This window comes from Dromiciops gliroides, chromosome 1 (genome assembly GCF_019393635.1).
Source record: "Dromiciops gliroides isolate mDroGli1 chromosome 1, mDroGli1.pri, whole genome shotgun sequence".
NCBI classification, from domain to species: domain Eukaryota; kingdom Metazoa; phylum Chordata; class Mammalia; order Microbiotheria; family Microbiotheriidae; genus Dromiciops; species Dromiciops gliroides.
In genome coordinates this window covers 662,982,572-663,054,660 of record NC_057861.1, presented here as the reverse complement: position 1 = coordinate 663,054,660, position 72,089 = coordinate 662,982,572, and the positions used below count along the sequence as shown (strand labels likewise).

At 35.1% G+C, this 72,089-nt stretch overlaps 1 pseudogene; it reads right to left on the bottom strand.

Moving 5' to 3' along the window:
* Positions 1-22,728: 22,728 nt before the first annotated feature.
* LOC122753327 lies at positions 22,729-23,781 on the bottom strand (annotated as a pseudogene).
* Positions 23,782-72,089: the final 48,308 nt, after the last annotated feature.

Genomic DNA, 72,089 nt, shown 5'->3' with positions numbered 1-72,089 from the left:
AAAGTGAAAATAGTGTGCTTCAGTCTGTGTTCCATCAATATCAGTTCTTTCATTGGAAGTGGATAGTGTTTCATCAATAGAATTTGGGATTGTCTTGAATCATTGTATTGCTGGGAATACTTAAGTCATTCATAGTTCATCAAACAATATTGCTGTCTCTGCATACAATGTTATCTTGGTTCTGCTCACTTCACTATATATCAATACATGCAAGTCTTTCCAAGATATTCTGAAATCATCCCACTTGACATTTCTTATAGCACAATAATATTCCATTACCCTACTATACCACAAAGCTTATGTACCAACTCCCTAATTGATGGACATTCCTTTAATTTCCAATTCTTAGCCATGACAAAAAGAGCTGCTATAAATCTTTGTGCACAAATATGTCTTTTTCACTTTTGGGGAATGGCTTTGGGATATAAACTTAGCAGTGGTATTGCTGGATCAAAAGATATGCAAAGTTTTATAGCCCTTTGGGCAGAGTTCAAAATTGCTTTCCAGAATGGTTGGATCTTTTCACAACTCCACCAACAGTACACTGATATCCCAGCTTTCCCACATCCCCTCAAACACATAATATTTACCCTTTTTTGTTGTATTTACCACTCTGATAGGTATGAGGTGATGCCTCAGAGTTGTTTTAATTTGTATTTCTCTGATCTATAGTCATCTAGAACAGTTTTTAATATGACTTTATATGGCCTTGTTTTCTTTGTCTGAAATCAGCCTGTTCATATTCTTTGACTATCAATTGGGGAATGATTTGTATTTTTATAAATTTGAATCAGTTCTCTATATAACTGAGAAATGAGGCATTTATGAGAGATAATTGTTTCAAAAATTATTTCCCATTTTTCTGCTTCCCTTGTAATGTTGGTTACATTAGTTTTGTGCAAAAATGTATAATTTTATATAATCAAAATTATCTATTTTACATTTTATTTTACTCTCTCTATTTTCTTTGGTCCTAAATTTTTCCTCTGCCCATAAATCTGAGGAATAAATGATTCCATTCTCTCTCTCTCTCTCAGGACAATGAGGGTTAAGTGACTTGCCCAGGGTCAAACAGCTAGTAAGTGGCAAGTGTCTGAGGCCCAATTTGAACTCAGGTCCTCCTGAATCCAGGCTGGTGCCTTATCCACTGAGTCACCTAGCTGCCCTATATGTGCTTAGGGTCATATATATATCCTTTATTTGTAAATTATGTATCCATTTTGATATTATTTTATTATATAGTGTGAGATGTTAGTCTATACCTAATTTCTGCCATACAGAGCTCATCACTTCTTATAGCACAGTAGTTATTCATCCCAATTATTCACCACAACTTGTTCAGCTATTCCCCAATTTATGGGGATTTCTGCAATTTCCAGTTCTTTGCCAGCACAGAGCTGCTATAAACATCACATGCCAAGTTATAATTACTAATTGTGAATTTCCCTCTGTCTTATTTTTACTCACTAGTTTCCTTCTCAACCTTTCTTTGTACCTTATCCCTTTACCTTACCTTCTCCCCCACTCCCTTACTTTTCATCCCATTCACTGCTTTGAGTCCCTGAACTCTCCCAATTTCAATTTACTCCAAAATAATCTCCCTTTCCTCTCCCCCAAATTCCAATCCATACCCATCTAAAAGTCTGTCCTCCACCCTGGCACCATTTTCTCCCCTCTCTACATGCTCCTAAGGCTTCTTCCCAGATGACAATGAGGTTTCAACATTACCAGCCTTCCACCCTGTCTGCTTCCTCTGTATTATTTCTTCCTTTCATGCCCAATTTTTTATAATTGCTTCTGCTTACCTTTTTTCATTCCCAAGTTTTTTAGAATCATCAATCTTTCTTTCTAACTACCTTAGTAATGATGACAGTTTTGAGAATGCTATTAACGTTTTCATATGTATGTATGTGTGTATGTATATGTGCATGTTTGTGTGTGTATATATGCATACATATATACACTTAAATTAAAATATATGCATATATATGTATATATGAAAACATGCATATGTATACTTTAATATATATATATATACACAAATCTACTACTACTACTACTTATTATTATATCATATCATAATTATCACCACATTTGCAGCCTTTTCAGTCAGACCAACATCACATATGATCTAGTCTTGCTGCCTGATAAGCACTTGTATTCTGTAATTATGTGGCCTGGTTTATTAAACTTTACTGTGAAAGACTACAATGAGTAATGATTGATATATCAATATGTTTTACCTAACCTAAGAGAGAGAATGAAATTTTTAGAACTCAGCATGAGCATTAATGACTCTGACTATTCATCTGAGAGCAGCTCTTTCAGGTTGATTAATAACACTTTTTCCATAATAGGCAATGTTTCCTAATGTATATGATCTTTTTAAACACAGTGTTTAGATTTTTTTTGCTTACAGCAAATATTTTGAAAATTTTTTTGTTTATTAAATGCTTTAGCAAATTTTTTAACCTTCCCCCAAATCCATCATTCCTGGTCCTCACCCTAAGGGAATCAAACAGAGCTCTTGAAGTATATTTGATATAAAATTCTTGTTAAAAATTAATTCTTTCAAATTAAGCACAATAGTGGCAAATCTGTACATATATCATAATAAGTTGTATAGACATTAAAAAGTATTAATTACTTAATCTAATAACTCAAAAAAGTCTATTAGCTGAGGGATACTGTATATATATACATTACTCTATATGTGTATATACAAGCATATATGTATGTGCGTACACACACACATACATATATATATATATAAAGAGAGAGAGAGAGAGAGAGAGAGAGAGAGAGAGAGAGAGAGAGAGAGAGAGAGAGAGAGAGAGAAGTTTGGTGCCTTGCATTAAGATTCAACTATGGCCTTTTAAAAATGAAGCCAACATTTTCTACTTCTGATTATCCAGAAATCCTTTAGGAATCCTTTCACTTTTCATTTTTTACAAGCTTGACTAAATAATTAAATAAGTCACATCATATACCCCAAATCAAATTTAAGTGAAGTAATAAAAATTAAAATGACTTTGGTTGCTACAACACGCTCACTCTGAATACAGATTTGTTATGAAGGGAATGAAACAAATAATTAAAGGCAGATAATTGTGCTTTACTTATTTGTATCTTCAATGCCTAAGAGAATGACCAACACATGGTCAGTAGTGAGTCAATGTTGGTTAGCTGCTGCTGAAAAGAAATGTTTATAGCTGCCAGGATGGCCTGATAACAACTTTTGAATCTGTATAATCAATCTTACTTACAATCTTATTTTTTTCATGGCTATAATTTATATGCTTATTAACAGAATCATTGCCATACATTACTTTTTATCAGATCCATTAACCATAGCCTAACATAATTGTTTATACTTTAAATCAATATTTGTGGGTCTCTGTATAAGGCAAAAATGTAGAATGACTATTAATGATCTATTGAATCAAAAGATTATGTCAGGAATAGTTCACTGGTCTCTATGCTGATATGCATGCAACATTTTCCAAATTATAGCATTGGTCCAGGATTCATTAAATATTACTTTCAATGATATATATTACAAGATTCTATGCATTATATGGAATGCAGCAACAAAACAAATATATTTGCTATCACAGATAGTTTTGATTAGCTATAAACTCAAGGCAAAGTATCTTTGTTGCTTTATTTTCCCCATTTATGAAATAGGAATAAAAACAGAACTACATGAAAGTTGTAAGGAATCCTCACAATTTATCAGCTGTATTCTACCTCTGTACAAGATTTTCCTTTTAGAATTTTCAGCTCGGCAGAGTCAAGATGGTGGAGAGAAGCGAGTAAGTTGCCTTAGTTGTCCTGAGCTTCCCTCAGAAGCAACATTAAATCAAGCCTCTAAATGGATTCTGGAGCTCCAGAACCTACCAAATACACACACACACACACACACACACACACACACACACACACACACACATGCAAACAATATTTCAGCTCAAAATAATTTAGAAAGACTTCAGGAAAGGTCTGTTTCACTTTGGTGAAAGGAGAAGGCAACACAGTACAGAGGATGTCTGGGCAACTGAGTGGGAGGCTCTTGGCCACAGTACAAATGAGCAGCTAAGGCTCTTAAGCTCTGGCTAAGCAGGCTGGTGGCACAGGAGGCCAGTTGTGAGGTCTTCCAGCCCTTGCAGAGATGGCAAACTTTCATTAGGAGAACCATGCACAAAACTGACATGACTATTCCAGGTCACCAAAGTACAGAAAAAATGCCAGAGTGGTAAGGAATCCATGAGCCCCAGAGGCCTCAGAGGAGAAATACAAGTATTAGGTCTCTGGACTCCAGAAGAAGAAGTTTAAGACAGTGCCTCTTTTGCCCTAGGAGCAGATATCAATTTAAAAAGTCACATAATAGGCTAAAATATGAGGAAGAAACAGAAAAGAAAGTTTACCATAGTGAACTTCTATGGTGAGAGGGAAGACCAAAACACAAACTCAAATGAGGACAAACCTGCCAAAATTCCTACAAAGTAAATCTTCAAAGGTAAAGATGAATTAGTCTCAAGACCACAAAGCTTTCTTGGAAGTGTTCAAAAATGATTTTTAAAATCAAATAAGAGAAGTATAAGAAAAAATAGCAAAAGAAATAAAAGAAATTAGAGGTACAAAAATTATTGAAAAAAAAGAGTCAACAGCTTAGAAAAGGAAGCAGAAAAAATGATTGAAAAAAATTCATTAAAAAACACGATTGGTCAAGTGTGTGTGTGTGGGGGGGTGGGGGTCCAATGAAGAAAACAACTCTTTAAAAGGATAATTGGGATAGGCAAGGCCAAGATGGTGGGGTAAATGCAGTGACTTACCTGAGGTTCCCCCAAGACTCCTTGAAATATCTTTAAATCATGCCATTAGACAATTCCTGCAACAGAAAAACCCATAAAAGAACAGGGTGAAATAATTTTTAAGCCAAAGACAACTTAGAAGTTCCACAAGAAAGATCTGTCACATTGGGGTAAGAGTGGAATGCAGTCCAGTGCAGGCTGCACCAGCTCAGACCAAGCCCCAGTAAACCAGGAGGAAGTGTTGGGAGCCACTGAATCAGTAGCAACAATAACTGCTTCTGGAATTCAACTCTGTTGTTTTGCTCATACTTGAATCTAGATTGTAGTGTTGAATGGTGGTTCTAGGCTGGGGAGGTATACTAGCACATCAGAGCTTGCAGTCACAGTGGAGCTGAATTCTCCTCATAGATCCACAGCAAGAGAAGCAAGCCTGTTGTTGCTTACAGGCCAGGAGAGTAGTCAATACATCCTCAAAAGAAGATAAAAAAGTGAAAGCTTCTACATACAAAGCTTCCAAGAATACAATATTAATTGGTCTCAGGCCATAGAAGCTCTCAAAAAGGACTTTGAAAATAAGTAACAATAAGTAAGTGAGGTAGAGGAAAAAATGGGAAGAAAAATGAGAGTGATGTAAATAACAAATCATGGAAAAAAATGTCAACAGCTTGGTAAAGGAGACAGAAAAAATACTGAAGAGAATAACACCTTAAAAAAAAGACTAGGACAAATGGTTGTGAGATTCACCAACAGCCAAAGGCCCCAACCAGAGGAGATTGATCTAAATTGATTGAATTAAGTGAGACTGACTGAGAGTGATTGACTAACCCACTTAAAGTTAATTAAATTGAAACCACACCTGGACAGCCCTTAAGAGGGTATTGTTCTCAGAAGCTAAGGACTTTGAAATCAACAATGAGATCACCCTCAGGTCCAGTGAAGCAATGGATATGGGTCATGCTGAAGGAAAGCCTTTTTCCAGGGGAGGAAGGCAGGAAGTCAGAAGTGCTGCTGGCTCTCTGGCTCTTTCTCTTTCATGGCTGGAACCTCATGTTTGTGGCAGAAAGGAAGGAGAAGGATACCAGGTTGAACTCTTAGGGTAGATAGGCTTTGCTATCCTTCCAACGACATGTTCTTTCTTTACTCTTTAATAAATGCTTAATATGAAACTTGGTTCTAAGGCTTCTAATTTATAAGTAAACCCTAGCTACTTTTCCTTAAACTGGGGACAGAAAAAAGGTGTCCACTCATTAGATTTTAAACATAACAGTTGGTAACCAAAAAGGGACAGGCATATGGAAAGAGGAGAAAATTTTTTCCCAAATGTGAAGATCTAAAATTGAGGGGTCCAGCACCCCAATTTGTGGTAGCCAACAGGCAGTTCCAATTGCCATATTAAAATGTTCTAAATCACCATTAATTAGAGAGATGCAAATTAAACAAATCTGAGGTACCACCTCACACCTATCAGATTGGCTAATATGACTAAAAATGAAAGTAACAAATATTGGAGAAGCTGTGGAAAAATTGGAACACTAATAGATTGTTGGTGGAGCAGTGAACTGACCCAACCATTCTGGAAAACAATTTGGAACTATGCCCAAAGGGCTATGGTACTGTTCATACCCTTTGACCCAGTGGTAGCACTGCTAGGTCTTTATCCCAAAGAGATCATAGAGGAGGGAAAAGGAAACACATGTACAAAAATATTTATAGGAGTTTTCTTTGTGGTGGCAAAGAATTGGAAATAGAGGGAATGCCCATCAATTGGGGAATGGCTAAACAATTTGTGGTATATGAATGTAATTGAATACTATTATGCTGTAAAAAATGATGAGCAGAAGGAGTTCAGAGAAACCTGGAAGAACTTACATGAACTAATTCTGACTGAGAGAAGATCCATGAGAACATTGCACATGGTGACAGAAACATTGTGTGATGAACAATGGTGATAGACTTGGCTCTTCTTAGCGGTGCAATGATCCAAAACAATTTCAAAGAACTCATGATAGAAAATGTTCTCAACACACAGAAAAATGGAATTATGGATTATGAATGCAGGTTGAAGCATACTGTTTCTACTTTTGGGCCATTTTTCCCTTCTTTTGTGAAGTTTTTCCCTTGTGCTCTGATTCATCATTCACAATATGAATAATGCAGAAATTAAAAAAAAGAATTGGCTTAGGAAAGTAGGATGGGAAGGAGTCAAGGAGGAGTGATGGAAGGGAGGGCAGACTGTTGGAGGATACAATCTGAAGCAAAACACTTTTGAGGAGGGACAGGGTGAAAGGATATAGAGACTAGAGTAAATGGCAGGGGGAGGGAATACAATAGATGGAAATACAGCCAACACTAGTAACTGTGAAAAAAATTGCAGCAAGTTTGTCTGATAAATGCATCATTTCTCAAAAATATAGAGAACAGAGTCAAATTTATTAAAGTAAGTGCCATTCCTCAATTGATAAATGATCAAAAGATATGAATAATTTTCAGGTAAAATAATGCCCATAAATTTGGAACTGGCTCAACAAAATAAGGTCTGATGGAACACTATAAGAAATGATGAGCAGGATGTTCTCAGAAAAACATGGAAAGACTTACATGAGCTGATTCAAAGTGAAATGCACTGTGTACGAAGTTACAGCAATATTGTAAGATTATAAATTGTGAATGACTTGGTTATTTTCAGCAAGACAATGATCCCAGACAACTCTGAAGGACTTATGATGAAAAATGTTATCCATCCCCAGAGAAAGACCTGATTGTGTTTGAATACAGAACGAAGTACATTTTTTTTACTTTATTTTTCTCCAATTATTTTTGTCACTTTTCTTTCACAACCTGACTAAAATGGAAATGTTTTGCATTTCTACAAATGTATAACTTATTTTTAGTTATTTGCCTTCCTAAAGAGGAGGGGCATTTGAAGGAAGAGAATTTGGAACACAACATTTTAAAAATTGATTTTAAAAATTGTATTTACATGTATTTGGTGAAAATAAAATTCTGAATAAACAGGCAAACAAGCAAAAAAAGTAGAATTGGCCAAATGGAAATGGAGTTATAAAAGCTGACTGAAGAAAATAACGCCTAAAAAATTAGAATGTGCAGGTGAAAGCTAATGACTCTATGAGACCCCGGGAATCAGTTAAAGCAAATTAAAAAATGAAAAAAAAAAAGAAGAAAATTTGAAATACCTCATCAAAAAGACAAACGTACTGGGAAATAGATGCAGGAGAGGAAATTGAAGAATTATTGAACTACAAGAAAGCCCTGGTCAAAAAAAGATCCTAGACAGCATATTCTAGGAAATTATCAAGGAGATATCTTAGAACCAGATGATAAAATATTTATGGAAAGAATCCAGCAATCTCCTCCTGAAAGAGATACAAAAATGAAAAGTCCAAGTAAGAGTGGAGCAAAATTCCAGGATTATCAGGTAAAGGAGAAAATGTTGCAAGCCACTAGAGAAAATATTAAATACTATGGAGCTACACTTAGGATTACACAGGCCACAATAGTTTCAACATTATTCCAGAAGGCAAAGGAGCTTTGATTGGAAACAAGAATCAACTACCCAACAAAACTGGGTAGTATCTTTCAGGAGAAAAGATAGATATTCAATAAAATAGGAAAGTTTCAAACTTTCCCAATGAAATACATATGGTACTTTGCTGGGCTATTGTGAAAAAAATTCTTTGTCAAGTATAAGTTACTATACAAATATTATCTATTACTGTTGTTGTAATAATCAACCTCATGGGTTTATTGTAAGGAAAATCTCTGTTTAAAGTACTATATAAATGTAGCTTACTAGAAAACATGATGATCAGGATGCTATCAGAAAGACTTGCAAAGACCTGCATGAGCTGATGCAAAGTGAAATGTATTGTATACAAAATACCTAATATTGTCAGATGACCTGCTGTGAATGATTCAGTTATTTTCAGCAATGCAATGATACAAGACAACTCTGAAGGTCTTATGAAAAATGTAATCCATCTACAAAGAGAGAACTGATGGTGTTTGAATACAGATTGAAACATTTTTTTTTAGTTAGTTCCTTTATCTGAAGTTTTGTTTTTGTCTATTTTCTTTCACAACCTGGCTAATGTGGAAATGTTTTGCATGACTGCTTATGTATTGCTTAAATTGAATTGCTTGAGTTCCTGGAGAGGGGAGGGAAGGACAAAGAATTTGGAACGCAAAGTTTTTCAAAAATGGATGTCAAAATTTGTATTTTACATGTAATTTGGAAAATAAAATTCTAAATATAAATTATATTTTAAAATTTTAAACAAAATTACAAAACCTGACATTTTTCATTTAAAGGAAGTCTCCCTAAAGCAACATTACTAGACTTCCGTTTTCTTTGGGCAAGAACAAGTAGATGAAATTGACTAAAAAATTTGGAAATTAAAAAATAATTACAAAATTTATTTAATTCTCTTCCTTACTCCTGCCCCACAGACCTTTAAAAAGCCAATTGATCATTTTGTGTAACATCAGCTTTAATAGTCTCTCCCATAGAAACTACAATTTAAACTCTATTGTTACTACAGGTTTTAGTCAGGGAAATTTTGTTTTTACTGATAATTTAATTTTTTTTCCAAATTACATTTAAAAAATAATGTTGATTTTTAAAAACTTTTTGTTCCACATTCTCTTTCTCCCTCCCTCCCCACCCCTCCTTAAGTAACTCAAACAATTCAATATAAGTTATGCATGTGTAGTCATGCAAAACTTTTCCACATTAGGTTGTGAAAGCAAAGAGACAAAAAAAAAAAACCTTAGAAAAAGGAACTTTAAAAATCTATGCTTCAATCTGTATTCAGACACCAGCCATTCTTTCTCTGGAGATGGATTGCATTTTTTGTAAGTCCTTAAGAGTTGTCTTAGATCATTGTATTGCTGAAAATAATCAAGTCATTCACAGCAGGTCATCTTACAATATTGCTGTTGTTTCTATACAGTGCATTTCACTTTGCATCACCTCATCTAAGTTTTTACCGGTTTTTCTGATAGCATTCTGCTCATTATTTGTTATAGCACAATAGTGTTCCATCATAATCTCATCCTACAATTTGTTCAGCTATTTCCCAATTGATGAGCTTCTACTCAATTTCCAATTTTTGTCACCACAAAGAGAGCAGCTATAAATATTTTTGTACATGTGGGTTGTTTTCCTTTTTTATGTTCTCTTTGGGATATAGACCTAGTAGTGGTATTGCTAGGTCAAAGGGTATGCACAGTTTTATAGCCCTTTGGGTATAGTTCTAAATTTATCTCCAAAATGGTTGGATCATTTCACAACTCCATCAGCAATGCATTAATGTTCCAATTTTTCGATGGCTTCTCTAACATATATAATTTTCCTTTGTCATACCCAATTGGATAGGTGTGAGGTGGTACCTCAGAGTTGTTTTAATTTATATTTCTCTAATTAATAGTGAATTGGAACATTTTATATGGCAATAGAGAGCTTTGATTTCTTCATCTGAACACTGCCTGTTCATATCCTTTGACAATTTCTCCATTGGGTTCTTGGATTCTTATAAATTTGATTTGGTTCTCTCTATATTTGAAAAACAGGATCTCATTTCTCAAATATGGAGATAACTAAATTAAATTTATAAGTATACTAGTCATTCCCTAAATGAAAAATGTTCAAAGGATATGAACAGGCAGTTTTCAGAAGAAGAGATGAAAACTATCAAGAACTATATGAAACAATACTCTACTATTTGTTAATAATTTTTATTGTTTTACCTTTTTCCCAATATTAATAGTATTTTATTTTTCCCAGTTACATGTAAAGATAGTTTTCAACATTTGTTCTTATAAGATTTTGAGTTCTAAATTTTTCTCCCTCTCTTCCCCTTCCACAAGCCAGAAAGAAATCTGATATAGGTTATAAATGTACAGCCACATTAAATATATTTCCACATTAGTCATGTTGTGAAAGAAGAATCAGAAAAAAATGGAAAAAAGTTCAGAAAAGGAAAAAATAAAAGGAGAAATAGTATGGTTCAATCTGCATTTAGATTCCACAGTTCTTTTTTTTTCTGGATGTAGAGACCATCTAACTCACTCTTGATTAGAGAAGTTCAAATTAAAATAACTCTGAGGTACTACTTTGTACCTACCAGTTGCCTAATATATAAGAAAAATAAAAGGACAAATGTTGGAAGGGATATGGGAAAATTGGGACACTAATGCACTATTGGTGGAATTGTGCACTGAACTAACTATTCTGGAAAATAATTTTGAATTATGAACAAAATTATATAAAACTGTGCATATCATTTGACCCATTGAACAGCTACTTTGTGCAGTGAATTCAATGTCAGGTCTGGAGTCAGGAAGACATGAATTAAAATCTGCCCTCAGGTACTTACTACACATGTGACCATAGACAAGTAACTTAACCCTGTTTGCCGCAGTTTTTTCATCTGTAAATTGAGCTGGAAAAGGAAATGGCAAATCACTCTAGTAAAGTTGCTTAGAAAATCCCAAATGGGGTCACAAAAAGTCAGACATGCCTAAAATTACTAAACAACAACAAACCCTTTGACCTACCAATAGCACTACTAGGTTTTTATCACAATGATATTTTTTTAAAAAAAGAAAAGCGGAGTGAGGCAACTAGGTGGCACAGTGGGTAAAGCAACAATCCTTGATTCAGGAGGACCTAAGTTCAAACCCGGCCTCAGACACTAGAAACTTACTGGCTATGTGACTCTAGGCAAGTCACTTAATCCTTATTGACCCACAAAAAAACAAAACAAAACAAAACAAAAGGGACCTACCTATATGTACAAATATGTTTATAGCACCTCTTTTTGTGGTGACAAAAATTGGAACTTGAGGGGTTGCCCATTAATTGGAAATTGCTAAACAAGTTGTGATATATGATTGTGATGCAATACCATTATACTATAAGAAGTGATGAACAGGCAGATTTAAGAAAAACCCAGAAAAGACTTAAATAGACTGATGCTATGTGAAGTAAGTAGAACCAGGAGAATATTGTACACAGTAAAAAAAATATCGTATGATGATCAACTGAGAGTGACTTAGCTATTCTATGCAATACAATGATCTAAGACAGTTCTAAGGTACTAATGATGAAAAATGCTATCCACCTTCTGGAAAATATCTGATGGAATCTGAATGCATATTGAAGCATTTTCAAAACTATTTTCTTGATTTTGGTCCATTTTCCTTTATAACATAAGTGATATAGAAATGTTTTGTATTATTTTGCATTTATAACCTGTGTCAATCTGCTTAATACCTCAGAGCGGGGAAAGAAAAGAGGAAGAAAGAGAATATGGAACTAAATTTTTATTTAAAAATGAGTCAAACAAACATTTTACATGCAATTGGAATAAATATTTATATTTAAACAAAGAATGATCTTTTAATTCTTAAAATAGAATGACTATTCAGTAGTCTTTGGAAACTATAAATGCACATTTTTATCACTAAACAAGTAAACATACCATATTTTGACATTATTTTGTTTTCTTTTTTAACATATTTTATTAAATCTATTTTTCTTCAATATTTATTAAGTGCCAGCTGTTTGCAAACCATTGGGAAAATGTTTAGAGAAAACATCATCCTTAGTTAGCTAGGCTAGTAAAGTGAATAGGCCAAGCAAAGATGATTATAGTATATAAATAATGTTATGATTGCAATAAAGATTTCCAAAACAAAGTTCTATGTTAAGTCAAAGAGGGGAGAAAAATGTTGACTTCTCATGAATATCAGGAAGACAGTCATTAGGTCACATTTAAGTTGGGCTATTATAGATAGCATCACAGGATTATCTTATTTCTGCCCAGGTGAAAAGTAATCATTACTAGAAATCAGGAATAAAAATTTTCTCCCTTTTGTTTATTTTAATATGTTGTAATTTTGAATTTTAGAAATCATTTTGCAGGTTTTCATCCTACTTCCATAATTCTGTCCCAAATATAATGCAGTACACTAGACTGTAGAGTAAGTCATATGCAATAAGGTGTATATATATATATATATATATATATATATATATATATATATATATATATGTGTGTGTGTGTGTGTGTGTGTGTGTGTATATGTATATATATGTATATATGTGTATGTGTGTATATGTATGTATATGTATATATAATGTATGTGTATATATGTATGTATATGTATATATAATGTATGTGTATATATGTATCTGTATATGTATATATGTATGTGTGTATGTATATATAATGTATGTGTATATATGTATATGCATATGCATATATAATGTATGTGTATATATATGTATATGTATCTGTATATATATGTATGTGTGTATATATATGTATATGTATATGTATATATAATGTATGTGTATGTGTGTATATATATATATATATATATATATGAAACCTCTGGTTCTAGTTTCTCTAGCCAGAGTTGCTTTATCACATATTTTCCAAGAAAGTGTTTCATTCAAACACATAGGTAGTGAAATTCTCAGAAATGATCAAGTAGCTAATTATTTATAGACTATGGAACATTCTTGAATTTTTTTCCAGTAACCATCACTTGAGTTTTTGAATGATTAATATTTCAAGATTTCCCCTTTGTAAAAAATTAATTTGTTTAAATAACCTTTTAGAATCTATCCAAGCAAAAGACAGGGAGACAAATCAGCCATATGCAAAAAGAAAGAGCTTTTTACAGGAACCAACTAGGAGAAGGAAAAATTTTAGCCCTCTTGACGTTTGGATTTTCTTATTAAGATAAAACTAAATTAAAATGTAAGCTAACACTCACTTATTTCAAATTCTTAGTAAATAAGTATCACCTCTTTCATATAAGCAGAAATTCCTGCTTTTATTGCAACACTGGTATCTGAAGGGAACGTCAAGAACAGAAAGATAACTATCAATATTAATGTTTTCTAATTTGTACCAGAGATATCTTCTAATGACTAGGTCAAAGGCTACAACTAGAGATATGAAATCTGCATTAGAGATGATTAGATTCACCCCATGTACATAGCTGGAATAAGCAATAGAAAGCTGGGCAGTGAGATACACAGGGGCAAAGACTTGGTCAAATCCTGAGAGGTCATTTAATATAAATTATACCTAAACAAGAATATGCTTTATAATATCATTGACAAGTAACAAGTTGGCAGCTTCCTTCAAGAATTCTAGTAAGGGAAATCATCATCCCCTTTCCCCAAGCAACCTATTTATCTTTGGGATCAACTTAAATTGTTAGGAAGCTTCCCTCCACCCAGTTCATTCAAATTGCTGCCCTGTGACTTCTAACTTTTGCTCCAACTACTCCTTCCAAGGACTGAGTCGAATATGTCTAATTGTACTTCCATATGAAATGTATTTAAGTAATCAATACACACACATGTGTATGTATGTGTGTGTGTATATATATATATATACACACACAGAGATATATACACAGATATACATATACATACACACATATGTATATGTATATGTATGTGTATGTGTATGTATACACACATAGTTTATATGTAGTCTATTTATTATATAATAAATATTTATTTTATAGTAATCAACAAATTAACAGAATTGTTATATATAATATACATATATTGCACAATACATAAAATAAATATATAATATAGGTTAAGTACTTGAACACATATGTACATATGTATGAATGTGTATATTTATACATGGATGTATGCATGCATGGATGTATCCCTGGATGTCAAAAAGAAAACAGCACTGCCCTCTCTTCGCTCGTTCCTCTTCAAATCTTTTCTTTATCCATGATAAACATCCCCAGTTCCTTTAAATAATCCTTATATGGCATGACGGGTGTATGGGGTGTTCAGTGAAGACTGGTACCTCTGGTATGAGGGCTTGCTAAGTCATTTTCAAGGCTACTCATCCACCTTTGGTGTCAACTTACCACAACTAACTCTCACCTTTGGCTCCTGGAAGCTGGAGCATGAACATCAGCCCCACCCCAGTAAATCCATTTGGGCAAATGTGCTAAACCAGGTTGAGTGTAACCAACAGGCCTCAGATTCAATGGTAAATTAGATGGATGTCTATTTTAAGCATATGAAGACTTCCCCCAGTTAAATAGGCAGATGAGAACAAATTTTTTCAATGGCCATGAACGCTATTGAAGCAGACACTGTGGAGTGCTTAGAGCTTTGTCAGATATCAAAGATGCCATGGTCATCCAGTGTATCTTAGTTTATTGTCACTCATTCTGAATCTTGTCTTGTCAATGGACTTCAATGACTCTTGAATAAAGAGTGAAGATGATAATTTTGTGAAAATATCCTTCCACTAAATTCAATTTACACTTAAGTCAAATCAACACCTCATGATGTCATTGGTTCTTTTCAAAAATTAAGGATGAACATCTGTAATACATGGAATGATCCCAAGTGCATTTCCCATGAGGGTTACTTTTCCTTGGATATTCTACAACTTATCAATGCCATTCCTAAAACATGGTACCAAAAACTAAACACAATGATCCATGTGTGATCTAAAAAAGACAGAATATTATAACAGTATCACCTTCTTCTGGAAAGTATAAATTTTTTACATTTTTTGTTTCATAAAAATATTATTTTTATTACAATTACATGTAAAATCAAATTTTAACATTGATTTTTAAAAACTTTGTGTTTGGGGCAGCTAGGTGGCTCAGTGGATAGAGCACTGACCCTGGATTCAGGGGGACCTGAGTTCAAATCCGACCTCAGACACTTAACACTTACTAGCTGTGTGACCCAAGGCAAGTCACCTAACCCCAATTGCCTCACCAAAAATAAATAAATAGGAAACAAAAAAAAAACTTTGTGTTCCAAATTATCTTCCTCCTTCCTTCCCCACCCCTCCTCCAAGAACTCAAGCAATTCATTATAAGTTATACATGTGTAGTCATGCAAAACATTTCTACATTAGGCAAGATGTGAAAGAAAAGAGACAAAAAAAGTTTAGAAAAAGGAACTAACAAAAAAAATTATGCTTCAATCTGTTTTCAGATACCATCAGTTCTTTCTCTGTAGATGGACTGAATTTATCATAAGTCCTTCAGAGGTGTCTTGGATCAATTTATTGCTGAAAATAACTGTTATTTACAGCAGATCATCTTACAATATTGCTGTTATTTTATATACAGTATATTTCACTTTGCATAAGCTCATATAAGTCTTTCCAGGTTTTTCTGATAGCATCCTGCTCATCATTTCTTATAGCACAATTGTGGTCCATCATAATCTCATTCCACAATTTGTTCAGCCATTCTCCAACTGATGGAGATCTCCCCCCTTTCAAATTCAACTTTTTTTAAAAATCTTTTTTTGATACCAACCTAGTAGTGGTATTATTAGGTCACAGGGTATGCATGGCTTTATAGCTCTTCATGCCTTTGATCTTCTATCAATTGGGGAATGTCACTTAGTTTAACAAATTTGACTCACTTCTCCATGTGTTTGAGAACTGAGATCTATCAGACAAACATGTTTCAAATTTTTTTTTCACATTTACTATTGCTAACTGTATTTACTTCCATCATATTCCCACCTCATGACTACTCTATTTTCTATCTTCTTTCACCCTATCCCTCCTCAAAAGTGTTTTGCTCCTGACTGACCCATGCTCCAATCTACCCTCCCTTCCTTTAATCCCACGCTCCTTATCCACTTCACCTCCTACTTTCCTGCAGGGTAAGATAGATTACTATACCAAAATTGAGTGTGTATGTTATTCATTCTTTGAGCCAATTCAATGAGAGTAAGGCTTACTCATTCCCCCACACCTTCCCATCTTCACCTTCAATCCATAAACTTTTTCTTGCTTGTTTTATGTGAGATACTTTACCCAATTATACCTCTCCCTTTCCCTTTCTCCCAGTACATTCCTCTCACCCCTTAATTTTATGTTTTAAGATATCATTCCTTCACTTTTCCTGTAGCCTCTGTCTAAATATACTCCATTCAGCTGCACTTATTTTGAAATCTCTAATAATAATTACATATATGTTTCCATCTATCATATATATATTATATATTATATATATATATGTATTCAGAGACAGAGAGAGAATTTTAATCTTTATTATAGTCTTTGCTAACTCTGTCCAATAGAGTATAAGACAAAATGAGAAGAAAAAAACTTCTTTCCTTCAAATGCTTAATAAATGTACAGATTATGGGGAGTTTCTGTTTGTTTTTGTTTAAAGAGCTTTTAACTATAAAACTGAGAGAAAACCAACTCAGTTGAGATTAAAACAGCTACAGCAACAATTTCTTAGAAAAGGCTGAGTTTTACAGAGAACAATTACAGTTTTCTCATCCAAACTACTTTTCATTTTATTTACTGTACTGTCAATAAAAATGTCAGCACTGAAGATATTGTAGTCTTCCAGACAATGTTTATGTAGATAGTACTGTAGGAAGGGGAGTGGATTTAGATAGAAAGAACTTAGTTAAGAGTTCTGCCTCTATTACCTGACTTTGAGAAAGTTTTTTTGTTTGTTTGCTTGCTTGTTTGCTTTTTTAACTGCAAAATGAAGTGGTGTGTCTGAAATAGGGTTTCTTAACTTTATTTGTGTTGTAAACACCATTGGTAATATGATAAAAACCTATGGATACCTTCTCAAAATAATTATTTTAAATTCATAAAATAAACTACTTAGAATTTCAAAGGAATAGACTCCCCCCCCCACCCATCCATATCCATGGACCTTCTGAAACCTAGCAATGGATCTCCATCTCACCCCAAATCAGAATTCCCCAAGAAGACTGGCATTTATGAGTCATTGTGATAAGAAAAAAATAGTATCACATTATTCCGAATTAGAAGGAACCTTACAAGTCATCTGGTTCAACTAATTTTTTTTAATTTCACAATAAGAAAACTGAGGTCCTGATAATTTAGACATTAAGAAAAGGCTAATATTTAAACCACCCATATCCATATTCTAAAGGTTTCCTCCAAGGGAAACAATATATATGGTCTTTGTGAAGATGAACTTACCAACCCACCCCAAGTATAATAAAAGAACATGCTACCTCATTTGATTAAAAGATATTCAAATTCATAGATCGTAGGCCTGGAAGAAGTCTTAGAAAACATGTTTCTCAACCCCTGATTTACAGATGAAAAAAAAAAAAGGACCACAGATGTGAATTAATTTAGAGTGTAGCTTTATATAACTGTCTTGGATTAAGGATAGTATCTGTGAGACAAAATTAGATTTAAAATAAAATCTAAAAGAGCAGAGTGAAATATTACATTACATCTAGTGATTTGTGAAAATAAAGATTTATTCTTCCCCATTCAAGAAAATTGACACTGTGAAATTTATGCTAGTACCATGAGTTAAGATCTCATATAATGAGGATAAATGTTAATGTAAAGCTTTGTTGTCATTTAGTCATTCAGTTGTATCTGAATCCTCATGACCCCATGGACCATAGCAGGCTGATATTGTACATCAGGTTTTCTTGGCAAAATTACTGGAATTGTCTGTCATTTCCTTCTACAATGGATTAAAGCAAATAGTGGTTAAGTGTCTTTCCAAGGGTCAGACATATAGTAAGCATCTGAAACCAGATTTGAACAAAGGTCTTCCTTACTGCAGGCCTGGTGCTCTATCTACTGACCCATATATCTGCCTCAATGTAAAAGCCCATTGCATGGAAGAGGAAAGGGAGAAAGTGAGGAAGGAGGGAAGGAAGGAAAGAAGGGAGGAAAGGTGCACAAAGGAGACACAGCTGAATTGAGTATATTTAGCCTGAATGAGAGGAAATTCAGGTGATGTATGTGTGTGTGTTGCATGGTGACATCTTATTTGAACTGATTTCATGTATATAAGCAAATAGAGTTATTTAATTTGATCCTAGGGATAGAACTAGGAAATATGTATAGAATTTGCAAAGAGGAAAATTTCAAGCCAACATAAATATAAGCTCCAAAAGTGGATTTGACTGCCTCAAATAGTTGGACAAACACTTAATAGGGATGTTGTAATATGATTAAGGAATGTCCATGTTTGGGGATAGATTGGACATTATAATTTCTGAGATTCCTTCCAATTATAATACTGAATAATTCCATTATATATATGTGTGTGTGTGTGTGTGTATGTATATATGTATATATATATATATATATACACATATATATATACATATATATATATATATGTGTGTGTGTGTGTGTGTGTGTGTGTGTGTGTGTATAGATATAGATATAGTGGAAATTTATTTTGATTTTGGGACTCTGCCTTTGGGCTGAGATTAAAAAGCCTTAGGCCATCAGGGGTTTTTTCTGTGTAAGAGGTGCTAGTGCCCCTCCCCCTCCACTTCAGCTGAACCAAAAAGCCCCGTGGGCTTTACAGGACACCAGGTCAGATGGCTGGGGGAAAAAAAGCCCCAGCTCCATACGCCCTGGGGTGGGGGGTGGGGCTGCCCTGAAAATCCCAGGCTTGTCCTTCCAGCCCCTAGTGTAGCCTGTGCAGAGGTCCCAGGCACACAGCAAGTGGTACGGGCCCCTCGAGCCCCACTGGGCACAGTGCTAGCGGAGCCAGTGAATTAACTTGGCATTTGCGGGGGCACACAGAACATGAGGTTTGAGGGGAAAGAAGGAACATGTATACAGGGGAGAAGACAGTGAAGGAAGGAGGCTGGAAGATTAAGAAGACAGTAAGGGAGGAACGGACAGAAAGGGGGCTGCTACAAGAATGCAAGAAAAGGCCCGAAGATTAAGAGAACAGAGGAAGAAGACAGTACAGTGGATGGAGAAAGAGAGAAAGGGCTAGGATACAGAGAAACTAGAGACGCTGAAGGAGGGCTGGCATTCAGCACAGAGGTGGTCAGCACAGGGAGGATGCCAGAGCACTAGGAGAATGGAAGGAGAGGCTGGTGAGAAAGAAACACAGGGGTTCAGTGCAGCAGTACAAAGAGGAAAGTTAGATGGTAAGGGGGGGGTCCACAAAGTGAAAGGGGCTTGGAGTTAGAAGAAAGGAGCTGAGCAGTGAAAGTGCCCAGAAGCTAGAGTAAAGGAGAGAGTGAAAGTTGGAGAAAGCTGGAGCATACCCTAAGGCAAGAGGCAGCAAAGGCCCTTATTATATTAAAAGCAGACAGGTTGTATAATTTTCATTGATTTTTATAAATAAATTCTGATTTGATTATTAGTTAAGAGGCTTCTTAATCATTTGCTTATCAATTTGGGAGCAGAGCTGAGTGGAGAAATTTTTAAAAGGCCCTAAAAGATTGGCTTAGGAAATTAATAGCAGTCAGATATCCAGACAGTCAAAAGTCCCAGATTAGGCCCCCCAGCTATATTAGTAGCCCCAAGTTAGTTAAAAATGTTTTTACAATGTAGTGCTTTATGTTTTAAAAGTACTTTCTTTATAACAGTCCTGTGAGTTAATTAAAGCAAATGTTCCCATCCTCCTTTTATTGAAAAGGAACTGAGACTCAGAGATAACGTGACTTATTCAAAGTCATCTAGAAAAACAAATGTTACACCTGGGAACTAATGTCTTTAAGTTCCAAATTCAAATTTTTTTCCTTGGTAGAATACCATTTTTCATGTCTCCTGGAAGCCAAGAATTCCCTATTAGGACATTAAACATTCTTAATTGCTTTTATTTTGGTTGATATGTTTATTGCCTAAATCAAAATGTGTGAATTTATTCAGTGCTATGCTATAGAAAACTGGTCTCAAGCATGGAATACCTGGTTTTAAGCTCTGCTTCTTATATACATCAACCTTGTGACTTTAGGCAAGTAACTTAACCTACAATTCCCTAGGCATAGCTCTAAAACTATAAATTGAAAAAAACGTGTTGACCTATGTTGGTAGAGGAATTTTTCTTACCTAGGAGTTAAGTATAATAATGAATTCATAAACCCATTTCTTACCCCTATCTGTTTTCTCATCCCTATCTCCAGTACTTAGCATAGGGCCTATCAAACAGTAAGCACCAAATGAATGTTTATTGGAAGAATGACTTTTTCTATCACTTTTCTGTGTATATACAGGAGCTACTTATGAAGAAAACATCTTGGAGTTAATTGTGCTTTAGTAGTGATGGAACTGATATCAGAAATTCTACTTTTTATCAGATTTTGTGACCATGGAATCAATATAAAATACAATCCAATAGGGGTGGGATTCCTAAACTGGATTCTAATAAGACTAATGCTTCATCATGTATAACACATTTGACTAGGGTTCTATGTGAACATTTTCATCACCTTGCATGTGCCAACCATAATTCGGCAAGCCTCATCCACCTAATTATGAAATTCCCCCAGTGTTTTCTCCCTTATGATATCTACCATTATGTCTCAGATATCTAGGTCTTGATACTAGCTTATTCTTGTTCTTCCTTCCTGCAACTTACCCTTTCATTTGAAATGAACATATCTTATCTCATTTTCTTCTTGGGAAAGGGAACTAGCTTTTTCTCTACTGCTTCCACCTTTTAAAAGTATGTATCTCCAATAATTAAGCATGTTGCATGGAACATAAAAAAGTGCTAATAGGTTGTTTTTGTTTTTGATTTTGTTCTTTTTAATCCATCCTTCAAGTTCAGAACGTCAGGAACTTTCCAGTTGGTTACTAATCAATTTGATCAAAGAAACAGCTCAGCATGATGAAGCAACATTTTAAATGTAATAAGATTTTCTTCAATAGTATACTTGTCTTTAAAAGTCAATTACAGGGCAGCTAGGTGGTGCAGGGGATAGAGCACCAGCCATGGATTCAGGAGGACCTGAATTCAAATCCAGCCTCAGACACATGACAGGTACTAGATGTGTGACACTGGGCAAGTCACTTAACCCTAATTGCCTCACCAAAAAAAAAATCAATTACACAGGGGCAGCTAGGTGGTGCAGTATATAAAGTTCCTGCCCCTGGATTCAGAAAGACCTGAGTTCAAATCCAGCCTCAAACACTTGACACTTACTAGCTGTATGACCCTGGACAAGTCACTTAACTTGCATTGCTCTACAAACAAATACACACACTTACACACACACACACACACACACACACACAAAGTCAATTACACAAATATAGGGCACAGAAGTTTGAAAAAATCAATAGTTCTTACAAAAGAAAAATCTATTTGTTGAACAAGCTCAATATGTATCAATAGTAGGGCAGAGTCAGCAGAAGTTAAGTGGAACAGCATATGTGCTAGTAGCACTGCTAACCACAGGCCTGATCAGACACCATCTGAAGGATTGGGTTCAGTTCTGGATGCTACTTTTTAGCAAGAACAGCAGTAAAATGGAATATGCATATGCCCAGGACAGGGCCACCAATATTATAAGATGACTGAAGAACAAAGATTACTCTTTTTTAAATAAATTATTCCTATTTATTAAATATATTTTGGGAATCTGAGAATTTTTATATGGGGACCACTAGATAACATGGTTCAGACATACAGAGGAATTACATTAAAGGTTCTTATAAGTGGCAGCTAGGTGGCACAGTGGATAAAGCAACAGCCTTGGATTCAGGTGGACCTGAGTTCAAATCTGATCTCAGACACTTGACACTTACTAGCTGTGTGACCTTGGGCAAGTCACTTAACCCCCATTGCCCTGCAAACAAAATAAAAAAGAAAAGAAAATGAAAAGAAAACAGAAAAAGAAAAAGAAAGGGAAAAAAAGGTTCTTATGTCCTCACTTAGATGTGCAAGTTAAATTATACAGCATGAGATGAAACTGGGTAGGAAAGAAAGAAAAGATGGAGAGGTATGACGGATGAGATTAGGCCTGCTATAGCTTCCCCACTTGCCTCAATCCCTTCCCCTTGTGCATAATAATATGGTCAGTGCAGCCTGCAGCTCCCCCAGAACAAACACAGACCTATTCCTAAGTTTCCTTCATCCTTATTCAGGGTTCAGGACACAGATGTAAGCTAGCTTCTGCCTCTGGCTCTACCAAACCTAGGGCTCCCAACAGCAGCTTCTTGACGGGCACTGGAGGTGAATACGAGGGCATCAATTTATCCAGTCAATGATGATAAATAAGGCCTTCAGAATTTAGGTAGAAAGTAGAATAGGCATCATATGTCTGGTACAGCTGCAGGCAAGTTGGTGGCTTGTAGGTTTGCCTACCCATCTCCTCTTCTTGCAGGCCTAATCTCATCTGTCATACCTCAGGCTCAACCTCAGAACCTCCAGCTGCAGCTGAGCAAAATAATTCCAGGCCAAGAATCGGCAGAGAGTCAGTAATAGAATGTACCTTGTGTGGCCTTTGGTTTGGATGTTCAGGATCTCATTGATGAATTCCTCATCAGATGAGTAGAGGCTGTAATCATAGGAGCAAAGAAACCAGTTGGGAATTTCCTGCCTCAGTTTCTCATGCAGTACAGCTAGAAGTTCCTCCATGCTGGGGTTCCCCAATGGGGTGGCAGGAGCAAGGTGAAGACTTCCAGGGGCCCAGAATGGGATCAGAGCCCCAGGGTGTGGGCAAGGCAATTCCTCAAACAGCCTTCTTAGCCAATCTAGGCAGTCCCCATGCAACTCTGGCCCTAGTCCATCCTCTCCCTTCCCAGAGGGAAGACCCTCCCTGGGTGATGTGAAGGCCTGGGACTGAGGAAGGGGTTGTTGGAGAACTTGAGGGAAGAGTTGGCTGGAAGGGAGTGAGAGAGGAGGGAGCTGGAGATGTGGAGATGCTGAGGGAGAAGTGACTGTTGGCAAGGTAAGCCACAAGGGTAGGAATGGTAGGGCCTGAGGAGGGTATTGGTCCTGGCAAAGCCAAGTATAATCTTACAGGGGAAAATGGATCTTTAAAGAAACAGAGGACTTCCAATCATTCCTGATGAAAAGACCAGAACTGCACAGATACTCTGAGGCCTGGCCTGGTAAGCATTGAGGCAGCGGTGGAGCCTCCAGGCCGCTCTCGGCTTGGCTGGTATATGATTTTCAGGAGTGAGGATGGCATCTCCCAAATCCAGTGTCCAGTACAGTCTACAGTGGAGTGAACTTGCCCTGAAGCCAGTTTTGTGAAGGGGAAGGGAGGGGAGGAGGGAGGAAGGTGAAGAGAGGAAAAGAAAAAAAGATTTTTCTTTGAAAAACAAAAGACTAGTAAAAAATATTAATATTTAGCCAAGAAAAAAAGACTTGGAAAAATGTTAACTGTTAAGGGCTAAAATTCTAGCTAGTCTGTCTAAAATATCTAACGAGTGGTTGCCAATAAATTATAAGATTTAGAAAGAGTTAGGCTTTTAAGCATTTATTAAGGAGAATAAGAATTTGGTAAAGAGAGAAAGAAAGGCTTACATTCATCTATCTATTAAATGGAGAGATCATTCCTAGCTCTGCTCTCCTCCAGAGTCCACATGAGAGAGAATCAGAGTACCAGGCTCCCCCTTCTTCCTCCCACAAGCAAACGTCACTTCCTGACACCGAAGAAAAGACACATGGTCTGGCCCTCAGAGACCTTCATCTCATGGCAGAGCTTTTCTACAGTAAGTCTTCAGCAGGTGGCATTATTCCAATTGTTACACAACTGTCTTCAAATGCATGAAGAGATCTTATGTGAAAAAAAAATAATTAGTCTTGTCTTACTTGGCCTAAGAATGAAGAATTATGGGAAATAATAGGAAATTGCAGAAATGTAATTTACTAGAATAAGGAGGGTAGGAAGGAAGAAACATAGCTATAATAACTGAGGAATCAACTAATGATTAATCAATAAATATGTATTGCTATCACACAAACACTATGCTGGTGTGAGAAATAAATATCTTGGGGCAGTGTTCTCCCTTTCTTTCTTAGTCCTTTCTTGCCCCTACTCCAAGGTACAGTTTTCCTTTAAAGTGAATCCATCTTAGTTAGGCACATCCAAACCATACCCAGGTGAAAGCTGTTGTGCCCCAGTTAGCTTGGGTGGGGTCTACATAATTTCTCAAATGACTTTTTGACTAAGATTTGGGTGACCTAAGCCATGTATCCCAAGATTTCATACCCCATCTCTAATCATGTCAATCAATTGGATTTAATTGCTGTTGACTAATTAGATTTGATTGCTATGAGATGGACCACCTAAAGTTTGAAGAGCATATAATTTGTGATCCCACCACCATTCGGAGTCTTTAATCTGAAATATACAATCATTGACCATCCTTTGATTGATAAAATTTTAGCCTATTAAAAAATTATTAAATTGCCAAGAAACTATGTCTCTCACAGTTTTTTTGTTCAGTATTTTATTATTTTCCAGTTACATATGAGGCTAGTTTTCAACATTTGTTTTCATAGGATTTTCAGTTCCAAATTTTTCTCCCACCCTCCCTTTCTTCCCTCCTCCCCAGGACAGAAAGCAATCTAATATAGGCTATATATGTGCAATCATATCAAACATGTTTCTGCATTAGTCATATTGTCACAGAAGAGTCAGAGGACAAGGGAAATAAAACACAAAAAGAATTTTAAAAAATCAACCAAACAAATAAAAAAACAGTTGAAAAGGAAAAACAGTATGGGTCAATCTGCATTCCTAGACCACAGTTCTTTTTTCTGGATGTTGAGAACATTTCTTATCATGAAGTTCTTTGAAATTGTTTTGGACCATTGCACTGCTATAAAGAGCCAAGTCTGTCACCTTTGTTCATCACACAATGCTCCTATCACTGTATACAATTTTCTCCTGGTTCTGCTCCTCTCATTCAGCATCAATTCATTTAAGTCCTTCCAGGTCTTTCTAAACTCCCCATGTCCATCATTCATTTTCACATCTATTTTTTAAAACTTTGTGTTATAAATTTTCTTCTTTGCTCCCTCCTCTTCCTCCCTATTAAATCCAACAATTCAATATGTCATACATGTACAGTTATGCAAAACATTTTCTCATTAGTCAGGTTGTGAAAGAAAATAGACAAAATACGTTTAGAAAGAGGAGCAAACAAAAAAAAATTATACTCCAATCTGTATCAAGGTACCATTAGTTCTATCTCTGTTGATGGTTTGCATTTTTCATATGTCCTTCTGATAGCATCCTGCTCATTATTTCTTTCACGGTTACTATTGTTAATGGTATTACTCTCCATCTTAATCCTTCCCCTTGATAATTAATCTATTGTCTATCTTCCTTCACCCTATCCCTCCTTGAAAGTGTTACTGCCCCCTCCCCAAATCTTCTCTTCCTTCTATTGCCTCTCCCCACCCCCCTTATCCCTTCCTCTACCCACTTTCCCACAGGGCAAGATATAATACTATCCCCTCTTGAAGGTGTAAATTATTCCCTCTTTGAGCCAATTCTGATTAAAGTTAGGCTCACTCACTCCCCTGCTCCTTCTCTATCTTTCCCTCTACTTCATAAACTTTTTCTTATAATTTTTATGGGAACTACTTTGTCCCAATCCACTTTTTCCTTTCCCTTTTTTTTCCAGTGCATTCCTTTTACCTCTTAACTTTATTTTTATGATGTCATCATGGGTCAGCTAGGTGACACAGTGGACAAAGCACTAGCCCTGAACACCACCCTGCCTGCTCCACAAAAAACAAAACAAAACAAAACAAAAAATAAATGTGTACAGATATATCCCTTTATATTCAATTCAGACCTGTGCCCTCTAAGTATATTTCTTTTGGCTGCCTTAATAATGAGAAAGATCTTATGAGTTAGGAGTATTATTTTCCCATGTAGGAATGTAGACAGTTTGATCTTTTAATATCCCTCATAATTTCTTTTTCCTGTTTACCTTTTTATGTTTCTCTAGGGTCTTGCACTTAAAGGTCAAATTTTCTATTCAGTTCAGGTCTTTTCATTACAAATACCTGAAAGTCCTCTTTTTCAATGAAGTCCCATTTTTTCCCCTGAAAAATTATACAGTTTTGCTGGGCACATGATTCTTGGCTGTAGTCCCAGTTCCATTGCCCTCTGAAATATGATATTCTATGCCCTCTGGTTCTTTAATGTAGATGCTGCTAGATCTTATTTTTTCCTTATTGTAGCTCCACAGTATTTGTATTCTTTTTTTTCTAGCTGCTTGCAATATTTTCTCCTTGACGTGGGAGCTCTGGAATTTGTCTATAATATTTCTGGAGCTTTTTCTTTTGGGATCTCTTTCAGGAGGTGATTGGTGGATTCTTTCAATTTCTATTTTACCTTCTACTTCTGGAATATATGGGCAATTTTCACTGACAATCTCTTGGAGGATGGTGTCTAAGCTCTTATTTTGGATATGGTTTTCAGGTAGTCCAGTGATTTTCAAATAATCTCTCCTGGAACTGTTTTCCAAGTTTAGCTGTTTTTCCAAGGAGTTATGTCATATTGCCCTCTATTTTTTTTAAATTCAGTTGGATTTGTTTTATTGTGTCTTGGTTTCAATCCTAATACTTAGGCAATTACTTTCTTGAGAGAGCTTTTCTATTTCCTTTCCCATTTGGCTTTTCAAAGTGTTTACTTTTTTCTCATGACTTTCTTACACTGCTCTGATTTCTCCTTCTATTCTTTCCTCCATCTCTCTAAATCTTCCTTCTATCTCTCCTACTTTCTCTTTAAAGTCCCTTTTGAGTGCTTCTATGCCCTGAGACCAATTCATATTTTTCTTGGAAGCTTTGGATGTTGGAGCATTGACTTTGTTATTATCTTCTTCTTCTGAGGGTATATTCTGGTCTACCTTTCCCTCAAAGAAGTTTTTTTATGATTCTCTCCTTTATCTGTCTGCTTATCTTGGCTGCCTATTTCTTAGCTTTTAGGTCCTTCCTGGACATACTGTTTTGAGCTACAGAGTTGCCCAGGGGGTGATTGGGATTCTTCTCAGCCTGCCTGGCCTATGAATAACCATGGCTACTTTCTCTTTGACCCAGAAACAGAAGTCTGATTGAACTCTGATTCTCTATGGTCGGAAGTTTGGAGTGCCTGTGCCCCTCCCCCACTGAGCCACCACCACTTGATTCAGAACCAGGGTGCTTTGCCCCAGCTCCAACAGAGACTGCCTCTACTTCACCCTGGCCTACCACCAAACCCCCTCCCCAGTCCTCGATAAGACCCTGTGAAGAAGCTGCTGCTGCTGAAAATTTTGAGGTGCACTGGAATCACTGTCTGTTCCTGGCTGGGTCTGGATCACATGCTGAGCTGTTCAACCCAATCAGCAGGTGATCCCAATTGCCTTCTTTTGCTGAAAAATAGTCTCACTCTGTTCTTATGTGCATTAGGCTGCTGTTTTTTGTTTGTTTGTTTTACAACATTATTTTGGAGTGAGTGGGAGGGTTTATCTGGAGCTAGTGGGAGTCACAGTGTCTCCTCCACCATCTTGGCTTCCCCCCTCACATTTTCAATCATCACACTTGGTATTGTGGATATTCATACAAAAGTCAGATAGTTCCTGCCTTCAAGTAACTTTTTTCTACTAGGGAATTCAATGTATTCCTAAAAGAATGAATTCAAGTTATATACAAAGTATATACACAAATATGTGGGGTGGGAAAACAACTGGGAAAATTTTAAAGTCCTCTTGAAGTAATTAGCACTTAAGTTGAGCCTGGAAAAGAGATAGTGAACAGAGAAGAAAGCATTATAGTTCAGCCAAAGAACAACTTCTACAAAGGCACAGAAGGAACAAAGTGGAAGTTTGTGCATTGGAACTCTATTGTAGCTATCTTGGTGGTCATGTGAGGTGTATAAGAAGTAACATATAATCTTCCTGAAAAGGGAGGTTATAGCCAGATTGTGAATAGGTTTGGAAGCTGCAGAAAAGAGTTTGTATTTTATATTAAAAGCAAAGAGGAGCCCACTGAATTTTCTTGAACACTGGGGAAACAAGGTTTTAACATTAATTTGGCAACTGAATGGAGGATGGTTTGAAGAGATATGGGATGGAAGGTCAATTAGGATGCAGATGTTCAGATAAGAGGTGATATTGGCCTTGACTATTGTGGCTGTGGTGTAAGTGGATAGGATGGGGTAAATGTGTGATGTGTAAAGATAGGATATTGAAGATAGTTGCTATGAGTCCTCATGTGGAATTGTTATTCTAGGAATTCTATCTCATTAACCTAAAAAATCAATTACAAGTAATTCAACTAAATTTCTGAAGGCTTCCGCACATTTTAACTTTAATCAAACCAAAATAAAGACATTTGCACCTGGCATTAAAGGCCAGCCATAGGGGAACACTATGCCTCTGTATTTTAGGAGTTAGCAATCACTAAATGGCTCCCTTTTTAGTAGTTATGACTATGGTTTGTTTGTTTGTTTGGGGTTTTTCTTTGGGGGGGTAGGTTAAGGGGATCCTTTAGAATTAATTCTTCCTTATATGCTGTTTGGCCTAGATGGTTTAAAAATAATTTTACTAGCAACTTTTTTTTTACATCAACTAAACTAAAGTTTTCCCCAGATCTACCCAACCCCCATTAAAGAGCCATTCAATATTATAAAGAACTTAAAAGAAAAAGAAAAAAAAGCAGGAAAAAGAGAAAATATCAGAGCTAAGCAATACATTAAAAAGTCTAAAAAAATATGCAATCTTAAAATATATTTCACACTCAAGGTTCTCTACCTTTGTAAAACGTAGGTGACAGGTGTTTTTTCATCTCTTCTTTGAGAATATGATAGTTTTTTTTTTTTTTTGGTAATTTCACAACATTCATGTTTGATTATTTTGTAGCTGATCTTTCCATTTGCATTGTTGTAGTCATTGTATATATTGTCTTCTTAGTTCTTTTTAGCTAACTATACATAAGTTCATGTAGATTTTTTCCATTATTCTCTTCATTTATTTTATTTATCATGTCTTCTAGCACAAGAATATACCATTACATTTATTTTCCAAAATTTGCTTGTTCAATCTAAGCAATGAGTATTTAATTTCCTTCCAGTTATTTGCTACCATAAAAAACCCTAATACAAATAGTTTAGTATTTATGGGGACATTCTACTTACTGATAACCTCTCAGGAATATATACCTGAGTGAAATCTCGGGGTCAAAATATCTGTGCCTTTAAGTCACCTTAGTAGTATATAGTCAAATTGATTTCAAAAAAGGTTTGTTTTTTGTTTTTGTTTTTTTACTGATTCACAGCTCCATCAATAATGTGCTAATGTTCCTATTTTCCTGCATATTCAATATTGACTATTCCCATCTTTTGTAATATTAGCAATTTTCTAAGTGTGAGAAGAATTATCAATGTTTTTATTAACATTTATCTATTATTAGTTAATTGGATCATTACTTCATAAGGCTATTAATAAATTTGAAATTCTTCTTTTGAGAACTATTTATCCAAAAACTATGACCTCTTATCTATTGGGTAAAGGTTTTTGGACAGTGTGTATGAGTGTGTAATGTGCGTGTAGATAAATAGAAAAGTGTATGTGTGTATACAATTACATACATACTATTCTGTAGGTTTCTATGCATATATGTGTGCCTATACATGTATACACACATATGTAATAAATCATGTGTATGTATAGATACAGATACATTCTTATATAATAATGATTTTATTACAATCCTATAGTACATGCATATGTGTATATGGATGTATGCATGTGTGTGTGTATATACATATATACATATACACACACACACACACACACACATATATATATATAATATGTGTCCATGAGTATGGATGTATGCATTGACTAACTATATCTGTTAGTTTCCTATAGATTCTGAATACTGAATTCTTATCTGAGAAATTTGATAAAGATTCTAATTCCTCAACCCCATTTGACTGCTTCCATTCTTATTTTAGCACATTAATTTTGCATGGACAGAAGCTTTTCAATTACATGTAATCAAAATTATCTATTTAATCTCCTGTGATTGCCTCTATCTCTTCTTTAGTTAAGAATACATTACCTACTTAGAGCTATGAGAGCTATGTGATCTGCTTTTCTCTATTTTTGATGATGGAATTTTAATATTAAAATATTCATTTAGATTTTAATGCAGAATATGATATAAGATGTTTGTCTAAGCCTAAAGTCTGCCAGACTATTTTTTAAAGTTTCCTTAGAAGTTACTTTTTTTTTAAAGAAATAAAGAGTTGTTTCCCTACATAACTGATGTCTTCAAATTAATGGCACACCATTTTACTGAGTCCCATTGCTTTTATTCTTTGCCTCTACAAGATGATTTCTTTAGTACACTCTAATCATTTCTGAGACTCAAAGATTCTTCTATGCTATTGTTACCATTAAATGCCATATTACCTACCTACAAAGTCACCTGATATTAGATACTATTAACTAAGAAAGATTTTTATATGTGTTTCCTAACAATAATCCAGCTGCGTTTTGTGGAGAACCAGCTGCTAATTCTGATATCCTTAGAATAATTCTCACTTTTTTTTTTCCGTGCAATGAGGGTTAGTGACTTGCCCAGTGTCACATAGCTAGTAAGTATCAAGTATCTGAAGCTAAATTTGAACTCAGGTCCTCCTAAATCCAGGGCTAGTGCTTTATCTACTACACCACCTAGCTACCCCTACTTTTTAACTTTCTTTCCTAAAAGAGGTGGTGGAATGGTGGTGTGAGTGTGTGTCTGTGTTTGGGCTATAGGGTTGTTCTCTATAGCCTGAGATCCATCTCATCTCAGACCATGTAGTGAAGAAAAATTTCATAGTAGTTATTTAGGGGGTAGTGAAGATAAATATAGTATAGACATTTTTAATGCCATAAAAGAGAGACTTACTTTATTTAGTATTGACACTTTTCTGGTTTAGTGATTTGGTATTTTCTATGAAGCAACTAACAAAAGTAAAACAATGTAATTTCTCCAAAATGCAATAAAATTTATTCTAGAGTTCATATTAAATACATGAGTATTTTTTTAAAATTTCTCTTCCTATAAGACTAGCTTTTCTAAAGGAAATATTTCTAAAGGAATCTACTTTCCCCATTTATTCATAAACATTTTTATTCTTCCTTGCAAGTATACTGTAAGTATATACAGCAAATGTGCTCGCCAATTTTCAATATTTTGCTCTGGTTTATAGAAACTCAGACACATAGATCTTTAGAGATAAAAGTGACTTTGGATATCATAGGCCAATCCCTTGGTTTTATAGAGGACACAAATGAAAAAGCTTGATTTTGATAATAAGAGCTGGGATAAAATAATAACATTTGGCTTACCTGTAAGTATATAAAATTTAAAGTAGAGCTTTTCGTAATTTGTAGAAGTCTAAAATAAACCTTCTTTCTACAAGGTACTTTAAAATTTTATTTTATTTTCATTTTTATTCAATCTTAAAAGTATTTTATTATTTTCCAGTTACATGTAAAGATAGTTTTCAACATTTATTTTTATAAGATTTTGAGTTCCAAATTTTTCTCCCCCCCCCCTGCCTTCCCTCTTCCCTCCCCAAGACAGGCAACAATCTGATATAGGTTCTGATTCTTCTTTCACCACATGATTAATGCAAAAATATTTTTAATTTTATATATATATATATATATACACACACACACACACACACACACAATCACATTAAACATTTTTCTGCATTAGTCATGTGGTGAAAGAAGAATCAGAACAAAAAGGAAAAACATGAAAAAAGAAAAAAAATAGAAGTATAATTCTAGAATTTTATAATACATTTTATTCTGTCTTCCTCATTCTTAGCATTTATATATTATTTCTTTAAGTAATGTCCGTCAAGCAATTTCATTGACTTTTTCTCAGTTCCAACTCGTGTATCAGATTTCTTTGTCATATTTAGCTTGTAAGGGGCTAAAATTCTAGCTAGTCTGTCTAAAATATCTAATGAGTGGTTGCCAATAAATTACAAGCTTTAGCAAGAGTTAGACTTTTAAGTATTTATTAAGGATAATAAAAATTTGGTGAAGAGAGAGAGAAAGAGGCCTAGATCCAGCTGTCTATCTCAGGAAGCCTGCATTTCTGCTCCACTCTCCATGAGAGTCTTGACAAAAGAGAGCGAGAGGGCCAGCCTCGCCCCTTCTTCCTCCCACAAGCTTCCTGTGAAACTGGGAACATCCCATCCACATGCATGCACAGCTTCAAGCTAATTGGCTGGTAACTTTGATAGACAGTACCCACGAGCAAACGTCACTTCGTGATGCTAAGGAAAAGCCCCATGGCTTGCCCTCAAACATCTTCTCCTCATGGCAGAGCTTTCCTACAGTAACTCTCCAGCAGGTGGCATCACTCCAATCATTAAAAACTTTTATATACATAGACAATTATAACAAAATTGTATGGCTCAGTTTTGAATGATAATTTTACTATATTTTCAGGGACATTTTGTTTGGCTTTTATAGATTCTCTCTTATATGAAACTGCCTATTATCCCTCCCAGTGTCAATTAAATTTGAGGAACAGATCACATAAGTCTAAGTAGGAACAGCCAGGACAAAAGGAATAGCATATGGCTTATGATCTGCAGTATGGATATATCTCCAGAGCTCTGTCCAGGGTCATCTCCTCTTTTCTTCAATAATCCCACTTTTCATCTCATTAGGTCCTATTGAAACTGTAATCTCATTTTATAAGTCTTCCAAATCTAAATACCCATTCTTTATTTCTCTTTTTAGTTTCATGCCACAGTGACTATGGTTGATATTTGTACCTAGGTGACTCAAAGACATCTCACATCAAACACATTGTTTCAACTACTATATCATCCTCTTGATTGACACAACTACTCTAGTCACTTGAGTTTTAGGAAAATCACTTTTGCAGTTATGTATAATATGAGTTCAATTGGGGAGAGAATTGAAACAATGAGCCCTATTAGAAGGGTATACCTAAATTTCATATGAGAGGTGGTGAAGGCTTAAAGTACTGAAATGACACTGTTACAGAGATGGGGAAGGATGGGAAAATGTTAAAAAGATAGAAATGACAAGATCTGATGCATCTGGAGGATAAGAAAAAGTCAGGAGGTGAGGATAAAACCAGGATTATACAAAAATATATTTAGAAGAAAGAGATATTTGAGGAGGAATATAATGATTTCCCCCCAAATAGGAAATGCTGAATTTGTAATGTTAATGGGATGTGAAAGACTAAACATTATAAAGACTAAACTTATATAGATCTGAGTCAAAACCATAAATATTATTAATAAAATCATGTGGGCTTATGAAATCACCAAGAGACATAAAATAGAAAGAAAAACAAACAAAAAAAAGAAGAGAACTTGGAAAAACTTTGAGGTATAGTAACAGAGTTTATGATATGAATAATGATCTAACAACGTAGCCCGAGAGTGTCTTCAAATTCATTGTAAAAAAAATGTAAAATGGAACAGTGTAAAAAAAAAAAAAAACCCCAAACAAACAAGAGAAAATAGACTATCCAGGGGGTAAGGGCAGGCAATAGTAAAAAATGCTGAAGACAAGTCAAGAAGGAAGAGCATCAAAATAGGTAATCAGATCATGCAATTAAGAAATTATAACAAAGTAACTTTAGAGCAATTTAAATGGGATATAGGGAAGGGGTGACACAGGAGGTTTGAAGAGAAAAAGAAAATAATTTCAGTATGCCTTTTTTTAAAGGAAGAAAAGTATTCTGGGGAAAAAAACATACCATTTGTAGAGAAATTAATTTTTAGCATACATTTTCCAAGAAAAGAATATTAAGATGATAAATTTAGAAACTTTCTTTATGAGAAATTAAATGAATTGTTAGGAGACCATAGGATTTTTCCATTGAAAAGCCAAGAGGGAAAATATGACTTATGATGCTGAAAACAAGCTTAATTGCTTATTACTTGTGACTGTCCCTAGGGTGTGTCTTTTTTTTTTTTTCAGTAGATAACTGCTACTGAATTTAGGAAAGAGTCAAGGAGAGAAAAGGAACTTCACAGTTTGTTCTTGGATTTTGATGCAGAAGGGTCACGGACAATGAAGGTGGTCCTGCTGCTTCCTAAGCCTTCTTCCACTCAGTGCAGCAGTAGCTGCCCATGAAAGTGGCAAAGAAAGGAATTAAGAAAGATAGTTGCCAGAGCAACCGAAGTGCCTAAGGTGAATATAAGTATATATTCACAACATTTTAGTTCAGGAAGTATGAACAAAAATGTTCCCTGCTTCATACTGCAGAAGCAATGGGAACTTACCCTCTATTTCAACATAGTAATAAAGACGTATTGAACGGTATACATTCTTTTTCAAAATTTTACTTTCCCAAATTACATGTAAAATACAAATTTTGACATCATTTTTAATATTTTTTTCCCATTACATGTAAAGATAGTTCTCAACTTTTGTTTATACAAGCTTTCTAATTTCATATTTTTCTCCCTCCCTCCCCTCCCTCCTCCCTCTCCTAGACATCAAGTAATCTGATATATGTTATATATATACACATAATAACATTAAACATATTTCTGCATTAGTCATGTTATAAGAAAAAAATCAGAGCAATAACAAAAAACCTGAAAATAGAAAAACAACAACAGCACCAAAACCAAAACAGTAGTATGTTTCATTCAGCATCCATACTCCACAGGTCTTTCCCATGGATTTGGAGATCCTCTTCTATCATGAGTTCCCTGGAGATCTTCTGTACCATTGCATTGTTTAGAAGAATCTTGTCCATCACAGCAGATCAACACGCAATGTTGATGATACTGTGTACAATGTTCTTCTGGTTCTGCTCATCTCACTGATCATCAGTCCACCCAAGACCTTCCAGGTTTCTCTGGACTCCTCCTGCTCATTGTTTCTTACAACACAATAGTATTCCTTTACATTCATATACCACAACTTGTCCAGGCATTCCCAAATTCATGGGCATCCCCTCAACTTCTTTTTTTTTTCTTTTTCTTTTTTTTTTTTAGTGAGGCAATTGGGGTTAAGTGACTTGCCCGGGGTCACACAGCTAGTAAGTGTGTGTTAAGTGTCTGAGGCTGGATTTGAACTCAGGCACTTGTGACTCCAGGGCCGGTGCTCTATCCACTGTGCCACCTAGCTGCCTCTTCCCCTCAACTTCTAATTCCTTGCCACCACGTAAAAAGCACAGCTATAAATATTTATAAATATCTGAAAGGTAGACTATTCCTTTCTCAACTAGTTTTCCTATGCTATTACCTCTTAGGTCTAAATCATGTATCCATTTTGACCTTATTTTAGTATAAGGTGTAAGATGTTGGTCTATGCCTAATTTCTGCCATACTATCTTCCAGTTTTCCCTGAAGTTTATGTCAAATACTGAGTTCCTATCCCATAAGAATTAGTCTTTGGATTTATCAAACACTAAATTACTAGTGTCATCTACTACTGGGTTTCCTGTGCTTAGCCTATTCCATTGATCCTCCACTCTATTTCTTAGCCAGTACCAGATAGTTTTGATGACTGCCACTTTATAGCAAAGCTCCAGGTTTACTACTGCTAACCCACCTTCCTGTGCATTTTTTTTTCATTATTTCCCTGGATGTTCTTGATTTTTTGTTTTTCCAGATGAATTTTGTTATTATTTTTTCTAGCTCTATAAAATAATTTTTAGGTAGTGTGTTTAGTACGGCACTGAATAAGTAAATTAATTTAGGTAGTATTGTCATTTTTACTATATTAGCTCTGCCTATCCATGAGCAATTGACATCTTTCCAATTATTTAGATCTGATTTGATTTGTGTGAAGAGTGTTTGGTAGTTGTGTTCATAGAGTTCCTGGGTTTGTCTTGGCAAGTAGACTCCCAAGTATTTTATATTATCTACTGTTACTTTAAATGGAATTTCTCTTTCTATCTCTTGCTGCTGGACTTTGTTGGTCATGTGTAGCAATGCTGATGATTTATGTGGATTTATTTTATATCCTGCTACTTTGCTAAAGTTGTTAATTGTTTCAAGTAATTTTTGAGTTGATTCCCTAGGATTCTCTAAGTATACCATCATATCATCTGCAAAGAGTGATAGTTTTGTTTCCTTCTTGCCTATTCTAATTTCTTTAATTCCTTTTTCTTCTCTGATTGCTAAAGCCAACATTTCTAGTACAAAATTAAATAATAGGGGTGATAATGGACATCCCTGTTTCACCCCTGATCTTATTGGGAAGGTCTCTAATTTATCTCTGTTGCATATAATGCTTGCTGATGGCTTTAGGTAGATACTGTTTATTATTCTAAGGCAAGCTCCACCTATTCCTAAATTCTCTAGTGTTTTTATTAGGAATGGGTGTTGTACTTTGTCAAAAGCTTTCTCTGCATCAAATGAGATAATCATATGATTTTGGTTAGTTTTCCTATTGATGTGGTTGATTATGTTAATAGTTTTCCTAATGTTGAGCCAGCCCTGCATTCCTGGTATAAATCCCACCTGGTCATAATATATTATCCTGGTGATCACTTGCTGTAATCTCCTTGCTAATATCTTATTTAAGATTTTAGCATCAATATTCATTAGGGAAATTGGTTTATAATTTTCTTTCTCTATTTCTGTTCTGTCTCATTTAGGTATCACCACCATATTTGTGTCATAAGACCAATTTGGTAGAACTCTTGCTTCACCTATTTTTCCAAATAATTTGTATAATATTGGAATTAATTGTTCTTTAAATATTTGGTAAAATTCACCCATAAACCCATCTGGCCCTGGGGATATTTTTTCCTAGGGAATTCATTAATGGCTTGTTCAATTTCTTTTTCTAATATGCGTTTAGAGGAAAGCCAGTGAGCTCCCGAACTCATGACATGATCGCTCCAAAAAAAAACAAATAAGGCCATAGGAAAATGCCCGGAGCAGCAAAACTCTAATATGGCTTTATTTAAGGATTTTATTTCCTCTTCAGTTAACCTGGGCAGTTTGTATTTTTGTAAATATTCATCAATTTCATTTGGATTGTCAAATATATTGGCATACAGTTGGGCAAAATAATTCCGAATTATTGATTTAATTTCCAATTCATTGGTGGTAACATCATCCTTTTTATTTTTGATACTGGTAATTTAGTTTTCTTCTTTCTTCTTTTTTTAATCAAATTAACCAATATTTTATCTATTTTATTGTTTTTTTTTCACAAAACCAGCTCTTAGTTTTATTCATTAATTCTATAGGTTTTTTTTTTGCTTTCAATCTTATTAATTTCTCCTTTAATTTTCAGGATCTCTAGTATCTAATTGGGGATTTCTAATCTGTTCTTTTCTATCTTTTTAAGTTGCATGTGCAATTCATTAATCTCCTCTTTCTCTTTTTTATTCATGTAAGCATTTAGAGCTATAAATTTTCCCCTAAGCACTGCTTTGGCTGCATCCCATAGATTTTCGTATGTTGTCTCATTATTGACATTCTCTTGGATATAGTTATTGATTGTCTATGATGTGTTGCTTGACCCATTCATTCTTTAGAATGAAATTATTTAGTTTCCAATTGATTTTCATTCTACTTTTCCCTGGCTCTTTCTTACATGTAATTTTTATTGCAACATGATCTGAGAAGGATGCATTTACTATTAATGCCTTTCTACATTTGACTATGTTTTTGTGCTCTAATACATGGTCAATTTTTGAAAATGCTCCATGTACTGCTGAGAAAAAGGTATATTCCTTTCTATCCCCATTCAATTTTCTCCAGACATCTATCATGTCTAACTTTTCTATTAATCTATTCATCTCTTTCACTTCTTTCTTATTTATTTTTTGGCTTGATTTATCAAATTGTGAGTGGGGGAGATTCAGGTTCCCCACTAGTACAGTATTACTGTCTAATTCCTCTTGTTACTCATTTAACTTCTCCTCTAAGAATTTGGATGCTATACTACTTGGCACATACATATTTAATATTGACATTACTTCATTATCTATAGTACCTCTTAGCAAGATGTAGTTTCCTTCCTTAACTCTTTTAATGAGATCAATTTTTGCCTGCACTTTGTCTGAGATAAGGATTGCTACCCCTGCTTTTTTTTTTACTTTAGCTGAAGCATAATATATTCTTCTCCAGCCTTTTACCTTTACTCTATGTGTATCTCTCTGCTTCAAATGTGTTTCTTGTAAACAGCATATTGTAGGAGTTTCCTTTTTAATCGACTCTGCAATTCACTTCCATTTTATAGCAGAGTTCATCCTATTCACATTGACAGTTATTATTACTAATTGTCTATTCCCCTCCTTTCTATTTACCCACTTTGTAATTTTTCCCCCTTTTTTCACCCTATTCCTCCTCACTGCCATTTTGCTTCTTACCCTGCCTCCCCCAATCTGCCCTCCCTTTTTATTGCCCCCTTCTCTTTTCTTTGCCCTTTTCTCCCTTGCTTTTGTCCTCACTTCTATTAGTCCCCCCTTTCCCTTTCTCTTTTGTTTCCCTAAAGATTGAGCTAAGTTTCTTTATCCCAATGAACATATATTATTCCCTCTTTGAATCAAATCTAATGAGAATAGGGTTGAAACAATGTTCACCCCTCCTTTCTTTCCCTCCATTGTAATAGTTTTTTTTTTCCAACCTCTTCATATCATATAATTCACCCCATTCCACCTCCCCTTTCCTCTCCTCCCCATAGACTCCCTTTTTAACCCCTTAATTTTCTTTATATCATCACATCAAAGACATTTTATATTTATACACTCTGTGTAAAGTCCTTCTATCTGCCCAAATACATTTACAATTCTTAAGAGTTATGAGTATTATCTTCCCGTGTAGGGATGTAAACAGTTTAACCTAATTGAGTTATTTTTTTCCCCTCTGTTTACCTTTTTAAACTTCTCTTGAATCTTGTATGTTAAGATCGAAATTTCTATTCAGTTCTGGTCTTTTCATCAGGAGAACTTGAACGTCCTCAATGTCATTGAATGTCCATCTTTTCCCTTGAAAGAGAATGAACATTTTTTCTGGGTAATAGATTCTTGGCTGCAATCCAAGCTCCTCTGCCTTCTGGAATATCATATTCCAAGCCTTGCGGTCCTTTAATGTTGAAGCTGCCAGGTCCTAAGCAATACTGACTGTGGCTTCATGACATTTAAATTGCTTCTTTCTGGCTGCTTGGAGTATTTTCTCCTTCACCTGATAATTCTGGAATTTGGCTACAATATTCCTTGGAGTTGTCCTTTTGGGGTCTCTTTCAGGAGGTGATTGGTGGATTCTTTCAATGATGATTTTATCCTCTGATTCTATAATATCAGGGCAGTTCTCCTTAATAATTTCCTGGAATATGGTGTCTAGATTCTTTGTCTTTTTTTTTTTGTGGGGCAATGGGGGTTAAGTGACTTGCCCAGGGTCACACAGCAAGTGAGTGTTAAGTGTCTGAGGCCGCATTTGAACTCAGGTACCCCTGAATCCAGGGCCAGTGCTTTAACCACTGCACCATCTAGCTGCTCCTAGATACTTTTTCTGATCATAGCTTTCAGGCAATCCAATGATCTCAAATTGTCTCTCCTGGATCTGTTTTCCAGATCAGTTGTCTTTCCAGTGAGGTATTTCACATTTTCTTCTATTTTTTCATTCTTTTGATTCTGCTTGACTGATTCCTCATGCCTCATGGATTCCTTATCTTCCAACTGTCCAATTTTAATTTTTAAGGCATTGTTTTCTTCAAAGAGATTATGCACTTTTTTTTCCATTTGGCCAAATGAATTTTTTAAGGCATTGTTTTCTTCAGTGAGATTATGCACCTTTTTTTCCATTTGGCCAGATGAATCTTTTAAGGAATTTTTTTCCTGCAGTCAATCTTTGTGCTTCCTTTTCCAAGCTGCTGATTCTTTTTTCATAGTTTTCTTGTTTTGCTTTCATTTATCTCCCCATTTTTTCTTCTACCTCTCTCAATAGATTTTTAAAATCCTTTTTGAGCTCTTCCAGGAAGGCTTTTTGTTCTTGAGACCAATTCGCCTTCCCTTGTGAGGCTTCACATATAGGCAATTTGAGGGTATTGTCCTCATCTGAGCTTGTGTTGGCTTGTTCCCTGTTGATACAGAAGCTCTCAATGGGGAGGGGTCTTTTTTGCTTCCTACTCATTATTGCAGCTTATTTATTTATTTTTTAAATTGAGGTCTATTCTGGGGGCACCAGGATCCCTGTTTTGGGCTTCTTGTGCAGGGGTATAAGTGCTGTTTCACCAGCTTTTTACACTGAGGATTTTAAGTGTGTGCAATTCCCCCCACCACCACCACTTCCTGTATAAGCACACTAAGATCAATGGACCTAGAGTGCCTGTCCTGTTTGTGGCCCTCCAGCTGGCAACTTGCCCTCTTGGCTGGTGCAGGTAGGTTTTTCCAATGTCCTGCTGGGCCACCAGATTTTTGAGCCAGGTTCCAGGGGCCTCAGTTGTTCAGCTGTGGCCTACAGCTTCCTCTTGACTTGCCCTGACCCCCTCGGTGCTGGGCGGCTTCCCTGTGCTGTGCCTCCCTCTTGCCCGAGTCAGACCGACCTTTTCCTAAAGTCTTCTAAATTATCTCTGGTTGGAAGACTGTGTCTCTCTGCCTCTTTGTAGGTTCTATAGTTTTAGAATCCATCCAGTGGCTTTATTTAATGTTCTTTTTGAGGGAACAGAAGGCGAGCTCAGAAAGCTTGCTGATTCCTCTCTGCCATCTTGGCTATGCCCCCATAATTTTTTTAAAACTTTGCGTTCCAAATTCTCTTCCTCCTTCCTTTCCCATTCTACCCGAAAAACTCAAACAATTCAACATGATCTATATATGAGAAGTCATGTAAAACATTTCCACATTAGCCAGGTTGTGAAAGAAAACAAACAAAAACAAAACTTCAGATAAATGAACTAACAAAAAATATGCTTCAATCTGAATTCGGATACCATCAGTTCTCTTCCTGTAGATGGGTTGCATTTTCTTAAAACATTTAGTGTTGTCTTGGATCATTGCATTGCTGAAAATAACCAAGTCATTCACAGCAGATCATTTTACAATATTTCTATTATTTTGTATACAGTACATTTTACTTTGTATCAGCTCATAAAGGTCTTTCCAGGTTCTTGTGATAACATCTTGCTAATCATTTTTTATAATAAACTACATTTATATACCATTTTAAAGAGAGATTTCCTTACAACAAATCCATTGTTGCAACAAAAGTAATAGATAAAATTTATATAGTACCTTATACCTAACAAAATTTTGTCTTAACAACAGTCCAACAAAGTAAGTACCTTATGTTTTGTCATAAATCATCATCAATGAATCATCATCATTCAATCCTCCTCCTCTTCCATTAATACTCCTCAATCTTCCTCTTTATCATCATCAATAAATTAATCATCATCATCTTCTTGTATTCCTCTTGCCTCTGCTTCCAATTTTCTTAATTAGTATTGTCAACTGTTTCCCTCCATCCTATTACCTACCCATAATATTTACTCTATTTTATATCCTCTTTTACCCTATTCCACCTCAAAAGTATTTTGCTTCTGAGTGCCCTCTCCCCAACTCTGCCCTCCCTCCTTTCACCCTTCCCTCATTATCCTCTTTCCCTCCTACTTTCCTGCAAGGTTAGATAGATTACTCTGCCCAATTGAATGTGTATGTTATTCTCTCCTTGAGCCAATTGTGATGAGAATAAGGTCTTTGAGCCAATTCTGATGAGTATAAGCCTCATTCTCTGCCCCACTCTTCCCACATCTCTTCCTGTACTCCATAAGCCCTTTCCTGCTTCTTTAGTGTGAGATTTCACCCCATTCTACCTCTTGCCTTTCACCTTAAAGATGTCATCATGAGGCAGCTAGATGACACAGTGGACAAAGCACCTGTCCTGGACCCAGGAGGACCCAAGCACAAATTTGACCTCAGACAGAAGACTCTCACAAACTCCATGACCCAAGGCATGCCACCTAACCCTGAGCACCCAATAAACCAAATGATAAACAAAAATAAATTCTTTACAGATATCATCCCTTCATAAACAATTCCCACCTGTGCCCCTTGTCTAAATTTATTCCTATCATCTGCCCTAATACTGAGAAAGTTCTTATGATTTAGATGTGTCATCTACCCATGTGGGAATGTTGATAGTTTAAACTTTTAACATCCCTCATGATTTTTTTTTTCTATTTACCTTTTTATGCTTCTCTAGGGTCTTGTATTTGAAAGTCAATTTTCTATACATTTCAGGTCTTTTCGTCATGAATAACTTACAGTCCTCTTTTTCATTGAAGTCTCATTTTTCCCCCCTGAAAGATTATACTCGCATTTTCTGGGTATGTGATTCTTGGTTGTAATCCCAATTCCTTTGTCCTCCTGAAGATCACATTCTATCCCCTCCAATGCTTTAGTGTGTAAACTGTTAGATCTTGTGCTATCCTGACTGTGGCTCCACAGTATTTTAATTGTTTATTTCTGGCTGCTTGCAACATTTTTTCCTTGGTACAGTATACATTCTAAGAAAAAAAAAGTAAACTACAATTAATGAAGAGGGGAGGTTAATTGGATGTCATATAGATTAGGCTGTCCTATATATTATTCTTTCCTATAATGAGAAATATATCTATTACTTGAGTTAAAATGGTACTAGTACTTTCAGATGGTCTTTCCAAAACTTTATAGAAATGCAAAAGCTAATTATGCATATTCAAATTTAGGTTTTTATTTTAATTCACTAAAGCAGAAAAAATAATTAATTTTTCTTTAATTTAAATTTCCAGGGAAATGGTTCATTCTACTTTATGGGAACACAAAGTGTATAGGGACATCTCTATTTTGAGAAATCTTGTTATTCAAGAAAACATAGCTGGGGAAATTTTTCACTTAAATAGTCTGCTTGCAAAAGTACCACATGAGTGATGATCTGGAGTTTTAAAAAATTATATTTTATGAAATGTCGACTGATGTATATTGAAATGACTTAGTACAGCAGAAAAGTGATGTGCAATATTTAATATTCACAATTTTATTCTCTGAATCTACAATACCAGGGCAGTTCTCCTTGATAATTTCCAGAAATAGGGTGCCTAGACTCTTTTTTTTTATGGCTTTCAGGTAGTCAAATAATTTTCAACTTATCTCTCCTGGATCTATTGTCCAGGCCAGTTGTCTTTCTGATGAGTTATTTTAGGTTTTCTTTTATGTTTTTCATTCTTTTGATTCTGTTTGATTGATTCATGATGTCTCACAGAGTCTTTAGCTTCCATCTGCCCAATTCTAATTTTTAAGGCATTATATTCTTCATTAAGATTTTTCAAAAAAATAAAAATTCACCTCCTTTTCCATTTGGCCATTTTTTCCCCATTTGGTCAATTGTATTTTTGTATTGTTTTGTTTTTGCAGGGCAATGAGGGTTAAGTAGCTTGCCAAAGTTCACACAGCTAGTAAGTGTCAAGTGTCTGAGGCTGGATTTTAATTCAGATCCTCCTGAATCCAGGGCCAGTTCTTTATCCACTGTACCATCTAGCTGCCCTAGCCAATTGTATTTTTAATGAATTGTTTTCTTCAATCAATTTTTGAGCTTCTTTTCTCATAATTTCCATAGTTTTAAAATTTTCTCTCATTTTTCTTCTACCACTCTTATTTCATTTCTAAAATCCTTTTTGAGCTCTACTAAGGAGGTTTTTTTGGTTTTGAGATCAATTAATTTTCCCCCTTGAGGCTTCACATGTAGGCGTTATTACAGTATTGTCCTCATCTGAGCTTGTGTTCAGCTCTTCCCTGTCACCCAAGAAGCTCTCAATGGTAAGGACTCTTTTTTGTTTCTTACTCAGATAGAGAGAGAGAGAGAGAGAGAGAGAGAGAGAGAGAGAGAGAGAGAGAGAGAGAGAGAGAGAGAGAGAGAGATACATTTTTTTTTTTATTTTTTGACTTTTAAAGTTGAGGTTTACTCCTGGGGACCTGGGGCCCCTGTTGCAAGCTTCTTATACTAGGGGTTCGAGGTGAGTCCCTGGCTTTCTGCTCTGAGTTTTCTGTGGCTTATACATTCCTCACCACCCTAGGCTTGCTCCCTGAGCTGGTATGGTTTGGCCTAGTTGTCTATTCGTACTTATCCTGGGAATGGTTCTCTAGTTGACAGTTTGCCCTCTCAGCCAGATTTGTCAGGTCTCACAACTGGACTGCTGTGCCTCTAGTTTGCTGAGACAGGAACTAGGGGCCTCAGATGCTGATCTGTGCTATAGACAAGAGCCTCCTGCTTATTTTCCCAGGTCCCCTCAGGACTGTGCTGATCTCTACTGTCCTCCCCTTTCACCCAAGTGAGACCAACCTCTTCTGAAATCTTCTAAATTATCTCAAGTTGGAAGATTCTGTCTCTCTGTCTTTTTGTAGGTTCTTTAGTTCCAGAATCCTTTTGGAGGCTTGATTTAATTTCTTTTTGAGGGAAACTTGGGAGAGTTCAGGCAAGTTCCTGGCTTCTCTCTGCTATCTTGGATCTGTACACTTAGGATCCAAATTCTTAAAGGAAATGATCAATGAGTTACAGGAGGAAAAAGACAGTAAAACATTCTATTGAATGACCTCAAAATTCCCCTCTCAATATTAGATAAATCTAATAAAAAATAGGAAATAAAGGTGGCACAGTGGATAGAGCACTGGCCCTGGATTCAGAAGAACCTGAGGTCAAATCCAGCCTCAAACCCTTGACACTTATTAGCTGTGTGACCCTGGACAAGCCACTTAACCCAAATTGCCTCACCAAGAAAAAATAGGAAAGAAGTTAAGGATTTAAATATAATTGTAGAAAAAATAGATACAATGGACCTCTGGGAGAAAAAAAATCAAAATGGAAACAGAAAATAATATCTTTTCCTCAATTGTACATGGGTCTTACACAAAAACTGATGATGTATTTTTTGTTATTGTTTTTGGTTTTGGTTTGCAGGGCAATAAGGGTTAAGTTACTTGCCCAGAGTCACACAGCTAGTGTCAAGTGTTTGACGCTGGATTTTTATTTTTAACTCAGGTCCTCCTGAATCCAAGGTCAGTGCTTTATCCACTGTGCCACCTAGTTGCCTCCTGACAATGTATTAGGGTATGGAAACTTCACAAACAATTGCAGAAAAGCAGAAATATTAAATGCATTACATTCAATAAAGGGCAATGGGAAGATAGATTAATTGGAAGCTAAATAATCTTATCCTAAAGAATGAGTGAGTCAAAGAAGAACTGATAAAAACTATCAATAATTTTATTAAATAGAATGGCAATAATAAAACATCATACCAAAATTTATGGGATGTAGCCAAACAGTTCTTAGGGGGTAATTTATAACTCTAAATACTTACATCAATAAAATAGGGGGTAATACAGCAGATTAATCAATTTGGCATGTAAATAAAATTTAAAAAAAAATAGGTGAAGAACATATTAAAAATCCCCCATTAGGGGCAGCTAAGTGGCACAGTGGATAAAGTACCTGCATCAATACACTTTACACTTACTACCTGTGTGACACTGGGCAAGTCACAACCCTCATTGCCATGCCAAAAAAACAAACAAACAAAAACAATTAAACATCAAATTGGAAATCCTGAAAAATAAATTAGAGATAAATAAAATTGAAAGTAAGAGAACCATTAAACTAAAAGGTAAAATGAGGAGGTGGGTTTGTGGGAAAAAAAAAAACAACTATTGATTAATGTGATATAAACAGGAAAAAAGGAAACCGAATTATCAATATCAAAAATGAAAAGGATAAACTCACTACCAATGAAGTTAAATAATTTATTAAGAGATATTTTCCCAATTATATGCCAATAAACCAATCTAAGTAAAATGGATAAATATTAATAAAATATAAATTTCCCAGATTAAGAGAAAAGTAAATGAAATACCTAAATAATCCCAGTTTAGAAAAATAAAAGACATTTAAAAGTCACCAATTAATTCCTTAAGAAAAAAAAAACATCCACAAAATCAGATGGATTCACAAGTAAATTTTACCAAAACCTTCAAGAACAACTAATATCAATACTGTAAAAACAAACAAACAAACAAACAAAAACTTATGGGAGGAAAAGAGAAAGACTCTTACCAAATTCCTTTTAGAACACAATTATGGTCCTGATACCTAAAATAGAAAAAGGCAAGATGGAGAAAGAAAACTATATTATACACTAATTTTCCTGGTAAATATTGATGCAAAAATTCAAAGTACTAGCAAGCAATATTTGTAATGGGATAAGCTAGAAGCCTTAATAAGATCACAGGTCCTTGATATAGCAAGAAGAAAAAAAGAAACTAAAGAATTTGAAAAGGAAATGAAGAAACAAGGCTTTCACTCTTTGCATATGATGCAATGGCATACTTGGAGAATCCTAGAAGATCTACTAAAATTTCTAGATTAACTAATTAACAACTTTATCAAAGTTGCAGGATATAAAATAATTCTACATAAATTCTCAGAATTCCTTATGTATTACCAACAAAGTCCAACCAAATGTGATAGAAAGAGAAATTCCTTTTAAAATTGCTTTAGACAATATAAAATACTTAGCAATCTACTTGCCAATACAAACCCAGAAGCTATATGAAGACAATTACAAAATGATTTTCACGCAAATAAAGTCAGATCCAAACAATTGGAAATTATTAATTTCTCATGATTACTTTGAAGGACTATAACAAAAATGAAATTCCCATCTAAGTTAATGTATATATTTGATGTCATATTAATAAAACTACAAATAATATTTTACAGAAGTAAAAATAAAACCCACCTGGAAAAACAATATATCAAAAATATAAAGGGAATTAATGAAAAGAAATATACATGAAGGTGACCTAAATATACCAGATTTCAAACTCTATTAGAAAGCATTAATCATCAAACAATCAATTACTCATTAAGAGTTAAAGTGGTGGATCAGTGGAATAGATTACCTACACTATACAAAGTAGTAAATTACTATTGTAATCTAGTGATTGACAAAAGCAAACAGCCTCACTATTTGACAAAAAAAAAAATCATGGAAAACTGAAAAGTAGTTTGGCAGAGACTAGTTATAGAACAATATATCACACCAGTCAAAATGGGTACATGTTTTAGACATAAAAGATACAATATGCAAATTTGCAAGGATGGAATAGTTTACTTGCAAGATCTAAGTATAAGGGAAGACTTAATGACCAAACAAGAGATAGAGAACATTAAAAGATATAAAATGGATAATTTTATTACATTAAATTAAAAAGTTTTTCCACAAATAAATTCAATGAAGACAAACTTAGAAGAAAAGCAGGAAACTGGGCAAGAATATATCAAGTTTATTTGATAAAGGGATCATTTCCCAAATATATAGATAACTGAGTCAAATTCATAAGAAAATGTGTCATTGTCCAATTGTCTGAGGCCGGATTTGAACTCAGATCCTCCTGAATCCAGGGCCAGTGTTTTGTCCACTGCACCACCTAGCTGCTCCCATTTCTGTATACTTTTTGACACAGCAATAGCACTATTAGGTCTCTATGCTAAAGATATTTTAAAAATGGAATAAGTTCTAAATTTACCAAAAAAATATTATAGCAGCTCATTAATGGTAGCAAAAAATTGGAAATTGTGGAGATGACCATGAACTGACCAATAGTTAAACAAGGTATGGTATATGATTGTGATGGAATACGATTGCACTATGAAGAAATGATGAGCAACATGTTTTCAGAAAATCTGAACTGGTTCAAAGTGAAATGAGTAGAACCAGAAGAACATTGTATTCAGTAATAGCAATATTGTATGATGAACAATTGGAGATGACTTACCTTCTCAGCAATAAAAAGTTCAAAGACAATTCTGAAGAACATGATGAAAAGTGTCTTCCACTTCCAGAGAAAGAACTGATAGAATCTAAATGAAGATTGAACCAAACTATCTTTTACTCAATTTTTTCTGTTTTGCATCTTTTCTTTTATAACATGAATAGTATGATAATGCGTTTTGCTGCTTTACTTGTACAACCCTTATCAAATTCCTTGCTGTCTTACAGAGTGCTAAGGGCAGTCTAGGAAGGAGAGATTTTTAACTCAAAATTTAAAAAGAAAAAACATAATGTTATAAGTATTTAATGTAATTAGAAAAATATTTTTAACAATAATTTATGACCTTGAAAGAAAAATTTAAATTAAGCAACTGACTGATCCTGAACCTTGGTGGATTATTTAGTTCTGACTGGTACTTTATGAATAAGGCATACTAGCTAAATGAATGAAGATGATGACCAGTTTAATTGTCTATTACCCATGATAATAGACCTTTCTATTGGTTAAATGTTCTATCTTACATCACTTCTGCACACAACTGCAATGATAGCAGAGTTGTTCATAAAGTATTTCATCTGATCTCATATTTTTGCAAGACTTCTCTATTCATGACCCTACAAGGCATGCTATATTTTCTGGTGTGGGGGGGGGGAGAATGACAGAGCACATGGTGGAAATTAAAATAAGTTACAGTTCAAGTTCTAGGTTAAATGAGTTGTTGAATATGGGTGAATCACTTTTTATCTACATGATCAGTGACATTCTAAGCTTTCAGATCTAACATTTCATGATTCTATGAGTTCATCTAGCCAACATCTTTCACACAGACATAAAGAATGGAATTTCATGCTGAAATATAATTAAAGTTTTCTCTTTCCCACCTTGCCTCTTCAAAGTATCATAGATTAGAGCAAGAAAATACTTTAGAGATTGTATATCTCATTTAGATATTGTGTAATCTCATTTTTGCAAATGCAGAATCTGAACTCCAAATAGACCAAATGGTTTTCTAAGGTCACAGAGGTAGAAAATATCAGGGGGTGGAATCCCAAACTAAGTCCTCTGATTCCACAGTTACTGTTGTCTCCACTACTTGATATTGTATCTAAAGCAATGTTAGACATCCACATAACAAATTTTTACAAAAATACAATTATTCAAGAATTTTTAAATAAAATGTTATTGCTGTACAAGAGAAGCAGTTAGATACAGTAGAGAACCTACTTCAGGGTCAACAACCATTCAAAATTTGTCTCTCACACATGCTGAAAAACTCACTTAATCTCTAAGTATGTCAAACAAACATATAAGACTGTGATTTTTAGAGCCAGTGCTGATCTTCATTGGGAGATGGATTTTCTCCATTAAATTATTAATTTCAATGAAATTACAGGTTTGGTTAAAAAAAGATAACTATTGCAGTTTCCACATTTCATTGTAGATTGGCTAGTTGGCTACATACTGAAATATGTGTGATATTCTTAGATGCTCTCAGACCTTAGTCTTATACTAACAAAATTTTAGGGACAATACACTTCCCTTTCCAAACTATGTGTAAGAGTATGAAAAGAGAATTAATCTCTTTTGTATCCTTTCAAAAATGAATAAATCAAAGGTATATACCCTTATAGCCCAATAAATCTAAACTGTTTGAAACGCATAACACACAATCTCCTCCTTTCCCAGCTCCCAGACTAGATTAATAAGAAACCTTCGAGGTCATCATATCTGATCACTTTACAAGTGAGGGATCTGAGACAGGTTGGTAGAAGGTAAAGAATTTGATCAGGTTCACATCACTAGAAAGTAAGTGAGACCTGATTTGAACTCAGATCTTCCTGGCTCCATTTCCTAAATTCTCTTCATTGAACCATTTATTATATATTCTTAGGACATGCTACAGGTGGCTAATTAGTTTGATTTTTCAGGTATTTGAGTATTTTTTCTACTTTTTTTAGAAAACATCATGATCACCATCAGCATCATTGTAGAATACTGTGGGTGGAATGTGTGAAATTCATTGTCAGCCAATACCACTCCAAACCTAATTTCTTACAACTGAAAAAGGAGATTCAAAACGTTCTCAAAAAATTATGTCTTTTACCAGCTGTTTTTTTTGAAAATTGCAAGAAGCTCATCTTTCGTTTCAATTAGACATGACCTGTCTTTCTCTTTTCTCTGGTGCTTTCAGAGTAATTTTTGTGGTGTTTCACAGATTAGAAGACAAAAGTTTATATGTAGGGGGTAGAGAGGGATTTAATATGTGAACTCTCCCTGTAGTCTCTGTTTGTGCTCATGAATATATGACAGCAGAAACCAGAGGAAATAGGACTTTCCCTCTATGACATTTGGATGTCATACCCTTTTTCTTGTAAGGTTCCAATTGCTATTCCAGGCAGGTTAATTGTTCTTTGCAGAATGTCACCCACTTAAAACAAGAAAAATTATGGTTATATTATACTGGAAGAACAGTAGTTATTATAGGGAAAAATAATAAATGTCCTTTAATTGTATCTTTCTGGAATTAGTCATTAGTCTGCATGAGTGATGGGAGGACAAATAATATTTTAAAAGCCTCCGGAGGAATGTTAAGTCTGTCTCTATGCAACAAAAACAAGTCAGACACAAAACAGAATCCTGTCCCAATTTGATATGAATAAATCTATGTGGAAGCAGCATGAGAAAATGCAAAGACACTGGATTTGAATTCACTAGAGATTCATCCAATCTTATCCAATTAACTTTACAACATGAAAGGCGAGAAAAAAATCCAAGGTCACTTCTACTTTAAAATCTATGATTCTATCATTGAAATCAACAAATCTAAAGCTTATCAATCAATCCAGAACACTTTATTAAGCATCCACTCTTCACCAAGCACTGAGCTAGGTATTGGAATAAAAAAAAAGTGAAACAGTCTCTGCCCTCAAAGATCTTACATTATGTTGGTGAAGACAATATATGCATTTAAAAATATATATATAAAGAATATATACAAATTAAATAAAAATAGATTTGGGAGGAAATATATTAGAAGCTGTGGTGATCAGAAAGGCTTCATGTAGAAGGGAATGCTTGAGTTGAAACTTGAAGAAAAATAGATTCTTTAAAGCAGAGGTGAGTTGGGAGAGTATTCTAGTCATGGAACTTTGTCAGAACAAAGACATGGAGATGGGACTAGGAGTAAAATAGGTGAAGTACAGCAAGAAGTCCAGTTTTGCTAGATCATAGTGTGTGTAGAAGAGGGTATCATACAATAGGACCAGGCATATAGTTTGGAAATATGCTGTGAAAGACTTTAAAAGACCAACATAATAGGTAATATTTGAAACTAGAGACAATAAGGAATCAGTGGTGTTACTGAGTATAGAAAATTTATGGTTAGACCTGTGCATTTGAGAAATCACGTTGGCAGTAGTAAGCAGCTATGTGGTCCAGTGAATCGATCATTGGACTTGGAATTAGAAAGATGTGACTTCAAATCCTACCTCAGATGCTTACTCTACATTTGACCTCAGGCAAATCACTTAAGCACTGTTAACCACCATTTCTTCATTTGAAAAATGGAAATAATAATAGTACCTATTTCACAGGATAGTTATGAGAATCAAGTGATATAACATGTAAAATGCTTTGTGAATTTCAAATATATATATATGTATATAGATATGTCATTAATGATGATAATGATGAAGAAGAAACAGAAAAAGCAGAAGAAGGAGGAGGAGGAGCAGGAGGAAGCGGAGGAGGAAGAGGATAGATTAGACAGGGGAAAGCTTGAGGTAAGAGCTCCATTAAAACCTATTAAAATAGCCCAGGCATGAAGTTTTGAGAGTCTGAACTATTTTGAGGGCTGTATATGTAGAGAAAAGGAGCCAAAGCAAAAGATGTTATTTGAGTAGGAAAAACAAATAAACAAACAAACAAACTCTGGTATATGGTTGAATAGAAGCAGTTACATGGCACAGTAGATATAGTGTAGGACTTGGAGTCAGGAAGGCCTGATATCACACCCAGTCTGAGTTATTTACTAATTTTGTTATCCTAGCTACATCAAAAATTTCTGCCTGCCTGATAGCTTCCTCATGTATAAAATGGAAATAATAATACCACCTAACTCTTGAGATTAAGATAAAATGAAAAAATATGTATAAATCACTTTGCAAATTCAAAGCTCTATGTAAATGCTAGCTATTATTGCCATAACTGCTATTGTTATTGAATATGTGGAATAAGGGAAATTGAAGAGTAAAGGAAAACACCAAGATTTTAAACTGTAATGATGGTAGTGCTCTTTAAAGAGATAGGGAAGATTGTGATGGAGTACATTTGAGAAGTAGTATGCTCAGATATGAGAAAGATAATGAGATGTATTTTGAACATATTGAGTTTAAGACGCCTAGGGGATAGTCAATTAGAAATATGTAGTAATCCTTGATATTAGACTAGAGCTAGAGCTCACTAGAAAGATTATGACTAAATATATAGACAGACAAATTATCTGACTGACTATGATAATTAAATCTCTGAAATTTAATACTGTCACCAAGTGAAGGAGTATAGAGAAAAGAAAGGAGATATTTAGAGCCAAAGTCTTTGAATTCATAATTACATTGGATTGGAATATTAATATCCATCATGATTTCTTTTTCCTGTTTACTTTCTTATGCTTCTCTATGGTCTTGTATTTGAAAGTCAAATTTTCTATTCAGTTCAGGTCTTTTCATCACAAATTCCTGAAAGTCCTCTTTTTCATTGAAGTCCCATTTTTTTTCCTCTGAAAGATTATAATTGATAGTTCTTGGGCAGAGCCAAGATGGCAGAGGAAAGGCAGTGAGCTCTTAAACTCACTACAGGATCACTCCAAAAACCATCCAAATAATGCCATTGGACAATTCCTGGAGTACCAAAATTCTCAGAAGAATGTGCTGAGATCATTTTCCAACCAAGGATGGCATGGAAGGTCAGAAGGAGGGAGTGAAAAACCCAAGAGTTAAAAGTTAAGTAAAAGAAAGGCAAGATTAGCAGACAGAGAAAGGTGAGGACCGTAGAAAGTGTCTTTAGTGACAAGGAAAATTGAGGTGCACCCTCAGAGGAAGATGTCAATATCAGGGCCCCTATATCTAAGGCTTCCAAGAAAATATGAATTGGGCTCAGGCCATATAAACACTCAAAAAGGAATTTGAAGATAAAGTTAGAGAAGTAGAAGAAAAAAGGGAAAGAGAAATGAGGGTGATGCAGGAACTACATGAGAAAAAAGTCAACAGCTTGAAAAGTCAAATGGAAAAGCTCTCTGAAGAAAATAATTGCCTAAGAATTAGAATGGAATAAATGGAACCCAGTGACTTTATTAGAAACCAAGACATAATAAAGAAAATCCAAATGAATAAAAAATAGAGGGCAAGGTGTAAGATCTTCTTGGAAAAATTACTGAGTTGGAAAATAGATCCAGTAGACATAATTTGAAAATTATTTGTATACCTGAAAACCATGACCAAAATAAGAGCTTAGACACAATCTTCTAAGAGATTGTCAGGGAAAATTGCCCTGATATTTTAGAAGCAGAAGGTAAAATAGAAATTGAAAGAATCCACCAATTACCTCCTGAAAGAGATCGCAAAAGGATTACTCCTATGAATATAATAGCCAAATTCCAGAGCTCTCAGGTCAAGGAGAAAATATTGCAACCTGCCAAAAAGAAAGAATTCAGGTACTGTGGATACTCAGTCAGGATAACACAAGATCTACCAGCTTCTACATTAAAGTACTGGAGGGCATGGAATATGATATTCCAGATTCAGCAAAACTGATTATAAGCTTTCAGAGGAAAAAATGGGACTTCAATGAAAAAGAGGATTTTCACGTATTCATGATGAAAAGACCTGAACTGAATGGAAAATTTGCCTTTCAAATATAAGACCTAAGCGAACCATAAAAAATTGGATTTGGGGGACATACCTGGAGACATATAGTAGGTGACTGTATTGTGTCTTAAGCCAAGATTTTGCTGGGGTCCATCTGGGTCCAGGGTGGATGCTTTATCCACTGTGTCTCTTAGCTACCCAATGATGACATCTTTAGGGTAAAATTGATAGGTTAGAAGAATGCACTGGGGGAGGGGGAAGGGCAGAGGTTGTATGGGGTGAAATCCCACATGAAAGAAACAGGAAAGAACTTATGGAGTGGAGGAAGAGATGGGGGAGGAGCAGGGCAGTAAATGAACTTTATACTCACCAGAATAGGTTCAAAGACCTTAATCTTATCAGAGTTAGCTCAAGGAGGGAATAAAATTCACACTCAATTGGGTGGAATATTCTATCTAACACTGCAGGAAAATAGGCGGGGAAGGGGATAAAGAGAGAAGGGCAAAAGAAGGGAGGGAAGATTGGGGGGGGACAGACAAAAGCAAATCCCTTTTGAAGAGGGATAGGGTGAAAGAAGAGAGATAATAGAGTCAATACCATGGGGAAAGGAATAGATAGAATGAAACAGTTAAGAATAGTAATCATGTAAAAGTGAAAGGGGGGAAATTGTACAAAAAATATTTATAATGACTCTTTGTGGTGGCTAAGAATTGGGAATCAAGGGAATATCCATCAATTGAGGAATGACTGAAGAAGCTGTGGTGGTATAAGATTTTAGTGGAATGGTATTGTGCTATAGGAAATGACAAACAGGATGATCTCAGGAAAACCTGGAAAGACCCATATGAACTGATGTATAGTGAAATGAGCATAACTGGGAGGACATTGTGCATAGTGACAGCAGTATTATTTGATGAGCAATTGTGAATGACTTAGCTACTCTTAGGAACACAATGATCCAAGACAATCCCAAGGGACTAATGCTGAAGCATACTATTCACTCCCAAAGAAAGAACTTATAAAAAGAGCCCTTATGGATTGAACATAAAAAACCTACACCAGATTGATTGCTGTCTTGTGGAAGGGGGAGGAAAGGGAGGGAGGAAGAAAAATTTGGAACTCTAAATCTTATGAAAATGAATGAATGTTGAAAACTAGCCTTACATGTAACTGGAAAAAATAAAATAAATGTTAGTTGCAAAAAAAAAAATATATATACTCAGTTTTGCTGGGTATGTGACTTTTGGCTGTAGTCCCAGTTCCTTTGCCCTCTGCAATACAATATTCTATGCCCTCCCTTTCTTTAATATAGATACTGCTAGATCTTATTTTTCCTTATTATAGCTCCACAGTATATGGATTCCTTTTTTCTAGCTGCTTGCAATATTTTTTCCTTGACCTGGGAGCTCTGGAATATGGCTATAATATTCCTGGAAGTTTTCCTTTTGGGATCTCTTTCAGGAGGTGATTGGTGGATTCTTTCAATTTCTACTTTACCTTGTGCTTCTAGAATATCAGGGCAATTTTCCCTAACAGTTTCTTGGAAGATGATGTCTAAATTCTTATTTTGGTAATGGTTTTCAGGTAGTCCAATGATTTTCAAATTATCTCTTCTGGATCTATTTTCCAGGTCAGCTGTTTTTCCAAGCGGATATTTCATATTGCCCTCAATTTTTTTATTCATTTGGATTTGCTTTACTGTGTCTTGGTTTCTCATAAAGTCACTAACTTCCATTTGTTCAATCCTAATTCTTAGGCAATTATTTTCTTGAGGGACCTTTTGTATCTCCTTTTCCATTTGGCTTTTCAAGCTGTTGACTTTTTTCTCATGATTCTCCTGCTTCAAACTTATTTCTCTTTCCATTCTTTCCTCCACCTCTCTAAATCTTCCTTCTATCTCTCCTAATTTCTCCTCAAAGTCCCTTTTGAGTGCTTCCATGGCCTGAAACCAATTCATATTTTTCTTGGAAGCTTTGGATATAGGGGTCCTGAGGTTAATATTCTCTTCTGTGGGTGTACCTCAATCTTCCGTGTTGCTAAAGAATCTTTCTATTATTCTCAACTTTTTTTGCTTGCGCATCTTGCCATCTTTTACTTGAGTTTTAACTCCTTCTTACAGTGAGGCCCTACTTCCAAGCTACCCTGTCCCAAGGTTCAGAGGGTCCCAGGTGTTTGGGTTTGAGGGAGGGCAGGTTTTTCTCTTGCCTGGCCTGTTCTCTGGTTCAGAGATAACCTCAAGCCAACTTGCTAATTAACCAGCCAGAAGAACTTTTTGTTCTGTAGTGTTTCTTAGCTCCTACAAGCCTGTGTCCCTCCCATACCTGGACTTCCCACCACTCAAGATTTCCTCCTGGTTCCCTGTTGGGGTGGGATAGCCGAATTCCTCCTTAGGTCCTGCAGACATCCCTGCATATTCCCCTACCCCAGCCAGCTGTTCAGAAACTTTCACCCAACTGACCGCAAGCTCAGTTCTAGAAGACCCTGGTGCTGCAGCTGATTCAGAGGCTCAGGGGTAATTTCCTGTGGCGCAACATGCCTGGGGTCTCTGTTGGCTTGATCTTGGGATTGGACTCTTCTTGCAACACAGCACAGTCCCTTTTAATCTGTCTTTGGATGTGAAATAATCTCAGCCAGTCATTTTGTGTGTTTTGCTGCTCCAGGGTTTCTTTTATTTCTATTTTGGGGGTAATTGTGTCAGGAGCTCTGTGCATTTAATTGATTCTTCCCCTATTTTCAAATTATTCATTCATTAAACAGATACTTATTTAGTACCTATCCTGAGCAAGGAAATGTGCTGGGCATTTCAAAACATTCACTCATTCAATAGTTATACTGCTTCACATCTATATGATTACATAATGAGGATGAGAGAGCTGTCATAATCATTCATCCCCCTCTCTTCACCTTTTTGACATGATGAAAGTCTTTTAACAGTTGGTTAGGAAAACTGAAGGACCACCCTTTCAGGGAGGAGACCAACGACATGAGCTATACACGCCAGTCCACCTGCTGCGCACGTCAGACTGCCTGCTATGCATTCGCCTTCCGGGGTGCGAGCTTAAAAGGCAAGGAGAGAACGGAAATGGGAACTTTTTCCTGCTCTGCTGGTCTCCTGACTGTGCTGCACAGGCTGATGGTGACTGGAGTTAGACTCAGCCCAGCTCGTGGTTAGCAGCAGCATACACTTGACACGGTTTCTCTCTCTCCCCAAAGGTGGCCTTGGGCTTTTGGTGAGTTTTATAGGGAATATAGACTAAGCTTAGACTTAAGACGATTTGTATTTTTTTCTACTTTCCTATCCTTCTAATCAACATCACCTTGTGACTACCATACAATAAAAGCTCTAACTAGAAAACCAGAAGCTTCTTCCATTTACTAGTCTGGGAGATAAATTAAGGGAAAGGTTAAAGAGGGGAGATTTATGATCTAACATCCAAATTTAAATCTCACAGGTAATAGCTCTAAACCATAATAACTAAACAAAGGGTACCACTGGCCATGCTACAGCAAATATGTGTACAACCTTCAAATTGTGTAAGGGCCCAGAAATCTTAGATTGTCAGTTATTATCTGATAGAGAAGTAATGAGATTGGTGTGCAGCAAGTTTAATGTTCTGATTACTGGGTAAAACCTAGCCCCTTAGTCTAGATTAAGATGACATTGTTATTTTCTTAATTTTCTTGTTGTTGTTACTGTTGTTATTTTTAACTGATCTGTTATCCCTTTAGTATGGGAACTCAAAATGAAGAAACTCCTACCTTTTCAGATCAGCACGTGCCTACTATGCAACTTGAAGAATTGCCAAAGTAGCCTACAGATATTTAGATTGTTTGGCAGATCTTGTGAGGCAACACACATAAAATTATTATGTAGAGAAAGGAGCCAAGTGAAACTGTGAAATGAGTGAATGGAAGGATCCAAGACAGAAATGAAAAGAAATTTTACTTCCAAATTAAGTAAATCTTTTTTTTCCTACTTCTAGAGAACTAATGTTCATTTTTTGATTTCTTGGGACTAAAATGACCCTAATTATGGATAAAATGTATGAGTGAATTTTAGAGGTACATTCCTGTAAAAAAATGAAAATTTTGAATCCGATAATTCAATGTAAATAAGCAGTTCCATCAACTCTGGCTAACCTCCCCTATGCTATCTGTTCCTTATCTTATAACATCAGAAAAAACAAAGCTAGGAAAAGAAGTTCTATACTTATTACCCACTGTTACTACCAAACTTAACTTCTGGTGTCTTCATTCTGTAAGCTCTTTCCTTTTGAGGTTTATATGAACCACATATATAATGTACACTAGAATCCTGTTCTAACCCACAGAACTCTTCTTTTTCTTGTATCAGAGTTCAGTACCTGAATCATAGCCTTGTAGTCACTGCAACTCCTTCCTTCATACATGGGGGCTTCAACATAGTTGTTTATATTCTCTAGAAATGGCCTAATGTCCCCCTTCATTATGTCCCAATTCATTAACTTTTCCAGTTCCATTACCTATACTCCCAAGTTATTCCATCTAAGCCATCATCATGGATTGTCACAAGGTCCATTGTTTTTGTGGTTCCCTGTAACTGATCTTGAATTCTGAAATATCCCTTTCGGATTCTGCCTCCCCCGCCTAGTCTCCCTTTATCCCAATTTCTGCATGTGTGTTTTAACATAACTGTAAATCCTATTTGCTCCACAAAAATCACTCCCCTCTTTTCTCAATATATTACCAAATTTTCCTTGCTTCAAAGCTTTGATGTTAAAGTTGCCTGTTCAACTCTATACTTTTTTGAACCTGTAAATCCCTTACCTTCTTATTCTATTGCCATTCACATCATGCCAATCCTTAATCCTTGGTCACAAAAGCTTCCTGCCTTATCCCCTTTCACTCCTATGTGCTGAATACCACTGGAAAATTTTATTCCTGCCCTTTTACCTGGGCCTACTATAAATAAACATTATCTGATATCATCTGGCATGTCATTGCTGTAAAACAATTCTTTACTATTGTTTATTAAATTCTCCCCAGAGGGTTGTTCCAAAAACTTATGTCTCCTTAAGATCCTGATGACAACCCCACCTTTTCTCTCACCAGAAGGCCTAACTTCCTACTTTTCTGAGAAATTTGGAATATGTCATGAATTCCATCATATTTCCTAATCCACATTTCAAAACCACTCCAAAACTTCACCATCCTTTACACTCCATCTTTGTGTTATTCTTCAGAGAGCAATTGATTCTTTTCCTCTCCACTATACCTATGCCCACAATACCATTTTCTCCTATCTCCTTTAGGAACTTTCTTTATTGATATTTCCTCTTCAGCACATTATTAAATAATAATAAATAATAAGCTTCTCAGCTTCTGCCAATAGACAAGTTGGTATCTCCCATTCTAAAAACTTTATTTTATTTAATACTCGTATGCCTTCAAATTCCTAGTGTGATCTACACCTACATCTCTACTTCATTAATCCCTAATCTTTTCTCAAACTTTGCAGTCTTGTTCTAGATCTATCACTCACTAGACACCCAAATCTCAAAAGTTACTAATACTTTCTTGACTCATAAATTCAATAGCCTTTTTCTTCATCCTCATCTTCCTTGGCTTCTCTGCAACTGGTAATATCATTGGCCATTCTTGTCTCCTAGATGATGCCACTCCCTAGGGATCTCGTTTTTTTTCTCTCCTTTCATAGTAATTACCTCTTTGTTCCTCTGCAGTGTTCTTTGCTAGCTCTAGCTCATCATTCATCTTCTGCCTAGTAGTTGTGTCCCCTAAAGGTTTGCTAAGGACCCTTTTCTCTTATTGCTTAATATGTTCTCCCTTGGTGATTTCATTTGTTCTCTTTCAGTCAAGTATCATTTCTTGGGAGAAATTGTTTGAATCTCTCTCATAATTTCTGTTCTGAACTCCAGTCCCACAAAAGAAGCCTGCTGAACAGCTTTACCTGGCAGTCTTTTATGTATCTGGAACACAATACATCCATAAGAGAACTGATTATCTTTATCACCCTCCAAAAATTGCTGCCCTCAAAATGTTTTTATATCTGTTAAAATTTTCACCACATTCTAAGTCAGCCATGTTCCCTAGGCACCTAACCTCAGGTTTGTCCTTAACATTTCCATTCCTCTATTCTATCCCTTTCTCTAAGCACTTAACAAGTTGTGTTCAGTTTTTTTTTTCCTTTCCAATTCTCTGCTCCACACCTTCTCTAACACATTTCGCCTCTATTCATAAGGTCTTCATGAACCCTCACTTGGACACCTGCGATAAGTTTCAGTTGGTTTCTTCTAACTTCTCCCCTTTCCTATCTACCATATCAACATTCCACATTACTGCCAAATTCAGAGTGTCTAAAATAGAGTCCGAGTAGAAATTGCCTACATTTATATAATGATCACTATATGCCAGGCACTATTCTAAGTGCTTTACAATTATCTCATTTGATCTTCACACAAACCCTGAAATATGAGTGCTATTATTATCCCCATTTACAGATAAGGATAGTGAGGCAAACAGAGATTAAGTGACTTGTCCAGTGTAACACAGCTAACAAGTGTCTAAGACAGATATGAACTAAAGACTTCCTGACTCCAGGCCCACTCCCACCTAGTCTATGCCTCTGACTGAGCATGTTTTCCCACTATCTAAGAATCTTCTAGGCCTCTCTATTAACTCTAAAATAAAAATATCTTAGTGTGACATAGATAGACCTCCATAATCTGGTTCGAAGTTTTAATTTATTATGCTTTACTTATGCTTTTATTTTGTTGCCAATTCCAAATGACTTACCCAATACTAACAGGTATGTCCTTATTTTAACACTGAAGTTTAGGGGCAGCTAGATGGCACAGAGCATAAAACACTGGCCCTGGATTCAGGAGGACCTGAGTTCAAATCCAGCCTTAGACACTTGACACTAGCTGTGTGACCCTGGGCAAGTCACAACCATTATTGTCCTACCCACCCCCAAAAATTGAAGTTTAAAAAAATTAGCATACTCACAATGTCTAACAGTATATGATTCATATGTCTTTCAGTGCTATTTTCCTTCATGTTTTTGTGGTCATTATTAAGTCAAAATAATTGACACAACTAAAACATCATTATAAAAGTACTTAGGTATAGTCAGATTATTCCTAAGGGGAAAATTTGCCTTTCTATTTTAACTTACATCAACAAAACAAATGCAAAAGAACCATGAATGGAGTGTCTATCACATATACATGTATGCATGCATGCATACATACATAAACAATATATGCATATATACACAAATAGACATATATACATAATGTGTATATATTCAACAACTAAATAACCTGCAAATAAATGAAAAGTACTTCTTAAAATAAAATATATATTATGAAATATATATAAAATATGTATGTATGTATGTATAATATGGGTGTGTGTGCGTGTATATATAAAAATAGGACTAAAATATCCCTGTTCATATAAATAAAACAAAAGGGTAGAATTAAAAATATAAAAAAATCAAATATGAAAAGGTAAATAACAAAATGAAGGGGAAACAGGAAATTTTCAGAAACCCTTATAACCAATTGCATACCAATACAACTTACAACATAAAGGCAAAGGCAATTCATGGCAGAATAAAGTCCGCAAAAGAGAATAAGGAGAAACTTTAAGCAATCTAAGCTCAGAAATAGAAACTGAATTGTCAAAACTATAAATGGTCAAAAAGAAGGGGGGAAAGTCCATTTAGATTCACATTAAATTTTATTAAATATGCAAAGAATAATTATTATTTCCTTGTACAAAAATAGAATTTAAAAGCCGCTTAAGAAACTTCTTCCATGAACTGAAAATGATCCTAATATCATAAGCAGGGAAAGAGTAATTTAAAATGATAAATGATGGTCCATTTTCATTAATGAATATTGATATACAAATATTGAATAAAATATTAGCAGAGGTACTATAATAATATATTCTATAAATTATTCCACATGACCAGCTTAGAATATATAAGAGGATTGCAGAAATTACATTATAAATAGAGCAGATCAAATTAATAACAGGACCAATAAAATTATGTCATTTTATTATTCATGATCAATGCAGAAAAAATCCTTCAATAGCATATAAATACATATTTGTTTTTTTAAAAAAACTAAACTAAAAAATAATAACCACAGGTATGAATATAGTAATCAAGAATGATCAAATACCAATAGCTACAGAGAAAAACTTTGAACATTTCCAGTACCAAAATAGGTGAAGGAATTCATCAAATCTGGTCTCAGACAATTATTGGCTGTATGAACCTGGGCTAGTCACTTAACCTCTGTCTGTCTCAGTTTCCTCAGCTGTTAGAAGGGAATAATAATAGCACCTACCTCCCAAAAGTTCTGTAAGGATGAAACAAGGCAATAATTATAAAGTGCTCAGTGCCTGGCACATAGTAAATACTAGATAAATGTTAGGAAAAATAACAATAAAAATAATAATAAAACTAATGATAGCAATCTAAAAAAGCAGAAGGTATCAAGGGATGGAGGCAAAAATAAACAATATGTTATTGAATATTAGTCTGATAAAACCTTAAGATAGTTACAGAATCAATCAATTTAATACAACAAATAAATAAATACAATTGATAAAAAGACATTAATGTGAATAAAGTGAGGAAGGAGTTATTATCTATAGAATCTAAAAAGATTTCAAGCCATATTTCAAATGAGGCATCATCAAAAATATATCCCCTCAACATAGATAAAGAAGGAAGCAATATTATGTTCATGGCCATAACATATAATGAAATAATAATATTAAATGTACATGTACATGATGGCATAGTATTCAGTGCTTAACAGAAAATCTAAATGGAATGAAAATAGGAGATATATAATGATAATTGGTTTTACAATACTTTAACACATTTTATCCAAACTCTTAGAAATTATATAGAAATATAATCAAAATGTAATTGATGCATCTGAACAGATGATGGGGAAGGGAAATAATAGCTATCATAAGGCTATAATTAATATTAAAAATAAATTTTAAAAAGTATAGTTATCTTTCAGCATTAATGGAACTTTTTTTAAAAAATAGGAAATGATTCGAAAGTAAATGTTGTAAAAATGGTAAAGTCATTACACAATACAATAGAAGTCTAATATATAAAGAAAATATGAATAAAAGATGCTGACCTATATTAACACTAAGTAATAATAACCAAAATAGCAACTGAGAGTAAGGATGAATAAAAGAAATAATAAAGGCCTATATTAAAGAGAATTTAATATATGAAAAATTATTGGACACTGATAAAGTTTTACTGAATAAAGTGGATATCTGAACATTCTATATCAAGAAAAAAGAAAAATTGGGATTAATGAATTGATTATGTAGTTGAATAATAAAATAATAATCCAAAAATAAGCAGAAAAGGCAAAATTTGAAAACTAAGAGAATGATTCAATTCAATTCAACGAGCATTTGTTAAGAAATATTCTCTGCCAGGGTTTATGTTAGATACTGGAATTAAAAAATAAACTAAAATAATCCCTAATATTAAGGACCTTTTATTCTACTGAGAATTTGTTGTTGTGAAGTGGTACACCCAGTTTGTAAAGCCATTTGGAATTATTTAAATAAAGTAATTAAATTATCCATGCCCTTTAAACCAAGGACTTTATTATACTGTCATATAAGCATATTATTGGGTTTATACTCCAAAGTAATTAAGGATAAGAAAAAAATGTCATATGCTTCAAAATATTTATAAAAATAGTTGTTTTGTAAGAATTAGAAATAAAGTAGATGTCTATCAATTGCAGAATAACTAAACAAATTGTGGCACATGAATATAATGGAATATTAATGTATTATGAGAAAGGATGTATAAGAAAAATAGAGAGAAACATGGAAAATGTATATAAGCTGATTCAGAATGAGGTGAGCAGAGCAAAGAAAAATATATTTGTATGCATATATATGCATGCATACATAAACATGTGTATACACATATAAGCATGTTCATAACCTAACTACAATGATGAAAATGGAAAGAATGACACAACAAAAAAAACAAAAGTAAATGTCTTAAAATTATAAAGATCAAATGATACTCAAACAAAGAGATATGAGAAGTCGTCTTTAACCTGCCACTTTGTGGCAGTGAGAGGTCCAAAGGTGTTACACACTGCAAATATTTTGGGATTTTTTCAATATACTGTTCAGTTTTGCTCACTTTTTTTCTTCTCTAAGAAAAATTCTGTAATATGGAATGGCTGATAGGAAGGGGTGGGAATAGGGATTAGAGATACATGGGATGCTATGATGATATAAACAGCAAAATATGAATAAAAACTAATTTAAAAATATTATTATTATTCTGCAAATGATTGGATTGGAGCATGAGGGGATAACATTTTGAGAATGAGAAGCTGTGTGTTGATAGAACAGGAAGAATTGACTTCAAATCCCACTTCAGACACTTAATATCTTTGTGATTCTGAGCAAGTAACTTAACTTCTCTGTTTCTTTTTTTTTGTTTTTGTTTTTTTGTTTTTTTGTTTTTGCGGGGCAATGGGGGTCAAGCGACTTGCCCAGGGTAACACAGCTAGCAAGTGTCAAGTGTCTGAGGCCGAATCTGAACTCAGGTACCCCTGAATCCAGGGCCGATGCTCCATCCACTGCGCCACCCAGCTGCCCCCACTTCTCTGTTTCTTAATTTCCTTATCTGTAAAATAAACAGATTAGCCTGGCTGACCTCTTAGATGCCTCCCCACCTTCAATCTATGATCCTATAACTCTGAGATTTTGAATTTGTAATACTGAAATGATAGTTTGGCTCTGGACAGAAATAAAAAAAATTTAGGAAGAGGGTTGCCTTTGGGAGTAAAGATAATATGTTACCTTCTTGGATATGTTAGTTTGGAGGGATATATAGAATGTCAGGTTGGAAATGTAAAATCATCAATTCACAAACTGTAAATGTAGTTTAGGACAGTAATTTATCCCAGGTATATAAATGTTGGACTGATAATTTTAGAAATTGAATTTGAAAATATTCAAACTTTTCAATTATTTTTGGCAAGTCTGTGGACAGTCATTTTCTTTCCTTGTGCTCTTATTTATAGTTTTTTTAAATTTATTTTTCAAAATATTTTTCCAAGCATTCTCTTAATCCATAGCATTTCTTTATAGTGTTAAGAACTTTCTTTTCTAGTTTTCTCTTTTTTTTCTTTCTATGGAAGTTTCCTTATGTGAATTTTCCCCTATTTTAATTGCTATTCTTTTAATTTACTGGACATATTCCCAACTGTTATGAGATAGTAAGGATGAGCTGGACAACATTCATTAAGTACCTACTAAATGTCAGGCAATGTGAATGCCAAATAAAAATAGTCCTAGACCTCAGGGAGCTTACAGTTTAATGGGGGAAGATAATACACAAAGTGAAATGTAAAAGGAGGCAGAATGCACCAAAAGGCATAATGTTCTGGGAATTAAAATTAATCAGAGTATCTGAAGGAAAATGAAGAGTTTAGCTGGAAAGTTCCCAGCCTTCAGGAAGAGTTTATTGCTCAGTCCTCCAATACTCAAATCACAGGGGAGAGGCAGTTGAAGGTGCTGAGGTGCTGAGTATGAAAACTCATACCACAATGAGATTTTAGGGGATGAGCTTATCCTGGGGGAAAGGCATGATCTTAGTGGAGATGAAACCATTCAATTCTCAGTCTAGAAGTGGATCATGTGTGTGTGTGTGTGTGTGTGTGTGTGTGTGTGTTTCTAAAAATAAGTTTCAAAATTTGATAATTCTTTTAAAAAATATTTTCCTCTTTATAGAATTATCCAATTATTAAGGTTAACTGAAATCACAAATCTTGTCTAGAAACTTCATGAAATTTTTTGTGAAACTCCTCCATGATACATCACTGACAAAATACCCAGGTAGCTTGAAGAATTTCACCTAAGAATTCTTAGCTCACCAATAACCAGGCAGAATCTTAACTGGTAACTGACTTTATGCCCTCAAATTAATGTTCGGAGAAGTTAAAAATTCAAGTTCAAACAACAAACTGCTCAAAGTTAGAGAGCCAACTAAGTACCATAGAGAGTAATAGATTCAGATAACTTACTAATCTAATTATTACCAAAAAAAACAGACAGATTCAGATTTCAGTTGAAATATGATTTGCATAGTGACAAAATGAGCAATTCCTGGAACAGAATATCCAAATATTGTCTTTACTTTCTTCAATGCTTCTTTACTTCACATAGATCTATCATGTTATGGGTATGGTTTCTTCCCAGTGATGCAGATAATAAATCACATAGGACTTTTCATTCTGCATTTCTTGTACATGTTTTCCTATTAAACCTCCAAAAAGAGTGGGCCCATAGCCCTGTAATCTTATCTTTATCAATTATATTATTCCACAACTACCTTGGCACAACTAAGGCTTTCCTGCAACTATCCCTCCCACTCACTGTGTATTAAATCCCCATTTCTAGTTCTTCTTTTCATAGGTGATATTTTTTTATATCACTACAACTTATATTAAAGTAGAAATGTATTCCTTTTGACACATAGGCAAGTAAAATTTAGATTTCAGTGGATACAAAATTCTTACTTTCCACAATAGCAATTAAAATTGGTCATTGAGCTCAAAAAATTTTGTCACTGTCTCTACTGCCTTTAACTTGACATATATAGTCAACTGAAGAATATTTATTCACTTAATAAACATTTATTAAGCAGATACTCTGTGCTAGGCATTGTACTAAGTCCTGGGATACAAAGAAAGTAAAAAGGCACTTCCTGGTCATGAGGTGTTCACAATCTATTGAGGGGTACAATATACAAATACCTATGGAAAAATAAAGTAGGGGCAGCTAGGTGGCACAGTAGATAAAGCACTGGCCCTGGATTCAGGAGGATCTGAGTTCAAATCTGGTCTCAGACACTTGACACTTACTAGCTGTGTGACCCTGGGCAAGTCACTTAACCCCCATTGCCCCACAAAAAATTAATTAATTAATTAATTAAAAAGGAATAATAATAATAATAATAAAGTAAACACTAGATAAATTAGAGATATTCACAAGAGGGAAGGCAATCAAATTAAGAGAGATTGGGAAAGGCTACCTTTAGAAGAAAGGCTGTTTTTTTTGTTTTGTTTTGTTTTGTTTTGTTTTGTTTTGTTTTGTTTTGTTTTGTGGAACTTGACAGAAACCAGGGAGAAAAGGAGGCAGAGAGGAGAAGCGAGAACAATCTATGAATGGAGGATAGCCAATGAAAATGTCAATAGCCTGGAAGTCAAAGATGGACTGTCTTGTTCAAAAAATAGTAAGGAGGCCAGTATCATTTGATCACAGTTGGGGGGAAAGAGAAGTTGAGGGAGAAGATCAGTAAATTTTAAGAAAGTTGTGAAATTGGTGGAGGGAAGGTTAATGGAAGCAGCCTGGCATAATGACTATCAAATGGTTCTTGAAACAAGGAAGACCTGGCTTCAGCCCCTGCCTCTGATTTATGCACTGTCTCACTCTGGTCAAATCACTTAACCTCTCAGTATGATTGGCAATTCTATAAAAATGATAATGATAATAATAATGTGAAGAAGAAGAAGAAGAAGAAGAAGAACAAGAAGAAGAACAAGAAGAACGAGAAGAACAAGAAGAAGAACAAGAAGGATAAGGACTAGGATAAGGACAATGACAACAACATCAACCACAAAAACAACAACAACAAGAACAAGAATAACAGCAAAATATTGCAGAGAAGATACTGGCCTACATTTGTTGATAGAGGAAGTTTCTCATTTTGGACTACCTTAATCCAATGAAATCATAGGCCCAGGTCCTGTCCCTATATTTGTTTTCACATCTTTTCTAGGACAATAAAACATGTGAAATCTCTCAAGTTAATTTTAATAAATTAAGACTGTCTTCCTATGATGCTCCAGTATTCATCTGGTATTTATGTCCTTTTGATAAGGACTCATCCAAACTATCATAGAAGAAAATATCTTAGAAACTACAAAGGATAAAGAGAAATAATGGAACATGTTGGGGTGAGGAAAATATAGTATTTTTATTAATATCTTATTTGCATAACCCAGAAGTTTACCTGGAAAATGAAATTAACCTATAAATCTTTTTAAATCCATGGATGGTATTTCTGTTAGCTATTCTTTAAAATGTCTTTTTTGTTTGAAGATCTGTTACCTTTCCAATCTAAAATATAGAATGGAATATTGTTAATGTTTTACTTATTAAATAAAAGTTGAATAATTATTCTATCTAGCTGTTATTAACTAACAAATTCTCCTTGTCTTGCTGAGCTATTATAAAAGTTATATATTTTTTAATGTTAAAGGAGAAATGACATTTCTAAAATGCCACAATCTTGAGAATGTTTTACAGTTCCATAATTACCTTAAAATTTAATTAGGTTAAAGTTTCCTCATTTTCTGTGTCTTTCATTCCACAATGTCTTGACTCTTTAAGAACATTGTGACCTTTACCATTTCAACAAAAAGGTTCAAATTTTCCCTTTGCTGAAAAATAAAACTATTTGACCAAGTTTTACCTTCAAAATATCAAACTATATTTTCTATCTTTTCCTGTTGGTTGCTAAGCTTCTGGGGAAAAAAAAGATATTCTCTTCCTCATCATCCACTTATTCATCATCTTCTGGCCTGACTTCCATTCTTGCTATTCTGCTCAAACTGATCTCTTGGAAGACACTGATTAACGACTTTTGTTTTGTTGTTGATGTTGTTGCTCAGTCATGACTGGTTCTTTGTGACCCCATTCGAGGTTTTGTGACAAAGATATTGGAGTGGTTCGTCATTTCCTTCTCCAGCTCATTTTACAATTGAGAAACTGTGAAAAACAGGGTTAAGAGACTTCCACTGATTCACATGGCTAGTAAGTGTATGAGGCCAGATTTGAAGTCATGTAGATGTCTTCTTGATTCCATAGCCAGAGCTCCATGCACTGTGCCACCTAGCTGCTATTGATTAGTGTCTTACTAATTTCTAAATCAAACAATTTTTCTGGCCACTCCTCCCTGACCTATCTGCATGTGAAACCCTTTCTCCCTTGAAATTTTTGATACTATACTTTCATGCTTCCATCTCTTAAGAAACTTTTAATATTCACCTTTTTAAATACACACACACATATTAGGTCTATAATCCTCCATTAAGAAAGAAAAAAAAACTATTTGAAATATGTTTCATTAAGCAAAACCTAATTCCCATATTCACCAAATACAAATATGTGTTTAGGGGTGTGTGGTAGTTGTCTTTCATATGTTTCTTTTACTACTTCCATTTGTTTTCTGACTTTTTCCTTTACTGTTCTCATTTGGTTCTTAAAATATGGTTTACTTTCCACCCATCTACCCTTTTCAAATTTGTGACTTACTCCTTGTTGTATTTCTGTCCAAGCTGTTTTCTCTTCCTTCCTTCCTTCCTTCCTTCCTTCCTTCCTTCCTTCCTTCCTTCCTTCCTTCCTTCCTTCCTTCCTTCCTTCCTTCCTTCCTTCCTTCCTTCCTTCCTTCCTTCCTTCCTTTCTTTGTTTCTTCCTTTCTTTCTTTGTTTCTTTCTTTTCTTTAAGGATTTCCTTGTACATGTTTTAGAGTCATAACTGTCTTTTGTGTTTGTGTCTTGAGGATCCCTGTCCCTATAATAGCTCACTTTAGTGAGATTCTTTTGTTGTTGTTTTTTTTCTTTTCCAAAACTGTTTCCTGACTTTGAGCATATGCTCTGTAACTTCTGAGGCTAATATTGGAGTTTCAGTTTTAACCTCTTTCATCCTTTTTGCTGTTTTCCTTAGGTATTGAGTATTTCATTTTTTTCAGAATGTCAAGGATCACTCATATTAGGGAAACAAAAACTTTCAATACTTCAAAAACTTTGTGATTTGGAGTAATATCTACTAATTGGTTCCCAGATTTGAGCTCTGAAAGTTCCTGGCCCAGGTCTGGGTCTGAGCAACTCACTTGTCAACTTGTCTACTGATTGGAGTTCCAGTTGATTGTTGCTGGAGTCAGGCATTTTGAGTGAAAGAACTGTAGGATCCTATTGGTATGAGATTTCTGCTCTAGTTATTCCACTGCAGGCTTCAGACTAAGACAGAGACTAGAAATAAATCCTTTCTGTGCTCCTAGTGTCAGAACCACACAGTTGCTATTTATTTCTGAACTTGTTCCTTGCTCAGGATGAAGCATAGGTACATGAACATGCTTTATTTTGGAAAGTCACTTCTAGGTACCTGGATGCCCCTGCTTCATTCTGCCCTATATCTGTGACTTGCAACTGTGTGGTAAGTGAGAGAGCTATCAGTTGATACCTTTTCCCATATCCTTTCCCAAACCTGGGAAAGTCTGGTATACCACAAGGACCTCTTCTTGTCCTTATACACAATGCCAGTCTTCTTTCAATCCCTGGGTACTGGAATGCACCATGATGACAATTCCCTGGTCAGTCATTGTCTGCAGATCTCTCTCTCTCTCTCTCTCTCTCTCTCTCTCTCTCTCTCTCTCTCTCTCTCTCTCTCTCTCTCTCTCTCTCTCTCTCTGTGTGTGTGTTTCTGTCTTTCTGTCTCTCTGTGTCTCTGTCTCTCTGTGTGTCTCTCTCTGTGTGTCTCTGTCTCTCTGTGTCTCTCTGCCTGTTTCTTTCTCTCTCTCTCTTTTCCCTATGCTGATCTGGGCTAGAAGAAGAAAAACAAAACTCATTGTGAGTTTTTTTCTTGTATTTCCCTATCAGGACTTAGACTGTTAGAGTTTTCAGTATTTTTGTGGAGGGGATATGTTGGTGACTTACTACTATTCCTTCCCATACTACTCCACCATCTTTGTTAGCATCACTAGTATTCTTTATAAATCTTACACTTTAAGTCTAAAGACACCCCCAAGACATTGTTTTTAGGCCTACACTTCTCTCTTTCTCCCCCACCCCCCCCTCACACACACACACACACACACACTTGTCCTTAGGAAATCGTATTTACAAGCATGCTACATGCTTGCCACATGCATAATACATGAATGCTACATGCTTACCACATGCATGATACATGCTTACCACATGCATAAAACAGGCTTGCTACATGCTTACCACATGCATAATACATGTATACTACATACACCCGTGCACACACCCATACACACATACATACACATGCGTATTGTATATTTGTTGTCTGTATGTATGTATGTATGTACACGCAAGTGTATGTATGTGTGTAAGGGTGTGTGTACGTGTGTGTATGGGTGTATGTAGTATACATGTGGTATGCATGTAGCATTCATGTATTATGCATGTGGTAAGCATGTAGCATCCATGTATTATGTATGTGGTAAGTATGTATTATGCATGTGGTAAGCATGTAGCATTCATGTATTATGCATGTGATAAGCATGTAGCATCCATGTATTATGTATGTGGTAAGTATGTATTATGCATGTGGTAAGCATGTAGCAAGCCTGTTTTATGCATGTGGTAAGCATGTAGCATTCATGTATTATGCATGTGGTAAGCATGTAGCATGCATGTGGTATGCATGTAGCATGCATGTATTATGTATGTGGTAAGCATGTAGGATGCATGCATTATGTATGTGGTATGCATGTAGCATTCATGTATTATGCATGTGGTAAGCATGTAGCATGCATGTCTTAAGCATGTGGTCAGCATGTAGCATTCATGTATTATGTATGTGGAAAGCATGTAGTATGCATGTGGTAAGCATGTAGCATCCATGTATTATGTATGTGGTAAGTATGTATTATGCATGTGGTAAGCATGTAGCATGCATGTCTTAAGCATGTGGTCAGCATGTAGCATTCATGTATTATGTATGTGGA